Below are 60,948 nucleotides of genomic sequence, written 5' to 3'. Positions count from 1 at the left end.
ATTAGGCATTAAGCCAGTTTGTTTTGGGTGAACAATTGAAGTAATCACTGTATTTAAAGGAACAGTAACCCCAAAAAAATTAAAAATTTTAAAATAAATGAAAATATCATGTACTGTTGCCCTGCACTGGTAAAACCGATCTGGTTGTTCAGAAACGCTACTATAGTTCATATAAACAAGCTGCTATGTAGCAATGGCTACCTTACCTAGTTCTTATATTTAGTTAGAATAATATTGGCAAAACACTCTTTTATCACAGCAAATGTGCTTTGCTATAATACCATTATTTTGTTATTGGATAAGGGATTCCCCCAGCAGAGAACATGCTAGAGCTTGCCTCTATCAACAATTCCAGTTGCCCACAGGAACTGTTCGCAGCCTTATACAGTAAATGAAAAAAAGTGGTACAATTTGCCATGTTTTTATCCCCAGGATTCCAGCATTATTGCATGCAAAATTTGTGTCTGCACAAGGTGTGTTAGTGTCATTATTGGTTAAATTTTTGCACTTTGGACCACAGAGTAACTTGATACATGAGGCCCATGGTTCCATGTTAGTAACACAACGACAGTACTACAATGTCTGTAAACTGCTTTATACAATGTAGATAAACTCAGGTATATAGCCTTGATACCAATTCTTGCCTTATCTTTATAATTTATCAATAAACACTGATTATAATGTTGATTTATTACTTTGGCTAAAGCTATTAATCCTAATAGTGCAATTTATGTTCATGTAAACCATACAGCTGATTCAGCAAACAGGTGTTTTACTTTGTAACTATTGCTTCTACTCATTTGTAGTCAGTTTACACTCCTGCACCTGGTCCTTACATTGTGCATCTTCCCCGATTCATGCATGTAGGGATGCAGCAAGGCTAATTTTCTAAAACAGGTGTTAAAGTGAGGTGCAAACACATGGGATTTAGGTTTTTTAGGTGCATCCCAGTGGCCAGTGGCCACAAATATATTCCCAAAATGAAGGAAGACGGGGGACTATTTGTGTGTATTGGTGATGAGGCATTTGGCTGCCAATTTAAACCATTAAAACCTCATTCCTTTCTTCTAACTACACAGAATCCACTGTGCAAAGATTAATTTCTCTGAGCAGCAGCAGTTAAACATGGCACTTTTCAAGATGATATGGAGAGGATGAGATTAAAAAACATCCGTATTCCTGCTGCAAAAGTATGACTGTGGCTGTTAGGGCAGAGACACACGCAAAGATTCGGGGGCCTCTTCATCGGGCGACTAATCTCCCCGAAAAGCCTTCCTGTCGGCTAGAATCTAAATCGCCGGCAGGATGACACTCGGAGCACTTCGTTTTCTGAAGTCGCCTGAAGTTTCCTTGTGAGGCAACTTCCGGCGACTTCGGAAAATGAAGCACTCCGACTGCTTCCACCGGTGATTTAGATTCTAGCAGGCGGGAAGGCAGTTCGGGGAGATTAGTGGCCTGAAGAAGAGCCGATTTGTCACTGGGTGACTAATTCTCACTGAAACTTCGCATGTGTCTCTGCCCTTAGTGTTGGTTAGAGATGCACTTAATCCACTTTTTCAGGATTCATACGTTTGAACCCTAATTTGCTTATGCATATTATTGTAAGGAAGGGAGAAAAAAATGAGGCACCCCTCAGAGATTATAATCATTCATCTGATACCCTAGGTTAGTGCTCCTATTAGCAGATATCTGCCCCAGCCAGGGAACTTCTGAGCAAGCAACCATTTTTCCGCTTCCTCATTGTCCAATAGCACTGGCCCGCCGCATGCAACGTAGAGTGAAAAAGATGGCTATTTTCAAGAAGAGGGAAGAAGCAGTTAGAAAATTACTCCTTTTATTTTTTTACCTACAGTTATATGATTTTTAGGGTTTGAATTTGGTTCGGTCAGGCATTTTAATTTGGCCGAATCCAAATCCTGCTGAAAAAAAGCTTGTATTTGGCAGACTCCCAAACTAAATCTGGGGTCAGTGCATCTCTAATGTCTGAACTTCATGCAGTAACATAGGCAGAGAATAATAAATATCTATAGAGGTTTAGCCTCTCCAAAAAGAGATCAACCTCTATATAGCATATACTGTAAAATTAAACGTTCTCCAATGGAAAGCCTTCTATTTGTAGCCTCCCCATACCTCTTCTTGTTTGGTCAAATATCTGTGTAATATGTATGAGGAGGGAATCTTTTGCATTTTAAATAGATTTATTATGGAATAATTACTCTAATTTCTGCTAACTCTTATTTATTACAGTTGATCTCATTGGAGCCATACAAATATATAAAATCTGTGACTCCTTAGTCTGCCCTGCCAATGTTGAAGCTACGTATGTTTATGTAAAACATGTAAGATGTTAATGAGGGATATAAATGTTTTCAGTCAGCTATTAATGACCTGTTTATTCTAGAAAGCTACAGTTTAGCTGTGTGACTTTGGCATCGTCCCCAGCAGGCAAAAATCTCTTTAATTGATAACATGGCCAAAGTACAGGACAAAGTTCTTCCTTTGCTCTCTCTGTGTTGTTGCAGAGCTCTGATCAGAAGGACTGGAGAGTTTAGGGGCTGCACGTACAGACCATGGCATCACAAGAAAAAAAGGAGGAGCCAGATGAGAGGAAGGGGGTGAGTAAATCAAGGGCAACAGAAAATGATTTTCCATTCAAGAAAAGAAAAGTATATGGTACATATACATATTAAGGAAACAGTCATGTAAGGATGAGCACGTTGTCCTGATGTTGTTGCCTTATTCTAATAGCTTGGAAGAGTTCTCATGCCACATACATGGCCTATTTATACTAAGTAATGGAAGTTGATGGGTTCTATTATAATTTATAAACAATAATAATGCCTAGTCATTTAGGCATGAAATCAGATAACTGGCAATTTCTAAATGCTTGGTCACTATAGAAAGACTGTCTGTCTAGCCCTAATGTTGGATGTTTGATAAAACCACACATGATGCTTCCAATATGCCATCAGATGAAGTTCTAGTACTAAGGTCACTATAATGTTTCTTCTATGTGGTAATTATTCCTAATATACATATATAAAAAAAAAAAAAATATATATATATATATATATATATATATATATATATATAGACAAATGCAAGGATTGACAGCACTCCGAGGTAATACAGCAAGTCAATAGTTCAAATGAAAGTGGAGATTTATTGGTGGTCCAACATTTTGGCTCCACACAGGGGCCTTCGTCAGGGAAAAACAGTGCACAAGTGTTAGGGGTTTATATAGGGTAAAAAAATGGCGCCAAGACATCTGTATGGGGTGCCTGTCACTCATCGTTTGCTGTGCAAAGTAGTGTGTACATGTACATACATAGGCAATAGTTAATGTCCATGTTTAACAAGTCCCTTTCTGTGGGAGAGATATGCTTGAACACAGGGTGCGTCCTACTGTTCTCCAACTCACATTATTCTAATGTAACACAATATACCCGTCCATTGCCCTGTATAGTTGTACCGGAAGCGCACCAGAACTCCACAGGTTTGCTTTCAGCTGCATTTTATTGCAGTCAAGGTAGTGGTGCCATAAATAAAGTTCAGTATGGCATAGTGTTAGCCATAATGAAAAGTTAGTATTTTGCATTAGTTAATAACTGAACTAGCTAAATTATGTTGTTGCCCAGCAATCCTATTTGTTTTTTATTATGTTCATTGTTTTAAAGGCATGGAACGCTAAAATGTCAGGAGAACTCCAGGTCCCAAGCACTACAAATAAGTCAATCGAAAATGGTGAAGGAAGCCATAGACTGCAGAGCTCTGCTGCTTAGTGCTTTATTGTACACACAACATGTTTCAGATCACATGGACCCTTTCTCAAGTGTAACAATCACATGGTCAAAAAACATCTTATAGCCTTAATTACCACACAGTGCTGCTCCTCCCACCAATTTTCTCATTAGTCCAAAGGTAGTAGTAAAATGTGTAAAAAATCAGTAGAAAATGTAAAAAGTCCAGGGAAAAAACCACCCAGAATGTCCTGGATTGCCTTAACTGCTCCCATAGACAGGGGGGGGTCTGGGGCTCCCACATCTGTTTCTTTACTATATAGCAGGCCAACTCTACCATATCCACTCCTGGTTTCACCCTGAAGAAGACGATCCCAATAGCAGAGTGTTGGGCACGCTACTAGGTTCGCTAGAAGCGCTTCGTAATGTCCCCTATAGAAACCTGCGGGACTATGACCCACTGCCAACCACAGTCACTACCCCACAGCATGCATGGAAACTGGCATGTAAAATTTCGCACAAGACTATGCCCCTTAAGTCTCCCCACCTGCCTCTTTGGAGGAATACCTACCTTCCCCAACTCCAAGAGATGCCAGACCTTCACTACTGGCCCCAGTTACGTATCAGATTCCTCAGGGACCTACTAGTCGACTCTAAATTCCCCACTCTGGATCAGCTTAAACAAAACACAGGCCAACATAACATACAATGGTTTAGATACTTCCAACTCAGGGGTGCATTTCGTGCACAATTCTCCTCCTTACAAATTACTTAAGACTCCCCCAGGTTTGAAGAGACCCTATGGGAGGCGGATAAGCAAAAACTGGTATCTAGGCTATATAGGTCACTAATAGTCTGCTTCCAAGCCCCCTTTGACAAGGCTCAACGGAAATGGCAAGAAATACTACCATCATTAGACCCAGATGACTGGGTAGAATCTGCAGAAGGCCTCTATGATTTTCTGATCGCAACTAGAGATCGGCTCATCCAGTTTAAATTTATTCACCACTTATACATCACCCCAGTGAAACTTAAAAAAATTGGTAGATCCCCGGATGCAAAATGCCCTAAGTGTCAACAGCCTGACGCTACTTTTTATCACATGGTTTGGGAATGCCCCCTTGTCTCACGATTCTGGGCTAAAATTGTGAAGCACTTATGTGACCATTTGGCATTCCCGGGCACAACTACGCCAGAGGTGTGTCTACTGGGCATAGTTGAGGGTCTACTCCCTCAAGCTAAATCCAGAATATGTGTTAAAACAATTCTATTCTATGCTAAGAAAGCGCTGATAATGAAATGGATGTCCCCGCATCCACCCACAATACAACATTGCTTCTCTCTTATTAGCAAAAACCTGGTTAATATAAAGCTGACTTATGAAAGTAGAGGATGTCCCGATAAGTTTGAGAAAATTTGGACCCCATGGTTAGAGGCGCACCCAGAACATGAGCCGCAGATTCCCCGCTTACATACCCAAGTAACCCTCACCACATAGGTACTAAGACGTGTACTGTATAAATACACTGTTGTTAAAGATGTAATGAAAGAAAACTAATGCAGACTGTATTGTATGATTGATTGTAACTTTATTGTTTGTTGTTCTTATTTCAACTCCTCCCCCCTCCCCAACCCCTTTTCCCCTCTAAAACGAATAAAGCATTCTTTCAAAAAAAAAAAAAAAAGTCCAGGGAAAAAAAAGTCCAGGGAATCCCCAGTGAACAGGTGGTGTCCAAGTACCCAAGTTTCATGTCCCTTTAATTATCGAAGCACAGCAGACACAATTCAGGCACGGAAAAGTACCCTTTTTTTGCAAGTACAAAAAAAGGGTACTTTACCGTGCTTCGAATTGTTTCTGCTGTGCTTCGATAATTAAAGGGACAAGTATAAATCATCCCACTCAAGGAAAGAAACTCAATTTGAACGACTATGCCACATGTGAATCTAAAGGGGTCATATATATGCTCAAGTGCCCGTGTGGCCTAGTCTATGTGGGACAGACAATGAGAAATCTGAAAACTAGGATTAAGGAGCATAAAGGGGTTATAAGGAATTATAAACAAGGATCTCAAACAGATATGACGGTAGCCCAACATTTTAATGAGGCAAAACATAGCCACTGGCAACTGAAATGGGTGGTCCTCGAGGTAGTACAACCATTAAATCAAGGTTGTAATTTCAAGCAAAAGATGCTACAATGTGAAGCCAAATGGATTTCAAAATTAAATTCACTTGCCCCAGTAGGTCTTAATGACGCCTGGAGTTAAAAATGCTTTTTATAAGAAATGTAATGTTAAAATCCTGTCTGTTTCAGATATTAAATGATGCCTATCCTCTCAGCTGGGGGTAAGGTAAGGGAAAAAGGTATTGTCTTAATACGTGAATCGTATAGTAATGTGTAAATAATAAAACAATGTATTTTACCAGAACTTCTGTGGAAAGGCACAGTTAAGCATGTAGTTTCCGATTAATAGGACAGGTAGATCCAGAAATGGATAGTACCGCCTTTCATGTGTATATACTTATATTGAATTGTTTTTAATCAAATAATAGGGGGGTTGGCCCGTCTTGCAATGAATAAGATGATGTTGGATTTTATTGCAGATTGAATTTGAGGACATGAAACTTTGGTACTTGGACACCACCTGTTCACTGGGGATTTCCTGGACTTTTTAGACGTTTTACATTTTCTACTGATTTTTTACACATTTTACTACTACCTTTGGACTAATGAGATAACTGGTGGGAGGAGCAGCACTGTGTGGTAATTAAGGCTATAAGATTTTTTTTGACCATGTGATTGTTACACTTGAGAAAGGGTCCATGTGATCTGAAACATGTCGTGTGTACAATAAATCACTAAGCAGCAGAGCTCTGCAGTCTATGGCTTCCTTCACCATTTTCGATTGAGGATATTTGAGGTCTATACGGTGTGACCTGTGGAAGGAGAGCCCATTACTATAAAGATTGGGGAATACGCTGAAAAATGTGTTTGTTTGACACTACAAGTAAATGTTCCAATAAATGTAATACATGCATGGGGCCTGTTATCCAGAATGCTTCAGACCTGGGTTTCTCCAGATAATGTATATTTCCGTAATTTGGATCTTCATATCTTAACTCTACTAGAAAATCATGTAAATATTAAATAAACCCAATAGGCTGGTTTTGCTTCCAATAAGGATTACTGTTTATTATTACAAACAAAAGGAAATCATTTTTAAAAATGTTGATTACTTGGATAAAATTCAGTCTATGGGAGGCGGCCTTTCTGTAATTCGGAGCTTTCTGGATAACAGATCCCATACCTGTATGTCATTTGTATTTAAACCACAAAATTAATGTAGGCATACAGTAGCAATGAACAGGTTGGGCAGGTTTATGCCAATAAAGTAGGTGACAGGTGACAATTTTTTGCAGAGCCCCTTCCTAAGATTATTTTAATAAGGCATTATATACATCGATTATAAAGTACCAACACATTTACACAACTCTTTACATAAAAACCTTTTCACAAAAGCACACCGCCAAAATATATTTGATGTATACAGTAGATGCTGTACATAAATATATTAAGTGGATATGATACAGTAAGTATTGTATAATTTATACATTTATATAAAGTATTTGTCATTTTTGGTGTAACTGGCCCTTGAATAGTCTGCTTTCACTATCAGGCCTTTCTGACCCTTTCTATGGCATTCCCCAGAGGCTGACAACAACACTGGTCGTGGTGACACTGATTGCAACCTTTGGATCTTCTTTCCAATATGGATACAATGTGGCTTCCGTGAATTCTCCTTCTCCAGTGAGTTCAACTTTCCAGCAGATTACATTTTAGTTCTAAATCCTTTGTGCTAGGTATAATTTCCAGTGTATCTTAAATGTGGGTCTAATTTTCCTATTTATTATTATTTAACAATATTCGTTCCAATTTTCTATCCTCTCTATGGGTAAAAAGCTATTTGTCTATATTGTCCTCTAATGTACTTGTAAAGTGTAATCATGTCCCCTCGCAAGCGCCTTTTTTCCAGAGAAAACAACCCCCAACCTTGACAGTCTACCCTCATAATTTAAGTCCTCCGTCCCTCTAACCAATTTATTTGCACGTCTCTGCACTCTCTCCAGCTCATTTATATCCCTCTTAAGGACTGGAGTCCAAAACTGAACTGCATACTCCAGATGAGGCCTTACCAAGGACCTATAAAGAGGCATAATTATATTTTCATCCCTTGAGTTAATGCCCTTTTTTATGCAAGACAGAACTTTATTTGCTTTAGTAGCCACAGAATGACACTGCCCAGAATTAGACAACATGTTATCTACAAAAACCCCAAGATCCTTCTCATTTAAGGAAACTCCCAACACACTGCCATTTAGTGTATAACTTGCATTTACATTATTTTTGCCAAAGTGCATAACCTTGCATTTATCAACATTGAACCTCATTTTCCAGTTTGCTGCCCAGTGTCCCAACGTAGTAGGATGACACTTTTCCTGTCATTGCTCACTGCGTTTTGTAGCTTGAACCATCCATATTCAACCCAACAAATTTGATTCTTTATTTGCGTAGAGTTATAATTCTGTACACAAAAAAGGTGTATAAATTCCACACACCCTTTAGCCTACCCTAGTTTCTTCCCTGCCTCTCTTTTTCTGTGTTCATTTTAAGCTGGAACTTTTAATGCATAAATACAGCCATTTTGACACGTTTCCTCAAATGTCTGCATACTGTTTATCTTTGTAGTTTATGAAAGACTTCTACAACAGCACTAACATTGAGCGTGTGGGTTCACCCTTGGATGATGCCTTCATAACCCTCTTATGGTCTCTTACGGTGTCTTTGTACCCACTGGGTGGTTTTTTTGGATCCTTAATGGTGGGTCCCCTGGTCAGCAAACTAGGCAGGTAAATACATGTTCCAGAAGATTTTATATACATGTATATGATTAATCTATATACCCCTGAAAGTAGCCTATAATTGATGAAAGTAGCCTATAATTGGTGTTAATGAATTCCCTTGATACCAGTGGAGAAACACAAAAACAGGGGCGTAACTACAGAGGAAGCAGACCCTGCTGTTGCAGGGGGACCCAGAGTGTGGGAGGCCCAATGAGGCCCTAATTAATGAGCAATTTTAATTTATATCTGGGTAGAATAAGCCAATTATCAACATTTGTGGCCCTAAATTCCATTTGCTGTGGGGTCCAGTAACATCTAGTTACACCACTGCGCAGAAATCATTCATTTTCTGACCAAAATCCTGGTAAATTTATGGGCTGAATTTTGGTTCTTCTAGTGTGAGAGAACACAATTGCACTTTGGTACTAGCGATGCGCCCCCCCCCTGGCTCCCCCCTCCAGCGAAGAATAAGTAATTGCTTGGGGGCAACATTGTAGGAGCTGCCTCATGAACTCTTTTAGATGCCAAGTTTATAGGTTGAGATTTTCTAATTTCTGTGCTTAATAAATATCAATCATTCAAGTGTAGGACCTAATTTGAATTCATGAGTTTTCACACTAATTAATTGTTGATAAAGCAGCATCTCAGACTTGTTTAGGATGGTTAGAATGCAGAGGACAGAATGGTTTAAATAGCCATGGTTACCATGAATTATCTTCATCATTAATACTTATTAGTTTATCTAAATTGTTGAGTCAAACATGCTCCTTAGTTGTTAAAGCTATATGGCTGAACAGCAGATTGTAGGAAATCCCTTTCAGACTAAACACTGCTTTGCAATTTAAGGTTAAAGCTGAAAAAGGACCTCAACAGATAAAATTATCGAAATCCTATTTCTAATGTTCTGTATATATATTAACATATCTCTAGGAAAGGTACTTTGCTGTTGAACAATATCTTCTCCATTGTCCCAGCAATACTTATGGGAACCAGCGTAGTGGCCAAAACATTTGAAGTAATCATAGCCTCACGACTGGTGATAGGAGTTTGTGCAGGTAAGCCATTACTTGTAATAAATAACCATAAAATAGCCATGTTACCTTTCATGAAACTGAAATATCTTATCTGCAACAGGTCTCTCCTCTAATGTTGTCCCAATGTACATGGGTGAAATGTCTCCAAAAAATCTTCGAGGAGGTATAGGAGTGATGCCCCAGTTGATGATAACAGTGGGCATCTTAATGGCACAGATTTTTGGAATCAGATACATTCTTGGAAATGCAGAAGGTGAGAAAAAGTACTGTGGTTTAAAATCATGCGTTAAAGGACCATTAAATTAGATTTACTAAAAAGGTTTTCTCAACCTCTCAAGGAAAAATAACTTGACCATAGGTACACACTAACCAGTCATAAAAAATAATATATATGAAAGAACTAGGTAAGATTCAGGGCAGACTCTTTTACATGCAGCAGAAATGGATCTCTAGACTCTATTGGCACAATTCAGAATGGATATTCTGTATACTGTATATATTGCAATCAATTTAAAGTACCGGTAATACATGCAGTTATTATGCAGTAATGTATTTTGATTGAGAATCTACTTATCTACCTCACATTTACACACTTTTTCTCTGAAATAATGTGCATTTTAAACTTTAAACACTTAAAGAGTCAGAGACTCACTGGTTAACACACACATATACACATTCAGAGTATTGTGTCCTTATAGACATCAAAACTTTTTTTATCCATCGCCTCCACCAAGCTGTGAAGTCATCTCCAATTTTTGTCCAAAAAGCAATCCAGTGGGAATGCAGACCGCAATTATATATTTTCAGAGAACCTATACCATATCTGCTCTCTAATCTTTAACTGTGTTATAGGTTGGCCAATATTACTGGCGCTTACTGGAATCCCTGCAGTACTGGAGCTCATCTTCCTGCCCTTCTTCCCAGAGAGTCCAAGATACACACTGCTACACAAGGGTAATGAGGACAAAGCTAAGAAAGGTAAATTTTGTTCATTTGTCACCTGAAGTGCTTTGACGCTGCTAGACTGGCACTACAATAGACTGTCATCAAAAGCAGCATGACAAACTGGGGGATTGTGGGGTTGTTCACCTTTCAGTTAACTTTTAGTATGATGTAGAGAGTGATATTGTAAGACAATTTGCAATTGGTTTTCATTTTTTACTATTTGTAGTTTATATTATTTATTATTATATTATTTCTTGTCAGTAGCTCTCCAATTTGAAGTTTTAGCAGCTATCTGATTGCTAGGGTCAAAATTACTTTCTATAATATACAAAAAGTTAATTTAAAGTTGAACCAACCCTTTAATTTTATACAAATAAATATAGGCTGTTGGAGATGGAAGTGGGGCATTGTAAGGTTTGTGGGCAGGTTGGACAGAAGGAAAAGTTCTGTCGAAATCCACCCATGACCCCCGGGCAAGTGTGCTTGTTGGCCTGAACCTACCCCAACTGCAGGTTTCGGGCATATTAGTCAAATTTTTACCTGCACCCGACCCTAACCGACCGTTCTGCACCCGCATCCGACCCTAACCCACCGCTCCGCTTCCCCTTATATACCTGATGTCAGAGAGGGGATAGGGTGGGGTGGGCAGGCAGAAGTCTATAAAAAGATACTTCCGGAAGCAGCATACTTAGGTCACAGCCCAAACTCACTGTGTGTGTGTGTGTGTGTGTATGTGTGTATGTGTGTGTGTGCGTGCGTGCGTGCGTGCGTGCGTGGGCCCAAACCCAACTGACCTGGGGATAAACCTGCCCACATATCACTACAACTAATGTAGCCACTTATGACAGTTCAGAGACTGCACCTGGATTGCTGAGCTGCCAGACTGAAACACCAGACATTGCAATTTAAACAATTTTAGAAATACTATAAAAAATAAATAATATAAAGCAACTGAAACACTAGTTGATATAAGTATATGAATATATTTAGTTTTGATAAAGCATTCATGCTCTTTTAATAAAGCTCTTCAGAGTCTAAGAGGATGGGAAGATGTGGATGGTGAGATAAGGGAGATGTATCAGGAGGACCAATCAGAAAAGGCTGAGGGCCAATTATCAGTCAGAAACCTTTGTACTTTTCGCAACCTGCGATGGCAACTCATCTCCATTATTGTCATGAACATGGGACAACAGCTTTCAGGAATAAATGCGGTGAGCCATATATGGGAAAAATGAAGCTTTTGGAGCTTTATTGTGTTTTTGAATGACTTCTGATGTAGGCAGGCACATGTGTTTTGGCCACCTAATGTAGTCCTGCATACACTTATGCCATGCTGGGTCCCACCTATGATTAAGTACTGGAGGGTACGAAATGTGTAAAGTGGGTTTCATGGGGTGAAAAGTCAGTATGTACTACTTTTTTGTAATATGTTAATCGAATAAATGTGGACTTTTATGCATTATGAGCCTTGGGATATACATTTTTGGTGAATATTATTTAACTGTGCCCTGTGAACTGGGACAAGATCACTGTTACTCTATTGCCCAATATGAACTGGCAGTATAGCCCCCCCCCCCCCCAAATCATTTTATTGTTCCCAACACATACTGCTCAAAGAGTAAAAAAAGTAACAGTTTTGAGGGTCCAGTTTAGGGGCAGATGACTTCACTTTCATTAGAATTTCATAATGGCCCCCTGTATTTATTCCTCTGTTCTTTGTAGGTGTATTATTATGCAGACAGTATATATAAATCAGCTGGGGTTAAAGAAGAAACCATTCAATATGTTACAGTGGCAACAGGATCTGTCAACGTAGTCATGACTCTGGCTGCAGTAAGTAATGTCTGTATATTTAAAATCATTTCATTTATGTTTTAATGCTATTAAACAACACATAAGCATTTAAGATCACTCCAAGGTTGTTGCAGGAAAATGTGGAGGTCAGTGGTTTCTAGTGACAGTGGCTGGCACCATGCAGCTTTAGGTGCAGTACAGTTTTGGTCTCCAGTGCCCAAAAAGGATATTATTGCATTAGAGAGGGTATAGAGAAGGGCAACTAAGCTGGTTAAAGGTTATGGGAAATCTTAGCTATGAGGAAAGACTGGATAAGTTGGGGTTGTTCACGCTGAAGAAGAGGCGCGGGGGATATAACAGGGACTAGTCCGATTACTATGGTTACTATGTTATTATGGAGCGATTACATGCATTATCTCTCCTGCCACTGAAGCAACTAAATGTCCAGAATCACTATGTGTGTGCATTTGTCCTTAATTAGTTGTATAATAAATGGGCATAGCATCCCTTAAAATTATAATAATATCCTCTGAATGAAAAAAACACACAAATGGACACATTGCTTATTGCAGATATTTCATTGCTTCCAGGCAGCTGAAATTCTCTAATACAGGTATGGGACCTGTCATCCAGAATGCTCGGTACCTGGGGTTTTCTGGATATGGGGCCTTTACATAATTCAGATCTCCATACCTTAAGTCTACAAAAAAATCATTTAAACGTTAATCAAACCCAACAGGATTATTTTGCCTTCAATAAGGATTAATTGTATATTGGTTGGGATCATGTACAAGGTTCCAGTTTATTATTAACCACAAAAAGGAAATCTATTTTAAAATTTTGAATTATCTGATTAAAATGGAGTCTATAGGAGATGGCTGTCCTGTAATTCGGAGCTTTATGCATAATGGGTTTCCATATAACCATGAACCCCTTGACTTATTGAAATCAGTGCAATTATTCCTCAGTGCTTTAACAGGGCAAATGCACAAACAATTAAAGAGAATAACTATTAATTTTCCATATTATTTGCTAATAATGAGAACTGGATACATGAAAACTGATACCAGACTAATGGTGAGTAAGCAGGAATGGCAGATTCCCCATTTTTAAAAAATGCATTTGTTAATTAAAATGCTGTATCTGATTCTTAACACTTTTGTTTTATTTTTGTCTGTCTGGATCCAGATTTTTATTGTTGATACTTGGGGGAGACGAGTGCTGCTGCTCACAGGTTTTGGGACTTGTTGCATCGCTTGTGTTGTGCTAACCATCGCTTTGGTGTATCAGGTGGGGGCATTTCTTTATTACAGTAATACTACAGAACAGTTAGTGTGCAAAAGCAGCAGTGAGTTACAGGAGACATTAAAGTTGTTAGAATACGTATCATTAAGTCTTTTTAAATCTTATGTAGAAAACTGCATTGCACAGCTACTCTCATTTTTTGGTCCTATTACTTAGACAGCTAAGGAGGTTTACTTCTTTACCAAACTACTATTTAGAACTGAAAGGGTAATAGAGATCATTGAAATACCCTATCAGTACCAGGCCTGCTGTTTTACTTTGGAATACATGAAAATCTCAACATGGGAAATATTGAAGGGGATGATCACCTTTACTAAACATATTCTTAAATACCAGTTTTTCTCATATATGTCATAAATGCAATTTTATGTCATTTTTAAATAATAAAATAAAATAAACGCAGAGCTTTTGGTACCTTCTTACTTGCACCGTTGCACATCCTTAAATCCCTGCTCTCCCCTCTGAATGGGTCCACCAACCCCCTGGCTAAGCCAGTAATGCAGCCTGTTATGGATTACATCAGACCCTGTAGCAGCTACACATCCCTCTAGTGATGCTGTGCAATGCCCCTTCCAAATTGTGTCATTTGCATATCCTTAACCCGATTGGCTGTCAACATTAGACACAATTTAGCCAATCAGATCAATTATATGTAAATAATCAGGAAGGGCATGTGCAGTAGTTTGTGAATGTGATTTTTCAACCTTAGGAGACAGTGTTTGGATCAGTAGAGCTGCAATAATCGTTACTTAATGAGGCCAATAACTTATAAATGATCCATTTTAAGTTAAGTGATAATTGATTGGAAATATGTTAATGAAAACTGTTGTTTAGAGTATATATCGAATATAAGTGAGCATCCCCTTGAAAAGGAAAAAAATCCCTTTTTTATATAAACTAATTCAGTTGGGCTTATGCAAAAATTGGTGCGGTCTTTAGGTTCACAATCAACCCCTCCATTACCTTATTCTATTGTTTCCACCCACTGTGCAAAGAAGAGGGACTTAAACCCCAGAAATTAGTGATGGGCGAATATGATCCGTTTCGCCAAAAATTCACGAAACAGTGAACATTCGCCGAAATGCATTGAATTCTATGCAAAAAAACAAACATTTGGCATATGGGCATCATTTTGCAAGTGTATATATATTTTTTGGGGAGAGCCTAGAGGATTTATCCTCTAGGCCAGAGCTGTCCAACTGGTGGCCTGTGACCCCCCCCCCCCTTGACATGAAAGTCTACTTGCTGTGACTGCTTACCTTGTGTTAATTTTGAAATGTATCAGCACTGAGATTAACTAGCCCTGTATTGTTTACACCTCAAATTCAGACTGTAATACTCCTACATTGTTCACACCTGTGACACCTCTTGTGTTCATACCCCTAAAGCCTTGTACTGTTCACACCTCAGACCCAGACTGAACGTGCCCACATTGTTCACATCTTATGTAAACTTCTGTAAGGGCACCAGCATTGTGTCACTGTATGTAGCATAGTATGAACTGTTCATCTTAGAGTGGTCCTGATAGGCTTCCTGCTGTATTCTGCCTGCCCTATGCTCCCTGTGCGCTCAATACTCTGCCCTCCCTATGCTCCCTGTGTGTGCCATACTCTGCCTACCCTATGCTCCCTGTGTGTGTTATACTCTACTTGCCCTATGCTCCCTGTGTGTACCATATTCTGCCTGCCCTACATTCAGGGGTGATCCTAGCCCCCCTCCTTGTTGCTGCTGCCACCGCCCCCGCGCACTCACCTTTATGCGATGGAGGGGGTTGAGGGGGTCCACGATGGCGGGGGGGTCTAGGAGGCTAGCGCAGAGAGCGCAATTGTGTTTGAAAACTGTAAATTCGTATTTACTTTGACTCCCCTGGTAACTAGTGGTTTCTCAACTCACCTCGTTGGTGCAGCGCCTCTGCCTACATTGCCTGTGGGACATAAGCCTTGTAGGGTGTGTTAGCATTTGAAATTGTAGTTAGGGGCCCTTAAGGTGTATAATCATGTGCTGTGGGTTCTGTGTTATCCACAGGGGAGGAGGAGGTATATGGATTTAAGGGTATGTTTTAATATGACTTATATTTATCACATATGAGTGATAAGTGATATCCCTTCAGTTCGCACCAACCATTTGGTTTTTTGGTGTGCTACCACAATTAATGTGGATATGGTCTTAAAAGTTCTTGTGGTAACATGGGTGTAGTTTAAAGTTGGTGTGGTTTATAGTGGGTGTGGTTTAAAAGCAGGGAGTGGTTAACACTGGCTTCCATTATTGGCCCTCCACCACATAGGCCAGAAAAATTCCAGCCCTTGGTACCACAGAAGTTGGACAGCACTGCTCTAGGCTAACGTGTTCTTTAGCATAGCCAGCAGATATAAGCTCTTCTAAAGCTGGCCATAGACGCAAAGATCCAATCATACGAATCATCGAACGATCGGACTTCCCCATCTCCCGACCTGCCACTGACCATTCCGATCAAATAAAGTACAAAAGAACAGATGAGCCTATGTTCTGCCGCTGACAGCAATCGTACGAAAGTTATGTCCAACCAAAGCTAGTGACAGTCTCCCTCTGAAAATCGTAAGATCGGGATATTACCCACAGCCAACAGAAATCTTTTAACCTGTCCTATCGACTAAACGATCGATCTCCGCCACACGAAAAATGTTGGGATTCTCCACACACGGTCCGAAAATCGTACGAATCGAGGATTGCATCTATGGCCAGCTTTATTCTCTATGTTCCAACTGCATATGTCTCTCCAACACCAAGTCCATAATTGTCTCCTCAAGGAATCTTTCATTCCGCACATGATTTTGTCTGTGCATTTATGTGTGTGTGCATGTGTGCGTAAAGTATTCAGACCCTTGGCAATTTCTCATTATATCCAATAACATCTCCAACACTGAAACTGTAAACATTTTCCATGTTACATTTAAGAGAAACTGAAATATGCAATTTGCATTAGTATTTAAACCCCTCACTGTAATATTTTGCAGAGATACTTAAACAGCAGTAACAGTTTTACGTCTTTTAATTTTGGTTACGATAGCAGGAAAAATGAATGGCGCAAATACAGAGAAATACTGAAAGACAACCTTTTTCAAACTGCTAAAAACACAAAGATTGGGTGAAGCTCAGAGTATAACAGCCCTATATTAATAATCTCAGTTTATCTGATAATCTCTAGGATTGAGATGCACAAGCACTAACCTCAACAACCTGGAGCAAATCTGCCTGAAAAAATGGGCCAAATCATGGAGATAATCTGTTACTGCAGTAAAAGGTGATTCTGTATAATATTAAAGTGTAGGGATACAATACTTATGCAACCAGAATAGTTTTTATTTTTATATTTATGAGATTTCTTTACTAAATATGTCACATTAAAAAAATCATTGTAACTTCCAGTGCAGTCACAGAAAGCAAAAAATCAGGAGTAGGAGTTGCTGTTTAGACTAGTGAATAATCTGAATACATTGCAAGATACTATATTTGTATATAAAGAAAGATATGATAGATAGATAGATAGATAGATAGATAGATAGATAGATAGATGATAGATAGACAGACAGACAGACAGATGATAGATAGATAGATAGATAGATAGATAGATAGATAGATAGATAGATAGATAGATAGATAGATAGATACTGTAGATAGATAGATACTGTAGATAGATACTGTAGATAGATAGATAGATATATAGATAGATAGATAGATAGATAGATAGATAGATAGATAATAGTCCATGTGTGTATTTATATACAATTTATAACTGCAAAACATACATGAGTTGTTATTGAACAAAATATTTCCTTAGACAACAGTGTCATGGATGCCATATCTCAGCATTGCCTGCATCATTATCTACGTTATTGGCCATGCCATTGGTCCGAGTAAGTGCCATTCCTGCCTTACATTTGTTTTTTCTCTCTACTTCAAGTCATTCAAAAGCATTCTTATAGCCATTCACAAATACTACAGCAGCAGCACTAGATACAAATAAGTGGGCAGTACTATAGCCAACATAAATGCATGTAGCCTGGAGTATAGTCATATAGTTTGTTCACTAATTACTTTCATTTGAAATACTCCAACAATATTTAATTTAATATTTTATTTAATATTTAAGTATGGTCTCACCATACCAAGTGTGCAGTCAAACATAACCATACAACTTATATTTATAATTTGATTTTGTTTATTATTAACATATGTTATGTGCATGCATTAGACTAACCATTTTCTTGTATCCAGGTCCCATTCCCTATGTGATTACCACTGAGATGTTCCGGCAGGCTTCCCGCCCTGCAGCCTTTATGATTGCAGGAAGTGTTCATTGGCTGTCTAACTTTATTATTGGGCTTATCTTTGAATTCCTTATGGTATGTGTATGTTCCTCAAATTTACCTTCATTACAAGTCTATTACTCAAATATTATGAATTAAATATTCAGAGTAAAAAGCTCTCTTGATACCTGTCCCTTTTTACATTGCACCCCTTTTCTCGCCATCTGCCTACCAACCATGACTCTCCAAATTGCCCTCATGGTCTTTCTGTACTTATCCCTATTAATTTTTCTATACTTCTATACTTCTACGGTATTTCTCTCCTTTCTGAGACTGCCCATCCTTGTCTTATGTCTAAAATATGCCTTTCTCTTATGCTATAACAGGGAATTTAAGCTATTTTCCATCCATTTTCCTCTTGCTATTCAAGCATATTCAGCAGTTTTTATCCCCCCCCCCTTTTGTAACCAAACCTAGAGCATTTGTTCTGATGTATGACAGCATATACACTCTTCAGATTTTTCTTATATAATATATAAGTTTATATTATAGAACATAGCCCTACTGATATTTTTACTATTTTGTAACAGAAAGGATTGGGTTCCTACTGTTTCATCCTATTTGCTGCAATCTGCTTGGCTACATTTATTTTCATTTACATTGTGGTTCCTGAAACTAAAGGCAAGACATTCCTGGAGGTCAGTCAGCTTATGGCCAAAAGAAATGGACTGGAGGAGACAGTGGACTCGAAAGAATTTCAAGATCTGAACCCAACATCCAATGAGAAACAACAGGAAGAAAAGAATACAGTAATCCTGACACCATTATGATTAAACATTTGATACTCTCTGCTAGGAGTCCTTGTTATGTAAAACATAGACGCAATATTTCCTACCAAAATGACCATATTAGTTCTGATGAGAGAAAAATGAGATAGGGCAACAGAAAGTCACACAGCAGAGGCATGTCATTTGCTTGCTTTGAGTGAGAGCATAATTTAAGCTAAAATAAAGTGCATGCTCTTGTAGTCTTGCCTGTGTAAAAGGTATAGAGACAAACATTTTCTTGAAAAAAATAAAAATAGCAAAACCATGAAAGAATTCTACAGATTTTTTATGGCTCTAAGGTCATGTCTATGTGTGTTTACAAATGGCTCATAAACAGAAAGTTACATTGGAAATGGTAGTATTTTACTTCAATGGCTCTTTAGTCCATCATAACTAGACTAGAAATTGTTTTAGTGAACCCATGCTGCATAGATGGTTTAATCATTCTGCCCCTGGAGAAGCCTAAGGAAAATATATGAGTTTGAAACACTTACAACACTTTTTCCTCTAAGACACAGGTTTTCAGACTTTCTGGTTCAGGCTTACTTTTGTGGCTTTCACCTGTCTTACTGTCTACCCATCATTAGTATCAACTGTACTTACCGTAGTTATTTGCAGTCTGTGCAGTGGCTTCATTGCATTGTCGGTATTGACTCTGTATTTACCTCTGTCTATAGAATATCTGACTGTTCATGAGGCTGTAACTATTTACTGTCTGTCTGTGCCTTAGGTGGCCATACACAGGGAGATCTGCTCTTTTGGCAATGTTGCCAGACGAGCGGATCTCTCCCCGATATGCCCACATTGAAGTGGGCGATATTGGGCTGATCTGATCTTTGGCCCTAGGGACCAACGATCGGATCAGAATGGAGGCCAAACAGGCGGTTAAATCGCTGGACCACATCAACGAAAAGACCCGGTCTGTCTGCAACTTTTCTCGGCCCGTGTATGGGGGCCTTAACTTTCAATGTGTGCCATTATTCTCCTTGAGCAGGCCTCCAACTCCCAGGCATCCAATCATCTCAAGTTTTAGTCTGCAGTACTATATTGATCACCAGTCAAAACATGCAGGCATTCATTACGGTCACTGTGCATGAGCACCTAGCTGCAGATCACAACTTTTATTGGGACTCATCTGTGTTGTGCAGGTATTTGATCAGCAAATGAGGAGATGGTATTGAGGTTCCATGTTTGAGGCAAAAAGACCCTCTCCTCATCTGTATGCAAACCTGGAGAAATCCTTTAAAAAAAATACGCTTCCAGTTGGTCTGATTTAAGGGAAGCTAAAGCTAAAGGAACCATTACTGTGATCAGATACTGGCGTTGTATTGCTTACTTCCATGTACCATTGAAACAATGAGGCAATAGTCTGATCTCCTCCAGCCCAGACTCCTATTCCCACAAAGCTTTGTATTACTACTATATTGTTACAAAGTTAAGTAATTGGGACCTGTCATTTTTTTTAAATTAATGCATATTTGAAAGTGGATCAGAATTACAAATGCTTTCAATATACAAAATGTTAGATTTGGGGTTACTTCCCCTTTTTATAAGTGTGGTTGGAGCAGATTGAGGGGTCACGTATAATGTTGCAGTTTTTTTATGTTATCTTTTTAATTGTTATCTTATTATTCACCTTTGCACAGATGCAATGTCTTATACACACAACAAACTATGGAGTGCTTGGTGCGGTAGTAGATGGGGCTCAGGATAAAGGCCAGTTAGGGTACAAATTGGGGAGAATGGCACTTTGCATTCCTAAATAAACCAGAATGCCCAGCTCGAACATCAAATGAGATTTTGGGTAAATAATGTATTTAATGTCCTAAACATTCTTGGAAATATGACTAATAACATGGTGGTCTGCACACATTTTGTGAATTTTATTGTGTCCTTTTAGGGACAAGTGGCTTAAAAGCTCTTGCAAGGCAAATTTGGAGAACAGGTCAGTGGGTGCTATTGACTTTTACATTGGCAGAGGGCCTGGAGCAGCAGCTGAAACTTAAAATATTTGTTATCACAAAAGTGTCTGAGAATGTGCCAGTGGCACATTTTTAATGCAGGGTATATAATGGGTATTATTACTGAGAAATGTAAATAAATTGTGTTTACATCATCCACAGGGCTTTTAATTGTATGGAAATGTTTCCTGTAGAAGTATTTTGCTGCAAAATATCACCTACTATATCCCATTACACTGCCAACTTTAATCAACTTTTATATTTTCATATTAATGCTTTTGTATGTGAAAGAAGATAAAACAATAGTCAGAATAACCATAAAATGAATTTTATTTTATGATCATTTGCTTTCACAGTCCAAGAGTGTTTCATGTGTAACAATATGAACATGATATAACAAAACAAGAAGTTAATGCAAAAGTACTTATCACATAAAAATAGAGTTTTGTATCACTAACAGCTGTTATCAGGCTCCAGAATAACACCCCCAGATATTGACATTTTTGTCTCCCCCCAAGCTACAACATTCCCCTTAGCAACTAGCATATTACATTGGTTCAATGACTTGATATGTTCAGGTTCAAGCAGATAGTTCCAGAGATGAAGTTGACTAATCCATCCAACATACCCACTGGAAAAAACTCCCAAGGGATCATCAGGGTTTTTTCCTAGTAAAATCATACCTTTGTCTTGGATCTCATACCCATGCTGAATAGTCTTCTCCTTGCCCGGCAACCCACTTACCCACAGTTTTGCAGCTCCATTTTGTGAGTCCCAGCTTACACAGTAATGAACCCAGTCTTCTGATGTGTGGTGGATATTGAAGTTAATAAACTCCCCTCCTATCCACACGCCTATATCATTACCTACACTCAGAACAAGTTCATTATCTCTGTTGTTTGTAGAATAGGAGAATATGGTCTGAGAGCCTTCGTTCTTGGTCCTCACCCAAACACAGATTGTGAAACGAGCCATCTTCATGGACTCTGCAGGTCGCACTTCCACACGGGCAGCTAGGTGATCCTTGGAGAAGTAAAAGGAGGGATAGGATGGGGAACCTGCAGGAGGTTTGCAAAAGGGATATATGTATCAAGGAAAAGTGAAGGAAAAAATACCAGGAACAAATCTTATCAAAAATAGCTTAGAGGAAAATGTAAGAAACTTATGGCAAATATTTATACAGTGACCATCTTGCATATATAAAAAATTTTATATCAAAAAAGATATATGTCCCAAGGCTTCTTAAGGTAAAAACAAGTAATTTATTAATAATCACATTTAAAAAAGTTTTCGGTACACACTATCCCCACATGGGCCACCTTACGCCATTCGCACCCTCCGGCGCTTAGTCATAACTGTTTACCTTAATAAATAAATAATAGTTTACCTTAAGAAGCCTTGGGACATATATCTTTTTTGATATAAAAATCTTTGTATTTGGATTGCCTTAGGAACTGGGGCGAGTCCCTCTGTCTTGGTTGGAGATTTAATAGTCATATGGACTCCCGACCCATAAATGACATCTTGCATATGTGTTGTGTAATTTAAAAACAAACATACAGATAAAAGTATATTAAGCATGGGGCAAGATGGCAAACTCCTCAGGACCGGAACTAGAGCTAGGCAGAAGAGGCATGTGTCTAGGGTGTAAAGGTAGAGGGGTGCCAGGCACCGTACCTCTTCTGCTGCCTTGCACCTAGTTCAGATCCTTGTTTCCCCACCTGTGGCATCTATCCAATACTTTTTAGATGCGTGCACTCCTCTGCGCATGCCACACACACTACACTCGACCTCGACTGTGAGCCACATAGTTTCAGGCAGAAGATATGGAAACTCCTACTTTGAAACTCTAGCATAACTTATCCATTCTAAATGTTGCACGCTATACCTATTGGGATTATTGGCAGCACTCCTAGTGTCCTGGAATATCACTTTAACCATGTGTGCATTGCTCTGTGTAAACATTAAAGCTTACATTAATTGGCAGTGTCTCTTTTTTAAGTGGTTTCTCTTTCTTAAATTTGAGATCAGCAGCAGGGCTTAAAATATACTAAATAGTCACCCAAGGTACCTTGCCTAGGACAGCAGCATTGGGGGCTGGGTCTTGGATGACTATGTATAAAAAAAGTAGTAAAAATTCCATTTCAAACGAGCAGGATTTTAACAAAAGATCAAAGATGTTCAATGAAGCACACCAATATTACTTGTTTTGGCTGAATGCCTAAATAAAATATAGATTTGAATATTTAATTGGTGATGCCACCTGAACTGCTCAACATGTTAAAACAAATGGATTAAAACCAAATCAAACAACCTACCTACAACGCTCAGTGAATATATTACAAGGATCTTAAATGGTACAATCCTACAACAAGGAATGAAAACTGAAATATGTTGGCTTGCCAGATGAACCACTAAAGGAGAGATTATAACTGTAACAAACCCAAAGTAGGTGATTTGAAGCTAGAATCAATTTGATCCCAGAATAATGACCAAGTTTCAATAAGATGTCATTCTGATGATTTAATCCTTTAGGATTAAGGAGGGACAGAATATCTGCTAGTGAAGGAATGGATTCAGACCAATTTAGGATTCAGACAAACGTTTCTTAGAAGCAGCTGTAAACAACAAAATTATGTTTAACAATGTGTCACTCTGGGATTTAGGTTGACCCTTCGGACCCAAGTCCAGATGTAGAAGTGCACATTTTGGGCTTAATTTAATTTGAAGTTTGTATTTGAGAATCAGAAACTTCTCCAAGGTTGAAAAAATGTCAAAGCCTGTAAGCAAACACTTGCATCTAAATCCGCTGGCACATCTGAGGGGGTTCCCATCTCCTTCACGATTGTTGCATGAACAGATTGTACTGCACATGGGCTAGTCAGCAAGGGAGGACTATGGGAGGTCCAATTCCTATTGCAGCAGTGGACACAAATGCAGCTCTGAAAAACACACTGTCTCCAATATACTGTGACTGTGCAAGGCTACGACCTCTGTCCCTGCCACACATCAAGGTTTCATTGTTACTGTTGTTAATTATGGATCCCTAATTTTAATTTCAGTTTGCAGTGGGCATACGGTACTTAAAGGAAATACTTAGCCACCTGATACATGTGCAATGTACTGCTCTTGATCCTGAAAAAACAATTTATTAATACAATAATACAATAGGCAGTATAACACATGAAAATATTTGGTGTACAAAACAATCATACATTTATCCTAAAGGACAGAGGTATCTAAGTGTTCAGTGGTCTCTAAACTCCTCTTCGCTAACTGGGTCTTCTCTGATAAAGAGTTTAATGGCAAGAAATGCGCTGGGGGAGGAGCTTAGGGACCATGGAGAACTGAGGTACCATTCTGGAAAAACGTATGATTGTTTTGTGCACCAAATACATTTTTTCATGTGTGATACTGCCTATTTATATAGAAAACGTATATATAGAAAACATATGTATAGAAAACTTAAAGGAGAAGGAAAGGTACAAACTCAGGGGGTAGAACAATGTTTTTAGGCACCCCACAGTGATTCTCATCATTTACTTTCTACACCAGATTTCCTCTGCCTCAATAAAAAATCACTGGCTCAGAATACTTTTACTGTGAGCATCCAAATAATCCCAGTCATCCCCTGCTCTAATTGAAGCTGGGTACATGTCCAGTAATTAATCACTAATAACATATTTTTTGCTTCTCAATTTTACTTTGAAATGCATTATTAACTGTTTTAATGGCAAGGGTTAAGCATTTCAGCATTAATGTTACACTATGGGGGGGGGCACGTGCAAGGTCACATGTAGAGTAAAAATGAGGTTTCACTTTATTACAAAAATATATTGGCGGAATTGGGAACAATAAAAAAATAGCATGTAAATAATTATATATATGCATTTACACTGTGTAGGTGCCATAGCACTAGTGAGGCGCATGCTTTTAGCACTTCTGGTAGGGGAAATAATTTTTCAATAGAAGGTGACACTAAAATATGGAAAGCAGGAGTGAGTTATGAAGACCAGTCAGTAGCAATTTGCGGTAGTCTTGGTCTGATTAGATAAGGGCATGTATCAGTGAAAGAAAGAGGATTGCATAGGAAAAATCAAGAGGTTTAAAATGGGATATTAACGGTGGACATTTCCTCTGATGTTGGAAATGAAGGTTATATTGCATTCTGTGAGATTTGTAATGCACACTGTGTACATGAATATAAAGAGCTAATATTTTCATATAGATAGTAAGTGTGCAAGTCTTCTTACCTGACACCAGCAACCTGCTTTTTGAGCTCTCCGCTCTCTTCTTCATATCTTGAAGTTCAGTCTCAATAAGAAGGAGTTTATTTGATATTTCTTGTTGACAAGAGTCTGAAAAGCAATATACTGTTTGTTACCTGCTAGCAGCTGCAACTCTAACACAAGCGTTCAAAATGTCTTCAAGTATGTTAATCCAAATATAGATGTTTTAATAACAATTTCTGCCTTCAGAACCTATGCAGGTTATCTGATCACGTTAGTAGAGTAACCAACGCCATCTTGTTCTATTTAATGCATTAAAGGGGGAATGTAATAAGTTTCGATGGCGCAAAGACACTAGCGAACGTTAGTGACCATGTTTGCGTCCTTTTCGACTGATTGAAGACCTCAATGACTTCATCGCAAAATTTGTGAACAAATAATTTTTGCGAGTGTTTTGCAGTGGATGTAGTAAAATTTCTCAATTGCAAAACCTTTTTTGCAAAAAAATATTTAACGATACTGCAGAGCAGGTGTTAATGCTAAAGTTTTGCTTAGCGAATATGTGCAATGTAATATTCGACCAGCAACTGATTTTACATTGCAAGCCATACTAAGATGACATTTCAAATAACGTTTGCAACTTTTAATTAAATTCCCCCTATAGTCTCCTAACCCTCATTCTGGAAAAAGCATCTACCCTGCCATACACAAGTTTGGTATTTCAACACAATGGGGGTCCAAATTTGCCCATGGGCAGTAACCCATGGCATCCAATCAAATTGTTACATCCATTGTTCTACTTGCAACTGACTGGAAAAAGCCAATTCAGATTCTATTGTATAATTTATCAAGCACTTATGTAATAATAGAGCAATATTCATTCCCATTAACAACCTTCCTTTCTTTGGCTCACCTTTGGGCATTTTTGGATGGAAGGAAGCTTCTACGGTGCGGTCATGCCATGGCTGTGCATGGCGGTAATCATTACGTAGAGTTTTGTTATGCCAGTCCAACAGAGTGTTTTCCAGCAAATCTATCTACAGAAAAATATTGGTAATTAATGTTAATGACACTTGTTAGTTGTAAAGTGTTTCATCGAAAATCGCCATCATTAACCCTTTCACTGTTAGATTATTTTATGCATTTCCTTTGTGTTAAAGGGGTTGTTTACCTTCAAACATTTTTTTCAGTTCAGTTGTTTTCAGTGGAAATAAAGACTTTTTCCCAGTTACTTTCTATTTTCTGTTTGTGACCATTTTTCTAATATCAAAGTATAAAGTTTCACTTTTCTAAAGCAGCTCTGGAAGGGAGGGGGTCACCGACTCTGTAACTGTTCTAAGTTGATACAATAGTTGATACATTTCTTATCTTTGGCCCTGCTGAGCTGATTCCCGGAGTTTCATTAAATTCAGCAAATTGTAACAATTCAGGATGTGCAACTGGATTACTGAGCTGCCAGACTGAAACACCAGAGCCATGAACATTAAACTTACATCTTGGAAAAAGGGTAAGAAATAATCCAGTAGATGGAAAGCAATTGAAAATAGTCTTTATTTCTGGTGAACAACTAAAGTGTATGTGTTAGGAAGATGAATAACCCCATTCATTTCCATCAATGCCTGCAGTCATGCCATTCATGCCCCACTAGGTACCAGGGGCAGCAAAAATGCTCCTGGTACTTTAAGAGGGAATTTCTGGAGGAGGGGGCCAGGATCGCCCCTATTCATTAAAGGAACTCATGCCCAAACATGCTCCTTGCACTTCCTAGTAGTTGTGCTTAGCTGTCCTGCCTCCTGTTGCAATTTGCACCATTTGATATGGGAAACCCTGGAGTTACTGCCACCTTTAAGATGATGATAATTCCAGGGTTAGCACTGCAGGCTGCATCAATACCCACAGCGCACTTGTGCCTAAATAATCACATGCAGACATCATTTTGCCACTAAGCAGCAGATGTGATGCAAGGAAGTGAAATTTATTTTATTATAAATATAAATAGTTAAAGGCAATACTCAGGTTGGCCTGTAGGAGAATTCCTCTACACTAGCTTATTAAGGAAGCGTAGAAGCCGGGGACTTCCTCTTTGGCCTGATAACATCAAAGGCAAGACAAACTTCAGTGCCAGACCAGGCTGGAGACTGAACCCTGCTAGAACTAGGTGAGGTAGGTAGGCTAGTCAGTAAGGGCAGTCTGTGGCCCCAACAATAAGGTAGTGATTGAGGTAGACCCCTGGGCTATTGTGCCCCAGTAAGGGAAGTGGAGAGTTTAGGAGTAGGTTAGAGGGAACCTACAGGATCTTTAGTAAGGCAACTCTGGAGAAGCTCATGAACTGTATGCTGGACATGGGAGAGAGCAGGGGGAGGTTTATTAGAAAAGGAAGCACCTTAACATGACAGTGGCACTGGAGACTTTTGTAGAGGGAACACTGTGTGAGAATGTGAGGAGAAGTGTTTTGTGTAACTGATTTATACTAAAAAGTCAAGCCTCCACTGTGCAAGCTTCTTTCTTGCCATCCCTGTGAAAGTCAACATGGCAAATTCTGTGCATTGGTGGCCCTTTGGCGGGAGTCTACCAGTTATGGGTAGTCCTGTACCAAGCACAATTGTGCACAGTTTGCTGCATGTTTTGTCACATATAGCAACAAATCAACAGGTAGCATTTTCTGGTAACATCCAGCACCAGATTTGTGAATGAGGAGCCCCGAGGTTGGGTGCCTCCTGCGCCCCTCCCCAAATGCGAGTGCAAGTAATATCGCACCTGCTTCGGTTGGCTCCAGTCCTCTGCTCCCCCTGTTACTCTGCTGTGGGTGTCTTGTAGGAACCCGGAAATATAGATGTGGCTGGGCGGCATGCCACCCCTAAAAATGTGCCAACCTAGGGCCAGGCCTTTGTGCCACAAATCTGGGCCTAGTAACATCTTTGAAAGCAAAAACGTAATCATGACTCCCACAGTTATTTTTTTTTTGTGTTGCCCCTGGAGAATTCTCTTGGTTATATCTTCGATATGCATATAGAGGTTTGAAAAACTTTTTAAATAAAGCAAAAAAAAAGGCAACATCTTACTACATCTTACTACACCGAGGTAAATGTAGTGTAATTTATCATATATGGGGCTTGTCTTATAACGCATCTCTCAGCTTACAACTGCATCAAATTTTATTCTGAAAAGTGCACATAGAGCAATGCTGCAACCCATGTGGGCATGCCATAGAATATTTTTAGATACATCTGTAATCCAAGTCAATAGAATTCTAAATTTTGAGTATTTAGCAGTCCCCAATACAGAAAAAGTAATATATTTCAGTGTGACCAAGGACTACACATCTTTTCATTTTAGATCACAGAGTAGTCATTATAATTGAAGTGCTGTTTCATTGTGTGCCCTGTGTCCCATGTTACCTGTGTTTTTGAAAGGAAGACTGGAGAATCAAATACAGTCCAGAGCACATTCTCTGTGCAGGGAGGAGTAGTAAGGGATCCATCGTACCGATAAAAATTAACTAGGTTCTCAGGCAACATAGCCATGACATCAAGCGTGTGCATTTCTGTCTCTTGCCCTGGAAAATATTTTGCCAAGACATATTTGAAATGTTTACATATTTGTACACAAGAATAAGTATCTATGTAGATATAAACTATACAAATGACCCCATTTACTGAACTACAGGCAATATTCAAAAGGGAAAAAAAGGTTGCGGGTGTCTTGTTCTTTGCATCTGCAACTTGCATCTAACACTGAATGTAGAATGGTCAGTGTCGGCATGGACAGGCCCTGAAACTTCCTGCAGCTCGCAAGTCTGGATGATGTGCAATCCAAAGAGTGCTGAGGACCACATGAAGCAGGTTAGCACTGCCTACATGGCTCCTTTGTGCCCAACATCGTTGTGCTCTGCTCAGCTTTCCCATTCAGTCCCACACGTTACATGCATGGACCCTAAAGGGCACAATTCTGTAACCCTTTATTGGCTGTATTGGCCTTTATCAGCTATTCTAAGGCAGAGCACAGCTGCATTTATGAACCTTAATGAGCCCTTGCAAAACTGAAGAAAGAAATCAATTAATGAAATAGGTACAGTGGCACAACCTGCACTGAATTCACTTTTGGGTATTACTCACACACCACAGGTATATCTCCAAGTATCTCAGGCTGCCTCAAGTTCCCACACTGAGTTTCTACTGAATTATCTGAGTTTCTAGCAAACTAAGATCCCAGGGAACATACTCCAAATAAATCTACTTGGAGCACAGGCTGCCATATATACAGTAGGTACCTCTCCTGGAGCAATCTATTGCAGATTCTGCTATCCACTGTCTATACCTCGTTCATGTGGTCACTTTCCCAGAGATTCACTAAGGGTCCTTCTTCCATTAGGGTCCAGCTTCTTTACTGGGACCTTCTGCTGTCAGGTTCCCCAGGATTTGCAAATGGTGGAGTTTAAAGGGGAATAAACATGGGTGCCTTCCACCTTTAGTACCCAATACAATCTCATGAGATCAGCAAATGAGCTCCAAATGGCCATTCCTCTACTCAGTCAGGTAAGCATTGGTAAACTAATACTCCAGAGGGCAAGAGTGATATAATTCAAATCACATGTACTGCATTATTCATTCTTCACACAGTTAAATATATTTATAGCATGTTGCCTTCAGCAAATCAATCTCCCTCATAAGCCCTTCTTTAAAGCCTGTTATGTCCATTATTGTAATGTCCCCAATAACCCTACCCAGCATCCCCTGCTAGTCACATGTGAGTGAAAATACAGTCCACTGCAGCGTATTATGGGACTTATACATTTTTTATACTGTATGAGTATAAAATGACTACATCCTGGCATGGCACTACAAATCATTCAGATTGATGCAATGACACTTGCAAAGTCTGAGAGTAGAGATTAGAGAACGACACTGTTTGATAGGACAACCCAAAAAAGGAATTGCCTGCATAAAACCATAGTTGAGATCTAAATAAAAAGCATCAGAACTACTGCACGCTGCTGTTCATGTGAGTGCCATTTGGACTATGGTTTATTGGAGTTGCAGATTTTCTCTTTGAGCAACAGGAGCACCAAATAAAGCACCACTTATATGTCAAAACAGTTTTCTGGCTACATGCATGGACTTCTTGTGTTTCTGAAGTGAAGAACATTACCTGCATATCGAATCTTGGCAAGCTTAGATATAAAATCACTGTAATAAGTGTTTTCATAATTTCCAGTCTAAAAATTGAAGAAAAAAAAAAGAAATTTAAAAAAGCAATATGTGGCACATAAATTCTTAGTCATTTTAAAACTAGAAGCTCCTTGGCCAAATAACCGATAAGCCAGAGTAGTGAAGTGAGTAAGCAAGAGATTTGGTTTTCATTAACTGTACCAAACTGATACAGCTAAATGTTGATGCAGATTTTCTCCATTGTTAATGAGTAAGCTACTTCATATTGGGGGTGAAGATACTAAGAACATTTTTTTTTCAAGACCAAGAACAATAGACTAATACCATTCCAACCTTCATTCTCTTGTATGTTTATGGTGGGAGAGAGGCGCAATCCCTTATTAAATAAGCAAAGCTAATAGAAAACATATTGCATTATTTCACCAATATGAAGATGTGTATTTGTGCAAGTGCACAATCTCTCACACTGAGAATAAGTTCTAACATCTTCTTATCATTTGTATATGGGTACCGGGATATAAAACAAGCTAAATAACTCAAAAACTACAAAAAAAAATTACAAAATGAAGATGAATTGCAAATTGTCTTACAATATCACTCTGTCATGATAGAAGTTCATTTAAAGATGACCATCCCCTTTCATTACATTAATCACACTAGTACTAAATCTATGGCTGAAGAAGGTTTAGTAACTTTGGTGGAGGGGTTGTTACCAGCAAAGGAAACATATCACTGAATTCTATGATCTTTTGGTGGGTAAAACAATTTTGACTTATGTGGCAAATTATCTAGGACCATCAATTGTCTGGGAATTACTTACTGTATACAGAAATGCAAGCACAGCTAGCCCGTTGGGTTTGTCCTTTGCCTCATCAAACGACTTGTAAGCTCCTGAGTTATAATGAACAATATGCAGCTGTGCAAGAAAAATACATAATAGGGCTCATTATTGATTGTAAACTGTAGTGCAAAGTTCGATAAAATGTGATACACACTCCACTATAGTGTGTCTGTGTCCTGCATAAAGTATAAGGTAAAAAGAACAAAGTGATGGATGCCCGGTATCCCCCTCACCCACACACCCACAGTAACAGCCCAGTTTCCCTGTGATTTGCAGAAGAATTTATATTAACCCCCACACTGTGAACCCGATTGTGGGGCAGTGCCAGGGTGTAAAAGCCAGATTGTGGCCAAGATGCACTGAAAGTATAAAACTCCTGAACTGTCTTACATTATACACACCATACAGATTTAAAACTTCTAACTACACACAGATGGGAAATTACATTTTTTCCATTCCATGCTCTTACGCCACTCCTTATAACTTCTGATAGCTTTCCGTTATTTTTATATCAAACCAAAGTAGACAAATTAGGAAGCAAGACTAAGGGGCAGATTTAAGTCTGCCCCCAAATGTTGTTCGTACCTCAGCAAGATACCTCATTCCATCAATTGTGTGTTCAGAGCCGCTGGTTTCAGATTCAAGTCCTCCCCAGTGTAGGTGCATTTGTACTGCGGTATAAAGGCTGTTAAGCCCTTTTTTGATAGTCATGGTGGAAGGAAGGTCAATTTGAACTGGAAGCAATAAGCATAATTTTTAGAGATTCTTGATTGTTTTCCAAAAAATGTTTATTAAAAACTTGATATGGAAAAGGAATAGACCATTAATTACACTAAAGTTCCCTTACCGAAAGCTTGTGGATCTTAGCTAGAACATAGCAGATGCCCTATTATTATTTAGATGACCCCGTGCATCTGTAGATCTAATTAACCAAATGTTTTGGAAGCAGAGCACATACAGGTATGAGACCTGTTATCCCGAATGCTTGGGACCTGGGGCTTTCCGGATAATGGATCTTTTCGTAATTTGGATCTTCACACCTTAAGTCTACTGGAAAATAATGTAAACATTAAATAAACCCCAAAGGCTGGCTTTGCTTCCAATAAGGATTAATTATATCTTAGCTGGGATCAAGTACAAGGTACTGTTTTATTATTACAGAGAAAAATTTGGATTGTTTGGATAAAATGGAGTCTATGGGAGATGGCCTTTCCGTAATTCCTGGATAATGGTTTTCCGGATAATGGATCCCATACCTGTAATACCATAAACAGGGCAGATTTGGTGCCATGGCGGAAAACACCTGCTATTTTAAATGCATATTTCACCATAGCTTATGAGTTTTTATAATAAAACCTTTTTTTTTACCTTAAAGAGTCTGGTCTACTGTGTTACCATTTAAAAAGTTTGATCTGCTAAACTTTAGAGAAAAATAAAAAGCTAAATAAATGAGTAAATCTTCAGTAAGTAAGAGAAACCATGGAAATGCCTAATAAATAAATAAAACATATTCTGATGTAATGAATAAAATAATAGATAATAAAAATGATCTAAGACAATAAAAAACAGTACTTATAAGGGCACAATGTGTACATCAGAAAACATACTGCGGCCTTATCTGCTAATACGAATAGAGGGAAGTGGCTAATGTTTCCAAAAAGGGAAAATCGATTTTATGACTAGACTAGACATTAAGCCCGTTAAATTAACGGGAGCTAGAACATATGTAGTCAGACGGTCCGTGGGGCACATGCGCAGTAGCGCAATCCCACGGACACAGGGACTGGACGCAGAGACACTTCAACTTTATTATATAGGATTCAGAAATGCACTAAAGATTAACTTAACCAAAATTGTATTTGGGTTCATTTAACAATATTACCGCTTGCACCTACCCTACTTGTCCACAAAATGCAGTGTGTTGCACGCTTGGCTGTAAATGAACCCTGTACTTAATACTAGCCTAAGGGCTCCTACTCACGAGCGGTTGTAGCTGCGCTCCCCTGCGTTCCGTTTTTCTGCGTTCAGCCGCAGGGGAGCGCAGGAATAGACGCATTACATTGCTGCATTTGTCCTGCGTTCGGCGCCAACACGCGCCTGTGTGAGTACAGCCCCATTGGAAAAAATGTAATGCGTCTATTCCTGCGCTCCCCTACGGCTGAACGCAGAAAAACGGAACGCAGGGGAGCACAGCTACAACCGCTTGTGAGTAAGAGCCCTAAGGGAGGAGTCTTGTCTACAGCTCCCTTGAACATTGTTTAGCTTATTGTACCCATATAAACTAGTATTTATATTAAAGGAGTAGCGTGTTAGGTAGGGGAATGCAGGTGAAAGCAAGTGCCTCTATCAAAAACTATGCTGGTGGAATACATACTGAATGACAAGCCAAGATGAAATATATGTAAATGGGACAATTACCTTATAATAAAATGTTTATGCATTTAAGGTTGACCACATAATGTGGCAACCTGGTTCCCTTATTAAGGGACCACTTAATATCAAAATTGCATTTTATCTATCCCTTGGCTGTTGCCAGAGAAAAGGACTACAATAGACTCTTTTGCAAGACATTGCATGCATTCCGGAGAAATTCAGGAAAAACAGGCAAAAAACTGAGGGAAAATTATAAGAATGTATAGTTGTACTTTAAGTTGAATGTAGCTAGAATTATTACTGGGGGGGCAGCTGGTGCAGACAGAAATTAGAAATGGGGAAATAAATTATCACAGCAATTAAACTAGCTGACAGAAATAAACAAAACAATGACAGTTTACTGTACATCGATGCATACTCTACACATCCAACAGTATAGGACCTCAGTCAAAAAGTTAACACTTAAAAAATTACTTTAACACAAATGTTTCCCGTGGTACAAAAAAACCGTTTCTCTACATGGTCAAACGGCCATGGGGCATGTGCACAGGAACCCACCATTTCCTACAGTGAGGTTACCTTTAAAATTGGGTTTAATTGTTTGTCACATTTCCATTCAACAATATAACAAAATGAAGGTCTTATTCCAAGACAAATCAAACCAAAACCTAAGCTTACCTGAATGACCATTGTTCGTGACCTTGAAGTGACCAGTTAATGGTCCATCATAACCAATAAGTTCTAATTGTGTCAGTTCGGGATTGTGTCTGACTTTCTTCCTCTGGATGTCTATGGGTGACTGATGTTTGGCAGCACAGGTAGGATATTTTTTTCCCCAATTTGCTTCATCCAATTCTCCTTCTGTAAACAAGCATTTAAGCTTTTAGTAGCTTTTCTTATGTTCAAAGAGAGAGAGAGAGTCCTTGTGTAAATAAGGTAAAGGGAACAGGAATCGATAATTAAATGCATTCATTACATGAGGTATACACAACATTCTTTAGAAGTCAGCTAGCACAAGGTGCCATTAGTTGCTCCGGGTGTGGGTGGCATAAGGAACGCGCCTGTGAGTACACCTTGTCCTGGAGAGAATAATCCTTGTTCTTTATTTGAAGTGGATGCTGTTAGTTCCAAGTTTGATTCTGTATCAACAATGTTGTGGTTTCTAGGGGGAGTTGTTTCTTTCTGTCGCACATAAAATCTGTTTTAGTGTATATGGCCTAATACCATCTAGTTCCATGTGTAACCGATGTGTAGTTGGGCTAGTAAAATGCTAAATGGTTAATTGATATAACTGATGTAGTAGCACCGCCTTAGGCTAACTGCACATGTGGCGTTTTCTCCGCCAGCAGAAAAACTTCTTAGTGTACACAATTTGTAGATTTTTACCCCAAAACAATAAAGTCTACATTTTCAGGCATAAATTTGACTTGTGCACAGTGACATAGCTGCAAGTCATTTCTGCAAGTGCTTATTAGCATGGGGTGGTTTGGAGCACAGTGGAATCTTCTTTGCTGGAGAAAACACCACAATAACCATTAGCCTTATATTATGACTGTGTGTTTTGGAAGTGCAAGACAATTTAAAGCTTCTGCCACGGAGCCATTTTTTTGACCATTCCCATTTTATGGCCACACCTCCTTATTACTATGTCCATTTAAATTTGGCAGGTTATAAAAGTTTGAACACATTTCTGGGAGATTTAAGGCCATGTTTTGTGTGTTATAATAGTTTTGCTAATGAAGGTGAATTGCCCTTTAAGATGCAGTTTCCCCAAGAGATCTGCTTATCTTAAATAGTTAATTGTATTTTTGCTTATCTTCAATTGTTACAAATGTATCTAACTACAGATGAGAGTTCTGGGCTCTCTACTTAATTAATTAACTTAATTAAGTTTCAGAAACTTCGTAACTTTTTCTGTCTGTTCAGTGCAGGAGATCAAAGAGAAACTCGGACATTTCAATAAGAAACCCAGGACTGCAAGCTGAGCTGTCAAAATCAGGACTGTCCCACAGAAAATTAGAGTTTGGCGGTATGGGTGGGCAATGCACTGGGTGTGATTTATAAACACGGGATGGAGGTGTAGAGACTCTACACATGGATATAGATCATAAGTAGTCTGCATTCAAACAATTTATAATTTATCTCCTGTATTCTGTATGTACAATGTATTTTTTCATGTACATTATTAAACTTTGAGCAGCAGAGATTACCAGAGGGCATAGGATAACAGTAACGCCGTAACAAATACTATTGGGCAACCTGAAGGACCTTTTAGGTTCCCAGGAATTTTGGGTAAAATTTTCGAAAGCTAATATAAGCAGATAACTCCACAAAACTAACTGTTGGTCAATAGCTAATGCTCAGTGGGGCTCATTAAAAAACACTGTGCAAAGTTGCACCTGGGCAGTAACCCAAGGCAGCGAATCAGATGATTGCTTTCAAGCTGCAGCTGGTTGATAAAAGCTAATCACTGATTGGCTGCTATGGGTCACTGCCCAGGTGCAAATTTGTTTATTAATGAGCCCCACTAAGCATTAGCTATTTACCAACAGTTAGTTTTGTGGAGTTAATGCATCTGCTTATATTAGCTTTCGAAAATGTTACCCAAAATTCCTGGGAACCTAAAAGGCCCTTCAGGTTGCCCAATAGTATTTGTTACTGCTTTACTGTTATTCTATCCTTTCTGGTAATCTCTGCTGTTCAATAACGTACATGAAAAAAATACATTGTACATACAGAATAAAGGAGATAAATTATACATTGTTTGAATGCAGACTAATTATGATCTAAATCCGTGTGTAGAGACTCTACACATAGAAATAGATCATAAGTAGTCTGTATTCAAACAATCCCATGCCAATGATAAATGGATGTGTCAATGCATGGTGCTCAAAAGAAATTCCCTATGAAATGTTTATAAATTGAAGGAAGAAAGCTCCTTAAAAATCAATGGATATTTGCAGTGGTTTGATAATCAACTGGAAATCTTGTACTGATTTGTGTTAAGTTTCTTGATACTGGCCACAGGGTGTCAGTGTGAAATAAACTGTGCAGCTGTAGGTGATTTGTAGCCTGTCAATAGGTATATAAAAGCTTGTTCATGCTCTGTGTCAAGATTTTAATAAAGGTATTTTAATTTTTAAAGACTGAAATGAAAGCTGTTTGAAGATAGAAATGAGTGCAAAACAGACTAGCTGTCTCTAAATACAACAGTTTAGCTTCTTTTATCTGTTTTAGCCTTCTACGGATTCTTTCAGGTAAGATGAAATCCTAAGGGGTGGTTTAGTCCATTTGTCAGCATAAATTTATTAAAATAGTTTGGCCAGAAAAATACTTTTTTAATGCTTTAACAATTGACTTTCTATGGGTTTTGTTATTTCTTGCACTAAACAGGACAAACAGTGCAACTGACTTTTTAATTTGCAACCTAGTTCTTCAATCAGTTATGGAATGAGAAATAGACGTAGTTAATCAAATTATCAACCCATAAATAAACCCTAGTAAAAATAAATTTTTAAGTTTTTATTTTTGCAGTTTTTCTTAACAATACAATAGAAAACAGACAGAAAGAAAAAGAAAGTAAAATTAAAGGTTGCCAGTGGAGCCATCAATTTAAGTACATTTCAGCTTTATAGAATAAAGTTCTAATGGGCGTCTTCGATTTCCAACCCTAGTATAATTAAATATTTTTTTCTGTAAGCCTGAGACAAGGGAGTGGGGCTTCTTAAGAAATAACTTACTATCAATTTTTTTAATCTTATTAGGGGGGAAAGGAGAAATAATACATCAGGGGTGTCCAACCAGCGGACAGAGGGCCGCATGCGGGGGGTACGTGGGGTAAGCAAGCGGTTAACAAGTGAGCGTTACTTACAAAGGCAGGTAAGCATTATTCAGCGGCATCGCCGCTATGCTAGGGACATATGCAGCGCCTACATGTGTGAGCAACTTTTTTCAAGAATGAACACACTTGGGGAGTTATTTACTAAACTCCGGATTTTTTTATGAAATCGGACTTTTAAAAAATCACGAACTTTTCTGAATTTATTAAATCCCGAGGATGGAAGTCAGAATCAGAAAATCCAGTATCTCAGACCTGTCGAGGTTGCATATAAGTCAATGGGAGAAGTCCCAATGATTTTTTGATGTGCGCTGGGTTTCGTGCAATACCCAAAAGTTTTCAGAGTTTGCGGGCAAAAATTTGAGTTTTGGATGAAAAATCCAAAACAATCTTGAAAATCGGATGAAAAATCTGAAAAAATCATGAAAATCTGATTTTTTTCCCGCAAAGCAAAATTTCGGGAAAATATAATAATAAAAAAGCACAAAAAACCTGAGCAGATTTGATCGACGTTTGAAGCAGAAAATATTGAGATAAATTCTGACTTTTATAAATAACCCCCTAAGAGTAAAATTAGAACCAAATTATTAGATGAGCACCTTGAGAATTTACTGAGAATTGCAACTACTCCCATTTAACCAGATATTGATCCATTGGTTTCTAAAACACAATGTCAAAAATCCCACTAGGTTTATGACACCCTCTTCTTTTACTTTTACAATAAAATAAATCAAAAGCTAGCATTAGTGTTTGTCTGTATTTCGAGTGTGGCCCCAGATAATTTTTCTTCTTCCAATGTGGCCCAGGGAAGCCAAAAGGTTGGTCGAAGGGTCGAATACTATTTATTTATCTTAGACTAAACAAAGGTTTATTATATAGGAGTACATCAAAAGAGGCAAAAACATCAAAAGTATTATATTTCATGAAGACAAAGCAAATCTTTTGTTAATGGGGCATATTACACTTTTTCTTGGAGGCAACGATGAATAATGTCAACACATTTTAGAATGGCTAATAATTATCTTTAAAATTGTCAGCTTTACATGCAAATCCTAACAGCTGGAAAGCACTAATAAGCATGAATAAGCACGAATAAATATAATTTCCCTTACCAGCAGCCATGCTATTAGTGCTTCTCTCTGCTTTGAGAAGTCTTTGATTGTCTGTAGAAGAATTTGGTGTAGGCAGTAAAGGTGCAAATTTAGGCTGTGGCAGGTGAAGGAGATAGAAAGGGGCCACTAAAAGGCACCACTAGGCACCAGCTGTGTCAAAGTGAATTATACACACCAGTGGGTGGTGGGGTTGGCACCACAAAAAAGGTTCCAGAGTAGTGGCTGGGTAGTCGCTAGGTAGTTTTGGAGGCCAGTAAGTTTATTAAGCTTTTACAAATGTATGATGAATTTTGGTATAAGTACTTTAATAAACCTCTTAGCAGAGCATGTAAAACCTAGCTGATATTCATGTTCAGGAAATGTTACTACCGGTATGGGTTCTCTTATCCAGAAACTGGATATATATGAATATTCCCCACAGGAAAAACTCTGCCAGCATTGTTGTCCTTTGTTTGGAATTTAAAAATTATACAACCACCACCAGCCAATGACTAGTCAGTTCTGAATAAAAATAAATAAATAAAGACAACTATTTTTTCAGATCTGTTTTTTTAGGGTGCTGGATCCAAAATCCACTACAGTAAGTGTATGCAATATATACTAAGTATGGGATCTATTAATGTGGAATGTTTTGGACATGCAGTCTTCCATAATATGTAGGCTTGAGGCTACTGAAAATATTTATATCAAACTCAAGAACCATAAAAAAGTATTTATTCTAGTTTCGTTAACATTGTAGAAAGAGTAAATCAGTGATAAATAAATGTATTTTTTTTAAAGAGCAATTCATATATTTTGGAGTTTTGTGGATATTGGTCTTTTAAGGATAGCACATCCCATACTAGTTTATACAAGTAGTAGAAACAGTAAGAAGCACTCCTTAGTTAAACTGTGAACAATTACATTTTTAAAGAAAAATAGTTATAACAACAAATAGAGCCACTTGTTATAGAATACTGATCAGATCAGCCCTTTAGAATATGCTATTGCTTCCACATATCATGCTCCTGGTAAGGTGTTTTGTTCAACGGTCATTTCACCTTTCCTATGTTTTAGCATGATATATAATAAATAATATGATAATATAATAAATATTCTGGACCCTTTAGTGCCGCACTGTAAAGTATTTTATACATATTAAACATTGCTCTGATTGGGGCAAAATTCCCATCATATCCCATTGTAGCTGTGAGTGCAGTTGTACTAATAAAGCCAAGTGTTTGTCTGCATCTTATCACCCCTTTGCTCTATCTGAATTCCTTACCTTGGTAAGTCCACTCTACCACATGTGAGTTGGTTAAGTGGCAGCTGAGGACAATAAACAAGTACAGACCAAGATGCAGAAGCCTTGCCATAGTTCAAGCAGTTTGGATCAGTAAGGACAGATGTGTTGTTCCTATAATCCACAGCTCACGATATGTAAATAATAATTTAAAAAGTCTCCTCACCCTCCCACTACACACAGTTCTGCCCCTACCACCCCACCCTCTCTCTACATTTAACTATATGGTTTTTTTTTTACAAAGGGGAAGCTTAGTTGTGCTGAATTTCAGCTTCACCTTAAAAGGATTTTATTGATCTGGAAACAGAATCCTGTCATGTATTATCAGCTTAGAATAGAGAGCTTGGGTCATTGCCCAGTTTAACGCAGGTCAGTCTTAGACTTGAAAAGTTGATATTTGTCTCTTTGCCAGTACTGACTTCTTTAGTAAGCTAATGGATTAAATATTTTATTCCTTTAAAAATGTAAAGCATTTTAGTGATTTAGTTATCTTGTGTTTCTTTGAAGATAATATGACATGCTTTAATTAGGCCAGTATTAGCATCCACACTATGGTTTGGTGTGTGTGTGTCTGTGTGTGTGTGTGTGTGTGTGTCTGTGTGTGTGTCTGTGTGTGTCTGTGTGTTCAGTCTGCAGGACTTTTTTCAGTGAATACCCTTCCTGAATGGTGTAGAATATGTGTCCATATCACTAACTAACTAAACCCCATAACACTATATGAGTAGAAAGGCTGTATTTTATACACTGAACTTACTGTACCTACCCAAAGGTTCTGTAGACCCACAATAGTAATGACTCATTCCTTCAATTTGGCTACAGCAGCTTGGCTCCCAGTCTACTGATAACATTAGGCCATCTTTTACATTAGTAGAAAATGATTTACATTGTTGATGCTACAGGACCGATTCATTCTAATCACCCTTGTACTGTAAATGTATACAGTGTCGGACTGGGACACCAGGGGCCCACCCAAAAATCTTTGACTAGGGGCCCACCAATTAATCTTAGACCAGGGGCCCACTCTCGGTACTATTATTCTTCCTCTCCTCACTCAACCTCTATTCTCCTAGTCTCTTTTCTTTACATACTATAATCTGTTATTCCATCTATTTAGCCACTTTGTTCTCATAAAAAAAGGGAATGGCATGAAATAGGCCAAATGTCTGGGCCCAGCATGAGGGCCCAATGACACCTGGGCCACCCGGGACTTTTCCTGGTATCCCGATGGGCCAGTCTGACACTGAATGTATATACTGTATAACGTAAGTTGGTCCCTAACCTCAGGTAACAAATTGCAGCCGACAGGGACATATTTGGAGACGCAGATATTCACTGCTATAAGGCTATGTTGCCCTTGGGCTGGTACAGAAACCCAAAGTACAAGTGTAACATTTAAGTTTTTTTTTTTGGTGTGACACCTGGAAAGATTCCAAACATGCTTTCTTGATCCATGTGTTTTACATTCTAACAGGTGTATAATATGTATAATATGTTAAAGAATAACATTTTGTGTATGCAAATTCCCCCCGCGAGCCACCATGAATTGGATGGATTCTGTTCTCAAGCTAGCCTTGGTCACTAGTACCCTGAGCTGGCCTTGAGGCAGAATCACTTTTTTGGCTCTTGAACTTGGCCGATAATAGCTTCAGACAGGCCGAGTCGGCAGCTTATTAGCTCGTGTGTGGTCCTCCGATGGCTTCCTCAATATCTGGCCAAAAGTCGGGCAGAAGTCAATCGGGCAGCGATAAAAATCCTGACGAATCAGGACCACATCTGTTCGTGATGCAGCCGCTATCCAACCGTCCTATTCCATACATTATGATCTGATCATTGGGCCCTAGGGCACACGATCGAATCAGCCCGATATCACCAACCTCAATGTGGGCATGTGGGGGTTTAGGGATATCGCAAAACGAGCAGATATCTATGTGTATGGCCATCTTAAGAGCATTTTTTTTGGTGCTGTGGAGCAGTATCTATATGCTCACCCACAGGTAACTCCCTTTTATTCCCATATAATATAACATGTTCTCATGTCATACATTCCCAAGTCTATAGAACGCTGTGATTCCTTTGTTCAGGGTTCTGGCTCTTGGTGAGTTCAGAATCCACAGAGCTTGTGCCAAATAAACTTTGTCTTTTACCTCAAGTAGTCTCCAGTAACTGAATTTCCACGACACATTCAATCCCACTATGCGCACGTTTTTTTGTAAGTGTATTTACAGTCTTATTAAAGGTAAGTATATTAATAAGGCTGGTTATTAAAATGGTAAATAGACATAAGAATGGCACTTTAGAAAACGAAAACATAATGCAGTTTGGGAATAAGTTAAAAGAGTGAAGGGCGAGGATCTCAGGATCCTATTTACACTTAATTTAATAAATGATTGACTTATTCTGCGGTGTTCTTTGTATTGCAACAAATACATTAAGATGCCCAATATAATTATAAAAATTGAAGGATCTAAGGGCCATGGCACACAGTGACTCTGGGAACTTCTTCACCAAAGAGTTTTGTAGATTTGCAGCTGGGCGTAAAACATCCAGAAATGTTTCCCATTTGTCACTTACAATAGCCTGGATCCACGCAGACCAAGTGATTGTCACATTAGTGCACTGTGTGGGTCGAGGTGACTGACTTTACGTTTAGTCATTTTCTTGCAAGCGACCAAATGCCTGAAATTGCTTCCCGTGGTATTGCCCTTGGGAGAAAACAGGAGAGAAAAAGCATATTCTTCCGAGATACCAAACAGTGCTTTCAACCCCTAATGCTAAAATGCAGCTTCACAGTATTGCTGTTCAATAAATCCTTCTATCAATTTCATTCTTAAACGTGCCTAGGCCTTAATGCAAGTTCAAACAAGATACTGATACTGTGAAACTGATATTAAAGGGATAATACTGAAATAACTACTGGTAACAAATATCTTCATTGTATCATCTATATAATGTGTAATAGATATATATCAGCAGTTCAAAAATCAACAGTTCCAAAATCATGCAGGCACAATTGGGGTCATTTATCAACACTGGGCAAATTTGCCCATGGGCAGTTACCCATAGCAACCAGATCAGATTGTTGAAATAATTGTTCTACCTGCAATTGCCTGAAAAACAAAGCCAATCACTGATTGGTTGCTATGGGTTATTGCCCACGGGCAAATTTGCCCAGTGTTGATAAATGAGCCCCATGTTTCTTGCGGATGGGAGATGATGTTACTTTAAATGATCCCATTATAGTTTCGCAAATAGCAGCTGAAAAAACAATCCTTCAAACAAGAAAGCCATGACCCTTCTGTTTCAAAAATAGCCGCAGCTGCTTTAACCAGCTCATCACGGATCATACATGAAACATACAGTACATAAGCTTATCGGCAGAGATGCAGACGATTTAGTCTACTTCCGCCTGAAACATACTCCACTGTCTATAACTGATGGAATAAAGTGATCATTAGGTTAACGTCACATCATGGTTTCTCTGCTGCTAAAGTCTCTGGAGTTCTGAGATTGCAATAGATATTAGGATGGTAGGGACACGTGTAATATTTGTGATTTGGATAACAGGTTTTAATGGGAATCTGACCGATTTGCTGTGCTATAGAGTTAGGAATATGGCCTGAGCCACCCTAGAGGCGCAAGCAGTATAGTGTGGAAATATAAGGCTCATACAATTAAAGGGGTTGTTCACCTTTAAATTAATTTCTAGTATGATGTAGTGTGTGATATTCTTAGGCAATTTGCATTTGGTTTTCATTTTTATTGGCTGTAATTTTTGAGTTATTTAGCAGCTCTTTATATTGCAATTTCAAAAATCTGGTAGCTAGGGTCCAAATTACCCTAGCAATCATGCATTGATTTGAATAAGAGACTGGAATATGAATAGGAGAGGTCCTAAACAGAAAGACGAGTAATAAAAAACAGCAATAACAATATATTTGTTGCATCACAGAGCATTTTTTTTTAGATGGGGTTAGTCAGGGTCAGACTGGACTGGTGGGCCCAGTCCCAGGCCCTCATGGGCCCCACTGATCCAGGACTGTTGCCCTCCCTCCTTGCCTGCTGGCCAGGATCTCTGGTATTTATACACGAGATTGCCACTGTGTTATCCTGCTATTAGTTCTGGGGGTACATTAGTACATTAAATTGTCACTGTGCCATCCAGCTATGCGTTCTGTTGGTATTATACATAAAATTTCCACTGCCCCCAACAGAGCATTGGGGGGGAGGCAGTAGTTTGCACAGGGGGTGAGGGTGGTGGGCCCGTAGTGTGGCGGACCTGGTGGGCCCAAACCCCCAGTCTGACCCCCATTTGAAAGCTGGAAAGAGTGAGAAGATGAAGGCAATTCAAAAACTATGGAAAAAAAATTAATTTGTAAAAAAAAAATGAATAGCCATATTCTATATATCTATATTATTTTTCTTTCTATGAGAAGGTAAGCAGGGACCTCAATTCTGGGATGCCAGTGGATGTGATTTAGTTAGACTTTGCTAAAGCATTTGATACAGTGCCACACAAAAGGTTACTGGTTAAATTAAGGAATGTTGGCCTGGAACATAATATTTGTACCTGGATAGAGAACTGGCTAAAAGATAGACTACAAAGAGTGGTGGTAAATGGAACATTTTCTAATTGGACCAGTGTTGTTAGTGGAGTACCGCAGGGCTCTGTACTACGTCCCTTGCTTTTCAACTTGTTTATTAATGACCTGGAGGTGGGTATTGAAAGTACTGTTTCTATTTTTGCAGATGATACTAAATTGTGCAGAACTATAGGTTCCATGCAGGATGCTGCCACTTTGCAGAGTGATTTGTCTAAACTGGAAAACTGGGCAGTAAACTGGAAAATGAGGTTCAATGTTGATAAATGCAAGGTTATGCACTTTGGCAAAAATAATATAAATGCAAGTTATACACTAAATGGCAGGGTGTTGGGAGTTTCCTAAATGAGAAGGATCTAGGGGTTTTTGTAGATAACAAGTTGTCTAATTCTGGGCAGTGTCATTCTGTGGCTACTAAAGCAAATAAAGTTCTGTCTTGCATACAAAAGGGCATTAACTCAAGGGATGAAAACATAATTATGCCTCTTTATAGGTCCCTGGTGAGGCCTCATCTGGAGTATGCAGTGCAGTTTTGGACTCCAGTCCTTAAAAGGGATATAAATGAGCTTGAGAGAGTGCAGAGACGTGCAACTAAACTGGTTAGAGGGATGAAAGACTTAAATTATGAGGGCAGACTATCAAGGTTGGGGTTGTTTTCTCTGGAAAAAAGGCACTTGAGAGGGGACATGATTACACTTTACAAGTACATTAGAGGACATTATAGACAAATAGCAGGGGACCTTTTTTTTAAAGGTAAATTTTATTGTTTTAGCCACAAAATAAAACAACCCAAAACAGAAAATAAAAGACATTTTACAGTTGTGATTGATGTAATAGTTACAATTTGTAATGGTGCATATACAGCGTCACGACAATATCTGGCATTGTTAATAACAGTTGTAAGTGCCTGTATGAAGATAAGTATATAAAGCAAATACAAGTATGTTATATGTGTACCAGGGAGTCTGGGTCACACCAGGCCCCCCACATTTTGTTGAATTTTTATGGTGCCCCTCTTGTTTTATATGTTAATTTAATTAATGGAAGAGCTCCATCTATCAGCCTTCTCCAGAAGGGTATGGTAGGAGGGGTATTTCCCATCCAGTGCATAATCACTGTTTTTTTTGCGTAGAACATAAGGGAGCGTAACCGATTTCTAGCAGTGTTGGTTGGTATTAGATCATCAATCACTCCCAGTAAGCATACCACCGGGTCAACTATCTGTGGAGTGCCCAGTTCAGTGGCTAGGGTCTCCATTACTTTGGTCCAGAATAACTGGACTGGGGGACAGGACCAGATCATGTGGATAAAGTCAGCAGCTGGTAGTTTACATCGGGGGCACCAGTCATAGCAGGGGATCTTTTTACCCATAAAGAGGATCACCATACCAGAGGCCACCCCTTTAGACTAGAAGAAAAGAACTTTCATTTGAAGCAACGTAGGGGGTTCTTCACAGTCAGGACAGTGAGGTTGTAGAATGCACTGCCGGGTGATGTTGTGATGGCTGATTCAGTTAATGCCTTTAAGAATGGCTTGGATGATTTTTTGGACAGAATATCAAAGGCTATTGTTAGTATAGGTATGGGTATATATAATTTGTGTGAAAGTAGGGAGGGGTGTGTGTATGGATGCTGGGTTTTCATTTGGAGGGGTTGAACTTGATGGACTTGATGGACTTTGTCTTTTTTCAACCTGATTTAACTATGTAACTATGTAACTATATATACTGTATATAGCATTTTATATACTAAAAGTTAACTTAAAGGGATACTGTCATGGGAAAAAATTTTTTTTAAAATGAACCAGTAAAGAGTGCTGCTCCAGCAGAATTCTGCACTGAAATCCATTTCTCAAAAGAGCAAACAGATTTTTTTATATTCTATTTTGAAATCTGACATGGGGCTAGACATATTGTCATTGTCATGGGGCTAGACATATTTCCCAGCTGCCCCAAGTCATGTGACTTGTGCTCTGATAAACTTCAATCACTCTTTACTGCTGTACTGCAAGTTGGAGTGATATCACCCCCTCCCTTTCCCCCCCAGCAGCCAAACAAAAGAACAACGGGAAGGTAACCAGATAACAGCTCCCTAACACAAGATAACAGCTGCCTGGTAGATCTAAGAACAACACTTAATAGTTAAAACCCATGTCCCACTGAGACACATTCAGTTACATTGAGAAGGAAAAACAGCAGCCTGCCAGAAAGCATTTCTCTCCTAAAGTGCAGGCACAAGTCACATGACATGGGGCAGCTGGGAAATTGACAAAATGTCTAGCCCCATGTCAGATTTCAAAATTGAATATAAAAAAATCTGTTTGCTCTTTTGAGAAATAGATTTCAGTGCAGAATTCTGCTGGAGTAGCACTATTAACTGGTGCGTTTTGAAAAAAAACATATTTTCCGATGACAGGATCCCTTTAAGGGTGAACCACCGTTTTAAGAAAAAGATCACATCATACCACTACTGAAACTGGGAGCCAAATGAAAATAATGAAAATGTAACTTTTATTCTATAGGTTAAAAACAAACATGTTTAAATCCACAATGGTGCATAATAGGCTAATGGACTAACTGAAGGATCAGGCTGAATTGAACAAGAACAGAGTAAATGTACCTGCATTAATGTGCCTGCATCAGGGCCAGAAAATGTTGCCTGGCATAGATCTGTAGCATTACAGAGAATTTGTATTTAGATGGGGTCAGTGGCCCCCATTTGAAAGCTGGGCAGAGTTAGAAGAAGAAGGAAAATAATTAAAAAACTATAAATAAAAAAATGAAGGCCAGTTAAAACATTTAGAATTAGTCATTCTATGACATACTAAAACTTAACTTAAAGTTGAACCATCCCTTTAACACAAATAGAGACCTATAGGAAATAATGCTTTTAAAATAAGAACTCTGGGGTTCTTAGCATAAGATAGGTGGCTTCTAGTTAGGGCCAGGGCCCCATAGGTGTATGCGTGCAAATGAGCGCAAGCAGGCTTAAACAGATGCACATCTGTGCAGAACTTGCTCAGTCGGACTATAGGACAAAATGGAAGGTATGTGCCTGGCGCCACCAAGCTTGGCACCCTAGGCAAGTGCCTCTTCTGCCTACTCCTAGTTCCAGCTCTTGTTAGGGGCCTAGGGCAGTCAGCAGAGGGCCCCTGTGCATAATGTAAGGTTTGCCTCTAGAATGGTACCTAGTACTGCTCACTCAGCCTCTCTTCAGCGATCATACTACACAGGGGACCTCATTAGAGACCTTTTAAAAATGTAGGTGGGGGTAGTAGTACCAAAGCAAAAACTTATCAAAAAAAAATATGCATGTGCATTGAGGGCCTTCTAACGTGGCGGCCTCTGCCCTGTGCAACGGCACAGACTATATGTCCACCCTTGGAATCTAATTCTGATGTAACTGACTCTAGTGTATATATTTTTCAATTTTAACTTCACTACTGTCAATGATTAAACTTTATCTGTAACGTGTTGGTTTAGATATCAATGCTACATAAATAAAGGATAACTACACTGAATCTTTCAGACAAGGTGAATGGGTTTAACATTTGAATGGAAATATGGCCTTTTCTCTTAGCTTTTTTAGCATTCTGGGATAGATAGATAGATAGATAGATAGATAGATAGATAGATAGATAGATAGATAGATAGATGATAGTCCATGTCTGTATTTATATACAATTTATAACTGCAAAACATACACAAGTTGTTATTAAACAAAATAGTTCCTTAGGCAACAGTGTCATGGATGCCATATCTCAGCATTGCCTGCATCATTATCTACGATTCTACGTTATTGGCCATGCCATTGGTCCGAGTAAGTGCCATTCCTGCCTTACATTTGTTTTTTCTCTCTACTTCAAGTCATTCAAAAGTATTCTTATAGCCATTCACAAATACTACAGCAGCAGCAGTAGATACAAATAAGTGGGCAGTACTATAGCCAACATAAACGCATGTAGTCTGGAGTATAGTCCTATAGTTTGTTCACTAATTACGATAGATAGACAGACAGACAGACAGACAGACAGACAGACAGACAGACAGACAGACAGACAGATAGATAGATAGATAGTAGTTCTACATTGCATAACTAGTTAACCAAAAATCAATACCTGCATTCATAAGCACTAACACAGCAAAAACTACACTCCAACAAAAAGATATCTTAATTCTTAAACGAATATATATGGTCATGTTAATATCTATTATAAATTAAAAAGGCAATAAAAAATGCTTCCTAACGCCGTGCTCTGCATCTGATTTGACCAAGTTACATGAAAGCCTTCGAACCATTGTTATCCATCTTACAAAAACTATGTTTTGGATCTTGAACCACAGATTAGAGACACCAAGATTTGTTTAATACAGACGTGTTTCCTTCCCTCAGGCATAAAAGCCTGTAATGTAATGTAACACAACACACCCTACTAATGTGACCATTCCTTGGCATATTGATTTACAGCAAATATGTTACACGATACATGATGTCACAAGAGATCTGCACTTTATATGCTATTCTACCTGCCATGAAGCTTGAGGAATTTAGTGTCTCTTTCTGGGTGTAGTAGATGTTATGAAGGGTGTAACTACAGAGGAAGCAGACCCTGTGGTTGCAACGGGCCCAGGCATGTAGGGAGCCCAGTGTGACCCTTATGAATGAGCAATATTGATATATCTATCTATTATTATATCTATTATATATTTGCTGTGGGCCCAGTAACATCTAGTTATACTATTGGCTGTTATGTACATACAAGCTACACTAATTCAGTCTATCTCTAGTCAGTTTACTGTTCCTCTCAGTGCTAACTGGTGTATTGTCTCCTTTTGCAATATTGGGGGGACAATGCATGTGTTACAAATGTAGAGACTTGTGCGTAGGAACAAACTTGTATCTTCTCTTTCTGTATTATAAGTACCCTGTCCAGTTCCCCCATACAGAACTCACTTGCCTCAATACAGATCCACTTTTGCCACATTTCATAGAACCAGGTTTAATGCAAAGTCCAACATCCACCGACATGTATTATTTGTTCACATAACTAATGCTTTGCTTGTACACAGCCTCTTATTAATTGGCTCATGTGACTTAACATGTGGTTTGTTTGTGTGCACCCTGAATCCTATGATTCCAGGGGAGGCCCTTATTTTTTAAAATGGCAGTTTTCTATTTAGGATTACCCAATGGCACATTCTACTAAAAAGTATATTATTATAAAATGGTTTATTGACATGAAGCAGGGTTTTACATATGAGCTGTTTTACTCAATATCTTTTTATAGAGACCTACATTGTTCAGGGGATATAGTTTTCCTTTAACTGGACCAAACACGAAATCTATAAGTTCTTTAGATAACGGTACACATGGCTATTTCAGGACCTGCAGTTCTGCAATATCTGTAAAGCAGAATTTGGCAACTCCTGAAATTGGCTAGTTTGGGCCCTTCTCTGACTTTTCCTTTCTCTGTTCTGAGGAGCACACCAAAAAGTCTATGGATGTGAAGAAGGCTGCACTATATTCCTATATTGTATTTTTGTAGAATTGTGTCTTCATCTTTGACAAATGGGCCCCATAATATTCTGAGAGCAACCACAGCTGGCACAAGATTTATGACTGTGCAATAACAGCGATGTACAGTCGCCTTTCCCTACAATGCTTAAGGCAGAAGAAGAGAACACAACACAAGTTATTTTTTGATAGGTTTCTCAATTTGGCATGGCTTCTCCTTATCAGAAACGTTAATTTTTTACTTCAACCACCTTTGATCTGTTAGCTTTTAAACTATCCTAAAGGTCATTTACCTTTAATCAACCATAACAAAAAAGAGGGATATGGAAGGGCAGTTTATTGTACCCTGTAGATCTGATTACACTGCAGCCTTCCAGTTGATGCTAAACTGTATTTATCAGGAAAGGAGGGCATTTAAAATGTGTTGGATGCAATACCCAGTGGCAGAAGAAAAAAAACATGGATAACATTATAACAAATTTTAATAACGAATAAAATCCAAACACTGTATTGATTGTGTCCCAGTAACAGATGCAATGATTCTGAATATATGTAAAAGTTCAGCGTTAATTACTGTATCATCTCTAGATTGGGGTGCTAAATTGACATTTGCATGTTAATCTTTTTGCACAACTCTATGAATAACGTCAACATATGCAACGTGTGCGGCCATTTTAGTGTGATTGTACTTGGGGCTACATTTGTAAATGACCCTTTAGGTTTAACAAGAGCAGTCAGTCAACTAGAGAAGTATATTGTAGGTTTTAAGTAAGTCACAAATGATCAAGAATTCTAAAGCTGTCTTTGCAAAACTTGAGTCTCTGCGTCAATGAACAGTTTCACTCTGGTTAAGACAGTGAGATGGAAGAGACAGAAAATAGTTCCTAAACAGGACAGAGAAACCTAACAAGATTCTCTGATCAAGCTAGATTTTCAAAATAATTAATGTCAGAATGGTCCTAGGACCCACTTTAAAGAATCAGCAGTGGGAAAATTATTACTGGGGCCACATTGAAGGTTATATTTCATTTTGAAATCGGACATGGGGCTAGACATATTGTCAGGTTTCTAGGCAGGGTCGGACTTTGGTGCCCGGGGCCCACCAGGGCTACAGTTTCGGACTCCGGACTGGACCCCCCCTGCAATGTGTGTGTGCGCATGTCGCGTAAGCACTAGCGCGCAGGGTGGTTTTGCTGCAACCGGCACAAGGGGGACGAGGGCCAGTGCAGGGTGTGAATCCGGTCCGGCGGGGCCCACAAGAGTTCCGACCCTATTCCCAGGTCTCCCCAGTCATGTGACTTGTGCTCTGATAAACTTCAGTCACTCTTTACTGCTGTACTGCAAGTTAGAGTTATATCACCCCCTCCCTCCCCCCCCCCCCGTCACCCCCTCAGCAGAGCAATAGGAAGGTAACCAGATAACAGCTCCCTGGTAGATATAAGAACAACACTCAATAGTAAAAATCCATGTCCCATTGAGACTCCTTCAGTTACATTGAGTAGGAGAAACAATAGCCCCTCAGAAAGCAGTTCCATAGCGCAGCACTGGCTTTTTCTGAAAGTACGTGACCAGGCAAAATGACCTGAGATGGCTGCCTACACACCAATATTACTACAAAAAAAACACTTGTTGGGTTAGGAATGCAATTTTACATAATAGAGTGAATTATTTGCAGTGTAATTTAGAAATAAAAACGACACCATAAAAATCACGACAGAATACCTTTAATGTGACAAGGTCAATTGATGAGTTTGAGATGTTTTTGCCCTCTGAATTGTCTTCAAGTAAGAGACTGACACCCAGTGGTAAGACCTCTGTACTGCTTCGGTTTCCATGCCAACAGTTTCCTTGTTTCGGTAATGTGGCAGGGCCTTGCTTATTTATTTTTATGTTCAGTGGTAGTAGGGGACCCACTATGTGTGTCTATACGGGTTTTTTTTATTCAAATAATGCCTGAATGCATGCACATAATGTAAAATAATAAACATTTACTGAAAATGAAATGCATTGTGTTTAAGTATCCTACCATGATGTACATGTTAAAAACATGCTAATTTATTAGAACAAACTTTTTTATGTTTTCCCCTGTCTCTTTATGCTGCTCAGTGCTTACCAGCAAAATATTCCTTATTATGTCATCATTTAAACTGTTGGCTTATACTCTTATATTTACAAAGTACTTAAGTTACATAAATTCGTTACATAAATGTATTCCATTTTCTTTTCTCTACAATATCTCAAGATAGGAGTGGGAATTAATCTGCTCCAAAGTGTTTTTTGGTGGTGAAACTTTTTTTAAAAAATTGGGTCATAATTTATCTAATAGTAACTGCGTCTATTTTGCATAGACCGTATTCTATGCAAAAAAACACATTTTGTATTAAAAGCATTTGCAATACAGGGTACACCTTTTACCAAATACACTGATAAACAATAGTCATATTTTTAGTCATGAATGTGAACAAAAAAAACAAGTTTGTTCACAATCGGATATTATAAGATCACAAACTACAGTATATTCTGTAACGGTAACCATGCATTCTGCAGTTGGCAAAATACCAGCCAAGGCTGGGCCTGGTATTGCAAATTTAATGTCAATTTATTTGCATTTATTTTATTTGCGTTTATTCCACCCCTGGCCCGCCCCCTATTCCTGCTGTCAGCTGGTGCTAGGGTTGCCACCTGGCCGGTAAAAATTATGGTTGCTCTCAATGTTATTAATAGGGAAAAAAAAAGATAAATATGTAGGAAGGCTGGTATTTTTTTCCAGAAAAGGTGGCAACCCCAGCTGGTGCTAATCACCCCCTCCATTCCACCTATTCACTGCTCTGCCTCCCTTTTGCACCCCCCACCCACCCACTCAGTGGGGGAAAGTTGTCAACCCTGCTTATAAAAAAAGGAATTATGTAAACAAATATATATAGCGATCGATTCGTGGTTTCCTTTTTATTTATTTATTTTTATAACAGCTCTAAAAATTTGAGTTGTATTAAGTGTAAAAGCCACGAAAACCTCTAATACAAAACTTCACCAGGTAAAAGTTGTGGGTGGAGTTCCTATAGAAGTCAATGGGAGCCGCGCTTATCTTATTGTCCAATTTTTTTATCAATTTGGACTTTAAGAGGTTTTTTTAAAAAAAAATTTCGATAGGAATTGTCCTAAAAACTTTATATATTATTTTTTTTCCGGATCATTCAGTTATAAAAAAAGGAATTATGTAAACAAATATATAGCGATCGATTCGTGGTTTCCTTTTTATTTTTTTTTAACAGCTCTAAAAATTTGAGTTTTATTAAGTGTAAAAGCCACGAAAACCTGTAATACAAAACTTCACCAGGTAAAAGTTGTGGGTGGAGTTCCTATAGAAGTCTATGGGAGCCGCGCTGATCTTATTGGCCAATTTTTTTATCAATTTGGACTTTGAGAGGTTTTTTCTAAAAAAAGAATTTCGATAGGAATTGTCCGAAAAACTTTATATATTATTTTTTTTTCAGATCATTCAGTTATTTTGTGTTCATACTGTTTTAATCTGGATATTTTAATAAATAGCATGATGACATATGCAAGGGTTTAAATCAAACCCCAAGGCAGTTTCATCCATCGTCTGCAGTATCAGCCACTCTCTCCTGACTCATTTTGTGCCATGGATGCTTCTTCAGAGGAGATGTAGCTGTTATAGGTCACATCCCTTATATACATGAACATTTATTTTATGTTGTTCATCTATTTATGTTATATCCATACCACAAGGCAACCCTCAATACTCCAACTATTCCTTACAGAGACCTGGATAAATTAATTATCTTCTTATTTTCCTCTATAAAAATAAATGTTCAGTAAAAGATACATGTTCAAGGGTTTACTATTTACTATTATACTACACACAATCAAGGTCTCAGAACAGTTAAGTATAATCCTTTATTTTTTTATTTCTTATTTCATTTTTTATTTTTAACATTTCCATAGAAAGTGGCCTTGTTCTTAATCAAGTGCAGGATATAATCATAAGCTATGCAGACCTATACATTTAATTCCAAACATAATGCACTACTAATAATGAATAACAATTTCACATTCTAAGGCATAATCCATTGTAAGTCAACGATTTTGTGTATAAAAATGTATTGGAGATGCCAAATGTGTTTTTTTTTGGCAACAAAATGTACTTGGGACAAACTGTACCACATAAGAATCAAGCGGTGGGGCTGAGAGGGGTGAGGTGCAGCATATCTGTCCTACAAGCTTGGCTATAATGTGGCTATGCCCAACTAGAAGCATGACAGGTGTCATCATGAATTGTGCCCAGAACAGGGCAGTTTCATTCAACGTCTGCAGTATCAGACACTCCACTCAAATTCACCTTTGTTACCCAGGACAACCAGCAGGAGACAATGTGCCCCTCTCAGACTGCACATTGTTTTGATTGTACATGGAAGTAGCAGACAGCATTAATTACTTACCAACAACAAAATTTTGACATAACAAACAAATTATAGACAAAGACACGTACATGGTGGAAAATGGCCGCAGCTGTTGTTTATTAATTATCATATCAATCAGAAAAGTAACCATTGCTAATCGTAATAATTCCTGCTCATACATATCTTCCCAGCCAGCCTCTGCATCAGATCTCTGCAGCGGACCGCCTTAAAGATTAATAATAATTATCTTTAAGCCACGCCTATTTACCACCTAGCCAGGTGCATACCTCCACATGACACTTTCTCTGTCATCAACAAGTTACAGCTGCGACAATATATATATATTTTTTAACAGGGCAAGTGGGTGGGATTTCCAGAACAATCCTCTCCCTTCGGCCACGGTGAAGAATGAAGACCGATCGGCATGTTTGCCTTTTTATAGCCGACTTTGCTTTTGTTTTTTTTCAAAGCTACGCCCCCTTTTTTGAAGGGACCAATAAGGAGACAGGGATTGAAAAATTGACCAATAGGAAAACAGGTAAGCTTACAATGGGAAAAAACACGTGAAGCAAAACTTTAGCCAAAAAAGAGCTGTCACACTCCCATGTATGGGAGAGTTAAGTCTCTTACCGTTCATTCTCCGCTTTAAGCCTACTATTGGCTAAACACCAACCATTCCTAGGGGGTGTGTGTGAGATAACCAATCCCTTTATATGTAGGCATAGGTCATGGCTGTTAGAAGGTAAAATCAGAAAACAATACATGCAGGGGACAAACACAGCAATCGAGACTATTAACAGGGAAGTGCAGGCAGGGGACGTAGCTGTTCAAAAAGACTTAGTACCAAACATTGCAAAATAACTAATATCATTCTGAGCTGGTGTTTCTTCACCATTTTGTGCTGTTTATGGCAAAGAAAATGCATCAGGAACTTAATAGTTAGTACTTCACAGTACTTAACCTTCTCCTACTGATACTGGATAACCCCTCAACTGCTGTTGCAGGATTGCCACCTCCAGGCTTTCTCTCTTTCCCCTGGGGCTGTGGCTTCCTTCTCTGCAACTGCCAGGGAACCACATGGCAGCCCCCCTGTAAACAGCATGTGTGGTAGTTGTCAGAAGAATCTAAAGGAGGAGTCATAATTACTCCTAAACACTGTTATGTAATGCATATCACTTGAAACTGTTATATCTAATTCTCAGGGAAAAATTATGCAACAGTAGCTCTAAGCTTCATAGATAGATAATACTACTGGGATGATAGTACCAGTGATCTTAATTATTACAGCCCTGTGTGTAATTGTAAATTTTACAGAAACGGTATGTCTATGCAATAAATCAGTATATTTAAAGGCACATCTAAACTAAATAAACCTACATACAGTACACTGTATACAAATTTGACTTTTCTGTTTTGTTTAAAATATAATTTTAGGGAAAATGTTGTTTCTCTAGAGAAAATGAGACTGCAGAGTATGTAAAGGTCAGTCAAGGCACCAAGGTTACAGGCTGAACAGACATACAAAAGGAAGGAGGAGGAAATGATTATAGCATGCAGAACTCATCAATAATCCAATACCCACACCACATTGCAGCATTGCACAACTCCTAATGCCTTTGTGTCTTCATTTTGTGTATTAAAATAGATCTTGGCTGCATTTATTCCTGGTTGTATTGAGTGTAGTGATATAGACATAATAGAATGCATTAGGTCAAAAGTATATTCAATGATTTTGGAAGCAAACAAACCCTGCTCTTATTATTTTTATACAGTGCCCCCTCATTATGTTGCATTTATAGAATTGTCTGTATTTAAATTCAACTAAACAATGAGGAAGTTTTGTATTTGAAATGAGTCAATGACTTTCTTCACCTTACTAACTGGATAACTTTGGTTAAAGTTAGTGAAGTAGTGATGCCTGAATAGTCCTGGACCAGCTCACCTGTCAGACCTATCAAACTCATAATGAGTTGACTTTTGGTCACTCCCACATCACCCTACACTACATTGTGGATAAAGCAAATAACTGAACAAACAGAAGATGTAGGAGGACTCGGAATACATACAAATCAGACCATGTGGAAATATTAGAGTTTTATAAAAATGTTTAGGCAATTGGCACAAGGGGCCATTTTAGCAGAAAAATTGCACATGCAAACATGTGGAACTATCACTAATCTCTTTTTTCTATGGTCAATGGAATGAACATTATCTATGTTTCACCAAAACCTTTAGATGGGGAGCTCAACTTTTTTTTATGTAATTTCATTGGGTCATACTGACTACTGACAACAATGGAAGTGATTTCACTGGTCTGTGTCTGTGTAATGCCATTATAATGGCATTACATTAGGAATGCACCGAATCCACTATTTTGGATTCAGCCGAACCCCGGAAGGATTCAGTCGAATACAGAACCAAATCTGAATCCTAATTTGCATATGCAAATTAGGGGTGGGAAGTGGAAAACATTTTTTACTTGACGTGACAAAAAAGTCACGCGGTTTCCCCCTGCCCCTAATTTGCATATGCAAATTAGGATTCGGATTCGGTGGGGCAGAAGGATTCAGCCAAATCCGAATCCTGCTGAAAAAGGCTGAATCCCAAACCGAATCCTGGATTCAGTGCATCCCTAATTATAAGTATTGAACGGTCATAACTAGTTTTCCCTTATGCCTAGGTAAGTCTTATTTGCTGGTTCAGCAACAACCAAGGGCTACGTTCAGCCCCTGAGCTTGGATGAACCATAACCTCGAAAAACAAGTTTACAACTAGTTTCACCTTGAAACTGTTTTTCACTATTGATTGAGAAACATATCCTCTGGTTGGCTTATTAAGCACTGCAGAATGCTGCTTACTGTAAGTGGATGCAACTGACTGCACTGTCTTCTTATATTTAAATACAGTAGAACCCCCATTTACATCCCCTGATTTTAAGTTTCCCCTCATTTTACATTGTTGTTTTGTGGTCCCACTTATATATTATGCATAATACATTTCCCTGATTTTTAATTTTCCTGGATTTTACACAATTTTTTTCTGGTCCCCTAAAAACTAAAATGGGGGTTCTACTGTATACAAATAGGCTGGATACACAGAGGAACATGAATTCTACAAACTCCTTCACTTTCTGCACTACAAGAAATAGCACTGTAGCACAGCTTTTCACACAAACACAGTGCAACCACAATCCCATTTCAAACTGCTATATTGTGTGATTTAAATTTTAGTCATTGCATTTCTGAGGACTCATTTATTACCTGGGGATAAGGTGTAAAGCGTAAAAAACAGGCACAAAGCTCCATGTTTCTTTGAACTTTATTATTATTATTATAAATAATGCATATTTATAAAGTGCCATATTCTGCAGTGCTGTATTATTAAATGGGTGTATATACTGATAGATTACATACACACATACCAATAACCTATACACTGTGGCATAACTAGATGTTACTTGGCCCCACAGCAAAGTAATTTTAGTGCCCACAACAAATTCAGAGGCTGTTAAAATTGCTAAATTGCTAAATTGAAAAGTTTCTTAGAATTAACCATTCTATAACACACTAAGGGGCAGATTCACTAAGCTCGAGTGAAGGATTCGAATGAAAAATACTTCGAATTTCGAAGTATTTTTTTGGTACTTCGACCATCGAATTGGTTAAATTCGTTCGAATTCGAACGAAATCGAACGAATCGAAGTAAAAATCGTTCGACTATTCGACCATTCGATAGTCGAAGTACTTTCCCTTTAAAAAAAACTTCGACCCCCTACTTCGGCAGATAAAACCTACCGAAGTCAATGTTAGCCTATGGGGAAGGTCCCCATAGGTTTGCTAACCTTTTTTTGATCGAAGGATTTTCCTTCGATCGTTGGATTAAAATCCTTCGAATCGTTCGATTCGAAGGATTTAATCGTTCGATCGAACGAAAAATCCTTTGATGGATCGATCGAAGGATTAGCGCTAAATCCTTCGACTTCGATATTCGAAGTCGAAGGATTTCAATTCGAGGGTCGAATTTTGAAGTATTTTTAACTTCGAAATTCGACCCTTAATGAATCTGCCCCTAAAAGTTAACTTAAAGGTGGGCTACCCCTTTAACCTTTATTTCTAGCTCTGTACAGCATATTAAGGCAAAACAATTCCTTTAGCACACTAACAAGTATTATTGTGGTGTTGAAAGGCAAATGTCCTTTAATATCAAACCTTCCATTGTAGAGGGAAAATGTGTACAACAGTGTTGCCAAGATCTGACTCTAGAGCAGTTAATATAAACTCATAAAAGAGGATATTTGGGGGGCATTTACTAGTGCAGAATAGAATGCAACGTGTAAAATATGGGAGCAACCCACCATGTATACTGCACTTTGCAACATTGCTGCTGGCCTCTGTGGAGTGCAGGGACCTGCTATCTTTCATGAATACAGCACTGCCTGCGTCCAGCTGTGATGTATTTATACGGCCAGTGGTAAGTACAGGGCTCCTTTGTGGTCTGCATCTGCCAGCAGCATCAGACTGGGCATCAGGGGCCCACCAGTGGACCCTAAGGGCCCTCCTGGCAGCCACCAGGGACCCCATCCCAACTTCCAAACTCCCCCCCATCCACCCACACATAATCCATTGCACAACGTCACGTCATGTAGGTCGTATACCACAAGTATCTCCTTCTCTTTTTAACAAGGAGCAGGCAATCGTTGGAGCAGGCCTGGGCCAGTAGAGGTACATGAGGTTTTTCCCCCAGTGTCATGCCAGCCCAGTCCGACCTGCCTGCCGGTGCACCCTAACCTACTCATCTGAATAATGCACAAGGTAGAGAATGGCAGAGGATGGGAGGTGTGACCAGGGTTGGACTGGAGCCTGAGGTCCATGGGGGCTGCAAATGAATGGCCATCCTGGCAGTCCCTGGGGACCCCCTTCCAAAATCCAATCCCCTGCCTGGCTGCTGGAATAGTCACGATGCGTGCATGCACGAACACGGGTGCATGCGTGAACATGGTGCACAGAGCGCATGCGCTACCGCGCCTCCCATAGTGGCACAGTTTATTACTTTATAGGGCAGCAGGTCTGGGCCGGCAATGGACCACCAGGTTTTTACCCGGTGTCCCACCGGCCCAGTCTGACACTGGATGTGACACCTACTTGCCTCCCCCTGTCTTCCCCCTTCTTTTTCTGTATATTTGTAGTTAATTTGGCCAGATCAGTAGCACTTCCAATTAATTTAAATATATTGCACTTAGTCGTGGAGTGCTCCCACAACCCTCCTTTTTTGCATTGTTTATCCTTGTAAATATAGCACTGCTGAATGAAGGCAGTGACTGATTTCATAGGGGGTAGAAGGCTTCTGCGCTCATGACCTATTTCCAGTATAAATGTGAAAATAAACTAGGAGGGTGAATTGCCAGTTGTCGTGCACTGGTGAAAATTGGGCAGGCTTATCAAAAGCAGCACTTGCATGACTTTTGCTTGTATGTCTTTTGCATCACTGAACAGATTCTGCAAACTGAATGACAGGTGTGACCTTAAGGGGTAGGTGAAAGGCACGGCCTTTTGGTGACACAAGTCAACTTTGAAGGTTTGAGGTCAAATGAGTTGTAACATAGCTTAACTGCACACTCAGTAATAGTTGCTCTTTTAAATTGTATGCATTGCTGCCAATGAAATATGAGATGTTAACAAAATAATTTTCACAAAGTACTTTTTTTTTAATGACACTTTTTGAAACAGTTTTGTAGTTTACAGATGTTATCACATATCAGAAGTATCACATCGAAATTAGCATGCAACAATAAAAGAAAAAAAAACATTATGCTGAAAGGTTGTGAGGTGCATAAAATCATGTAAATTTCGTTTAATTTGATCATGAGAGCATATCCAAGGGGGTTACTTGTCCATCATTTGTCGCTCATTGCAAAACAGTCATTATATACTATTTAAGTATAAACAATGTTAGTAAAACAGTTTAATATCAAATTACAAAAGTATGATAAACAGAATAATGTACATAATCTCAGTTATATTGCCGGTAGAAAGGGTCCACATTTGGTGGTATTTAAGTCATCTAAGTCTGATGACGACTGATTTAGGAGTCAAGCATTATAAAATCCTTGATGGAACCTGTAGCAGATCCAGGGATCCAAAACTTTATGAATCCTTTTTTGTTTATCTTGTAGCATGATTTTTTCCATTATAAATGTACATTTTATTCTGGTTTATAATTTATTATATGATAATATCACAAAGTAGAGGAACTAATGTCTTTTTTTAAAACAATTACTTCATTTCAGGGGCTCAAAAGTAATTGGACAAACTAAAAAAAACTGAAATCCCTTTGCTGGCAATGACAGCCTGAAGTGTTGAACTCATGGACATCACCAGATTCTGGGTTTCCTCCTTTTTAATGGTCTGACAGGCCTTTACTGCAGCGGCTTTCAGCTGCTGTTTGTTTTTTGGGCCTTTCTGTCCAAAATTTAACAAGTGAAATGCATGCTCAATTGGGTTCAGATCAGGTGACTGACTTGGCCATTCAATAATATTCCACTTCTTTGCTTTAATAAACTCCTGGGTTGCTTTGGCTGTTTTGGGTCATTATGAAATGCCTCCCAATCAGTTTGACTGCATTTAGCTGGATTTGAGCAGACAGAAAGGGGCAAATTCACTAAAGCGCGAAGTGCCTAACGCTATCGCAAATTCGCCAGTGTGACGTCTTTTCGTTACTTCGCTGATTTACTAACAGGCGCTGGCGTAAATTCGCTAGCGAAGTGGACCTACTCTAGCGCT

At 38.7% G+C, this 60,948-nt stretch overlaps 2 protein-coding genes across 3 annotated transcripts; one reads left to right on the top strand and one right to left on the bottom strand.

Annotated features, from left to right (window-relative positions):
• The first annotated feature begins 2,492 nt into the window (after positions 1–2,492).
• slc2a5.L (solute carrier family 2 member 5 L homeolog) lies at positions 2,493–18,968 on the top strand. 2 transcript variants are annotated; one of them, XM_041569336.1, is made up of 13 exons: positions 2,552–2,615; positions 6,345–6,504; positions 7,450–7,548; positions 8,488–8,648; positions 9,573–9,697; positions 9,777–9,929; positions 10,529–10,654; positions 11,645–11,832; positions 12,344–12,454; positions 13,604–13,705; positions 17,538–17,613; positions 17,975–18,102; positions 18,597–18,968. In XM_041569336.1, exons 4-13 carry the CDS (start codon positions 8,491–8,493, stop codon positions 18,834–18,836), a joined length of 1,407 nt encoding a protein of 468 aa, XP_041425270.1. In that variant the 5' UTR covers positions 2,552–2,615; positions 6,345–6,504; positions 7,450–7,548; positions 8,488–8,490; the 3' UTR covers positions 18,837–18,968. The 2 variants fall into 2 exon arrangements, with proteins under 2 accessions (XP_041425269.1, XP_041425270.1); XM_041569335.1 differs by lacking the exon at positions 6,345–6,504 and having other exon boundaries at positions 2,493–2,615.
• A 2,138-nt stretch (positions 18,969–21,106) lies between these two features.
• On the bottom strand, positions 21,107–39,722 carry ca6.L (carbonic anhydrase 6 L homeolog). The gene is given in 9 exon segments (NM_001092081.1): positions 21,107–21,852; positions 25,048–25,152; positions 25,937–26,060; positions 28,422–28,579; positions 30,172–30,238; positions 31,012–31,107; positions 31,618–31,766; positions 34,084–34,266; positions 39,620–39,722. Coding segments are annotated over 9 exon segments (1,578 nt in total). The 5' UTR covers positions 39,711–39,722; the 3' UTR covers positions 21,107–21,247.
• Between the last annotated feature and the right edge of the window lie 21,226 nt (positions 39,723–60,948).

Source organism: Xenopus laevis, chromosome 7L (genome assembly GCF_017654675.1).
Source record: "Xenopus laevis strain J_2021 chromosome 7L, Xenopus_laevis_v10.1, whole genome shotgun sequence".
Lineage (NCBI taxonomy): Eukaryota > Metazoa > Chordata > Amphibia > Anura > Pipidae > Xenopus > Xenopus laevis.
This window is presented reverse-complemented; position numbering and strand designations above follow the sequence as displayed.

What these genes read in the sequence shown, in the direction of transcription:
- slc2a5.L (XM_041569335.1), top strand. Translation starts at nt 2,571, where the DNA reads ATGGCATCACAAGAAAAAAAGGAGGAGCCAGATGAGAGGAAGGGG. An exon ending in CATTCTTGGAAATGCAGAAG is followed by an intron (nt 9,930 to 10,528) that starts GTGAGAAAAAGT and finishes ACTGTGTTATAG; the next exon opens with GTTGGCCAATATTACTGGCG. An exon ending in CCATCGCTTTGGTGTATCAG is followed by an intron (nt 13,706 to 17,537) that starts GTGGGGGCATTT and finishes ATATTTCCTTAG; the next exon opens with ACAACAGTGTCATGGATGCC.